This window comes from Lathamus discolor, chromosome 3 (assembly GCF_037157495.1).
Source record: "Lathamus discolor isolate bLatDis1 chromosome 3, bLatDis1.hap1, whole genome shotgun sequence".
Taxonomy (NCBI): Eukaryota; Metazoa; Chordata; class Aves; order Psittaciformes; family Psittacidae; genus Lathamus; species Lathamus discolor.
In genome coordinates, this window is record NC_088886.1 from 53,031,063 (window position 1) to 53,103,151 (window position 72,089).

A 72,089-nucleotide genomic window follows, 5' to 3' on the forward strand; every position below is an offset into this window, starting at 1 on the left:
TTCCTGAGTGACAGGTAAGGTAACTAGAATGGATAAATGAGGGAATGCTGCACTTTTGTGGTAATGTGACTGTGGTTTAACTGAATTTTTCACAATAAAGTAAGCAATGGAAAAGACCTGAGGGGTTGTGAAATACCATCTTCAGAGATACTCAGAATTTCACTGGAAAATGAGCCGGGTGGCCTCCAGAGACCCTTCCACACTAAATTATTCTATGATCCCATGTACTTTGGGGTTTAAAATCTAAAAACCCAGTTGATTAAAAGATTAGTATTTTCCTGTAGTTTTGGGCAATTATGCCTTAAAAGAGGCAAATCTGGATGCAATCAGCCACACTTAACTGGTAGCAGCCCTTGGACAGGCTGCCAGTACTCAAGACAGAAGCCCATTCACCGGCCAGCAAAAGGGCTCCAGCTAGCAACAGCATTTTTGCCAAGGCATTCAAGAGCTGCTCTTCAAAGTCTGCCTGCCACCTGCTCTCCTTTTGCATGTTGTTTCAAGTTTAAACATAGAATCATAGAATCAACTAGGTTGGTAAAGACCTTTACATCTCTTGAAGTAAAATTTTTCACCACAAGAATAAAAAAATGTCACATTCCCCTTCAGGGCAGCTTTCAAAATGCATAGGTTGCATCACTGGGGCTCTGAAATCTTTTCCAAAGCATTTTCTCTATAATGTCAGTGTGAGTTCACTCAAACCACTAGTTTAACAGTTCCTTTTATGAGGGTTCGCACGTTAAGTGGTTGCTGTTACATCAGTTAGCTAATGAGTATGGCAGTCTAGAAGAATGGCATGCAAGATGGGGTTATTCAATTGTTTGGACAAGTGAGACTGCCCTATATGCGTACCTCCATCCACGCTGGGCACTGTATGTATCGCTTGGACTTATCTCCAACAGTGATCTCAGAAAGCACCAGCCAGAGAAAATGAACAAGGCTAAATGCATGAAGCAGTTCCCTCTAGCAGCATCTCCTACTGACGTTTCATGCACTAAGATGCTGGCAGGTTTACCAATGGCAAGTACTGAAGAACACACCATTGTGATACAAGTGTGACAGCAAAGAGGTGGACTAATAGGCTCCCAAGCACCATCTGATTACTTTGGCTATCAGAGTTATCTCCATGAATCATAAGCTCTAAGAATGCAAATATCAGCTTCCTGAAACTTGAATTTCAAACTACTTTAAATAAATAAATAATACATATACAAAATAAACAAACAAACCCCACTGAAACCAAGCTTTTCCTATAATTGATTAAAGCAACGTAGACCGACTTTGCTGAAGAAGACTGCATAGCTCTGAGCACTTTGATTATTGATGCCAGGAATATTGCTTACCTGTGTTGGAGTTACACCGTTCTCGATCAAGTAAACCTACCACAAAGGTTCTTACTGGGGAAAGTTAATTGATCACAGCAAGAATCTGCTTGTGTTTAAATAAGGCAACTGAAAGTTCAAAACCAGTTATCAGGTACGCCAAACACAGCCAATGCATTAACCAGTCACTTGCCTTACTCTCAAGGGTTGTGAAATATTCAGTTTATATTCAACAGGAAGAAAGAAACTAGAAATGTAATCTTTTCATCTGCCTGTGTTTTCTGTCTGGGATTTAATCCTGCATATAGATACACAATATTATTCCCAACCAAGCTATCTGTTTTGCATCATAAAATGAACCATTCCCTATTTGAAGGGGCTGTCAGTTATCTGTGTTTTGTTAAGCATAAAGCAATACTTGCTATTTCAAATCCCAAACTGCTGACTGTCACTTCTTAGGAATCTGAATAAAGTGACTTGAATTATTTAGAATAGCAAGTAGATTTGATTATCCCACTGTTCCATTTCTACAATTAAATAAAGATAAGAAATGAGCTTTCATTTAAGTAGATGCTAATGTTTGACCCTGATTTAAACTCAGGTAGACTCAAACCCTGCTTCTTTAAGGAATGAATTCTGATAGCCCCAAATAAAGGAAGTGAAAAATAGAGTAATCTGAAAAGCATTTTAGGTACAAGTGATGAGATACTCCAAGCAGACAGGACACGTTTAAGCAGAATATAACTTAGTTGAAGCAAAGTTTTACTGGTATGGGTCTCCCAGAGAATACATCTTGGACAAAACTGGCTGGGAATGCTAATAACTGCTGCTTACATTGCCTAGAATTAATACAAGTGTTTCCAGAAAACAATTCGGTTGACTGAGAGATATACCAGTTTTTTTAATCACGTATTTACTCTTTTCAGTCACAATTTGAGACATAAGATATCTTTGTATGCTTCTTCAGCATAATACTTTATTTCCTTTTAAATTCCTCATTTCCCCATAAGCAGTATAGCAGATTCACAGCACAATGGCTACTGTATGTGCTCCAAGTAGAAGTGATCATTTACAAGGGTTTGTTTTTTTAACTCCAACATTTGAATCTTAATCTTTAAAAGCAGAATATATTACAATATATTATTTCAGAGAAAAAAATTTCTTAGAGACATCAGCCCCATCATAAACATAAGATATGATTATTAATTCAATATAAAGAGATTAGGCAAGCTGGAATAAGACCTGTCCACACCTGCCCAGGGATTTGTAGTAGCAAAACCTTAAGAGAAAACATCATGGCACTAGAAAACAAAAAGGAGTTCTGAAATTCTCCATTATAAACTGAGATACTGTTTAAAATCAATAATACTGTGAACAAGAAGCTGTCCACAACCTGTACTTTGAAAGTGTTAATATTTGAGACACACATCTCTAAAGCACTCTTTTTTTCTGAAAGCAAAAAAGCAGTTTTGCTTTATGTGTTACCATCCAAAATGAGGACAATATGAACCTAACTGTTTCAAAAGCTAGAACAGAGATTTCAATACACAAACACGGCACTTGTAGTCAAATTTGATGGGCAACTTTTCACTAATCATTTTGATGTATTCAAAGGATTACACTGATATGTCAAGTTTGTTTAAGCCACTTCTACTAAACAACTTTTTTGACTGCCTTTAGACATTTGTGCTGCAAGACAAGATCAGTCTTTTAACTAACCATTTGATGTTATCCATGTGCTATTTGCACATAGTGTTCCAGCAAAGATCCTTGGAAACACCAAACTACCCAAGAGTTGTCATACGTTACCTGCAAGACACCTATTAGACCTGGATCTTAAAGCACATTTTAAAAGAATCTCTAAAAGCACAAGCAACTATATTCTGTAATGTAAATAACTATGTTCAGGAGTAAAGATTACTCGGGTAGAAAATTAGGTTCCTCAGAGGATAGCAATAGTGGCCCTAGGAAAAAAAAAAATAAATCACAGAACCACCAAGGAAGCAAGCCAGCTCTCTTCTCAGAGCTACCTTTTCTAACACACCCGTAAATAACAAACATAAACAACAGCTTGCCACAGGAAAGCACTGCAATGTTTGTATGAATTTCCTATGGGGAGTACATGATAGAACAAACTATACATTAACAGATTAGTCACATTGCTAAGTGCTCTGCTGGGGAAGACTCTGGCCCACTGGTGGAACTAGATGGAATAGCCCAGGTTCAATGTTTATCTAACAAAACAGAGTGCCATGGTTTTTATAACATAACTTTCCTGGATGCAGGCAAAAATAAATCCCCCTTATAAAAAAAAAAAAAAAAATAAAAAGAAAGAAAGAAAAAGGATAAGTAAATATAGTACAGTAACAGCCAGGAGAAGCAAATCATTAGTACCAGGGAGCTGAGAAGGAAACTGAGTGGCAACGAATACCAGATTTCCCTAACTTAACCCAATTAGAGGTAAAAATAAATTTGGCCAGTCTAGAAGACTGGCGTGTGTCCTGTGTTATTACTTTTTCTACACAGGTGTGACATTTCGGAGACTATGCGCCCATGTCGACTTCTCCATTCCACAATTCCATTCAATTTGAAAAATAATCTTCAGTATATATTGGAGCATTCATTCTCTAGCAACAGCTTGACACTTAGGCAGAAACTGTGTCTGGAAAACACTGACAGAGAGATCGGTGCCCACAGGTAGCGAATGGCTTAACCCCCGAGAAAGAATGGATTTGCTACCAGAAAAGCCATTAGCTTTTCAGTGACTTCCTTCATAGAAACTTTTTTGAGTAAGAGTCTGGGACAACTGCTGCACATGAACAAATATGATTTCTGCAGTTTCTTTTGCTGCCAGTCCAAACTCAGCACTGTAAAATCAGTTTTAATGGTAATTCTTTTTAAGCCAAAGAATTTGATTCACAGCTGAAAACAAAAGCCTGGCTAGAGGAAATGCAAAGAAACCAGATCCAGATATCAGCTTCTGGGCAACCTGCAGCTCTCTTGAGAGAGCAGAGAGTGAAGCCACTCTCAGCACAACTTGAGACATCGCAACCAAGCATGCAGGGCCCATCCCAACAGTGAGGAAACTAGGAGTGCAGCACCCATGTGCCAAGGAAGGGACAGTGGACAGGGAAGTCTGGTCTGAACACACATAGCGCCTCTTGAAGAACCTGACCTGGTAACAGTGATTGTTCTTGAATACTGGATCTGCCCATTGTTGCCCAGAAAATTACATGGGTGCTCTTGTAAAAAACATCCTGATGGTCATGCTTTGGAAGAAGCACCTCTTGAGGCACTTGCATGAAGAAGAAGCTGCCTGAAACTCTCTTGAGCTTTCACCATCTTTATATGAGTATCTAGTTTCAACTAGGTTGTACACTTGCTTTCATTTCTTCCATGCTCCTCAATGCAAATGATATCCTACTTTGTGTCACCCAGGGCCCTAGGGTCTGTAAAAGCTGTTAGCATTTGGCTTGTTGATTAGCCAAAGTACAAGGTACCGTTTAAAAGAGGTTCAAAGTTGTACGTTTACCATCCTATGCTCCTAGCATATTTCAAAACTCTCATTTGAAATGGCATGCAAATCAAGTTTCAGTGTCTTGAGTGCTCAATCTAATATTCCATTTTACCAATTTCAAAAGTCAATGCTCTGTGTTTTACCACATATTAAGTAAATCTGTCTGCTATATATCCCTTATAAAGGTTTAAGCTCATGCTCTTGAAAAATGCTAGTGCTAAGAAAAGAGGGGACACCTACCGGATAAAGAAATGATTAGAGCTATAAAAGTTCGGGCAATCCTTATTCTCTCTTGGCCTTTTCAATTATGCCAGGTTTGGGAAGAAGGGATTTAACCATTCCTCCAGTGGTCCATTCGGCTTATAAGGCAGACACAGCAAGTTATTAATACCAGGAAGATATTTAATACCTACAACACATTCTCTGATACACTTGGAAAATAACTGGTTTTTGATTAATGTTTAAGCTTCCATGCAACTATGCAATTCTTACAAAAAATGGCCCAACTTTATCCTTAGCACTGTATAAATGTGAAAAGGCTTGTCAAGTCCATAGTCAAGTCCTTCCTTGGACATGTATTGTGAATATTACAGCAATAATTGTGAAAAATACATATCTAATAACCATGTTTTCCCCTTACCCTAATTTACAGAGTGTACTTTCCGAGGCAACAGGCTAGCCCAGAGATTCTGTAGACCTCTGAAAATTTTTCACTGAAAATACAAACAATTTAAACTGAACTTATGTCAGTTGACACAGACATGCTTTTCTAAGACACCTGGCATGTACTGCACAGTATTTATCTCCATACCTGCTGTGATGTACATTTTCTATGTTAGAACCCAATATACTGATTAACTTAGATTTTCAAGCAGTAGAAAACGTTTTCTAATTAAAAAAAAATATATATATAAAAATGTGTGCACACAGGTTTGTGAGTCCCTCTCACTCCCTGCTTCTCCACTGCTTTCCTAAGCACAGACAGAAAGTAAGAATCTTTCACAAAACCCAAGTCTGATGTATCTTAAGAACAATTTTGGACTGAATGGAATCAATTCCTCTTGCCTATATCACTAGTGAAAGAAAAAAGCCAACAAAAAGGGTATTTTTGGCATTAAGTATCTTCATCAGACTTAGGTTTTCTAGACATTTTCTAGACATTTCTTTGGGTGTAAACTGGAGCATAGGAAGTTCCACGTTAACATCAGGAAGAACTTCTTTACTGTAAGAATGACAGAGCACTGGAACAGGTTGCCCAGGGGGGTTGTGGAGTCTCCTACACTGGAGATATTCAAGGCCCACCTGTTCACAAGTTCCTGTGTGATGTACTGTAGGTTACCCTGCTCTTGCGGGGGGGTTGGACTAGATGATCTTTTGAGGTCCCTTCCAACCCTTGGGATTCTGTGATTCTGTGATTCTGTGACATTACAAATATGAAGAAGCAGAAATTTAGTAACTCTAGCATTACTGCATTCAACCAGAACCAATGTCAAAAAAGAAAATTAATTAGTTCTGTTAATTGTGCCTTCGTTGCCGTAAAGCCAACCTGAGAAGCAAGCAATCCATGACCTGCAAACACATGCACAAACGTATCTCCGCTTCCAAGCTGTCCTTTGTGGAGAGTCTGAGATGACAGACTCATCTACAGGTCTACAGTAAGGACCCTCACTGCTGTATGCTCATTCCTCTGCTGGGTAAGTGTACATCATAGCCAAATGTAAGGAGCAATGTAAGAGGCAGCTATGTCTTGCTATTTTTGGATTATTAGTTGTTTGGGTTTTTTATTTTTAATTTCTCAGGACTGATATAAACTACACCCCTTGAAGCCTGATGGCATATCTTTTCTTAGAGTGGTCATGTATCTTCTTCACAGTCACTGAAGGCAGTGTGACAATCAGCCATGTCAGACACACTTCACAGCAGTGAGATTCCCATTTGGCTCTGTAGGCTGCTGTCTGTCTGCAAGCACTACACATATGGAAAATAAGTTCACAAGCTGAAGTCAGTTTACCAAGATCTAAGAGTTAAGCTGAACACTTAACATGAATTTCTCTTACAGATCATTTACACACACAGTCTTTGACACAAAATTTCTCTAAACAAAATTGTTATATATAGCATGACTGAATACTTGCTTTTAGGTTGTAAGTCATACATAGAAACTCATTTCTCTTGTGCTAGACACTACTGCCTATTTGAAAATACTGATTTACTATTAAACAGAAACCGAGTAACAGACAATATAAGTCTTTTGTTTTCCTCTTTCTTTTACCAATTTGTTCAGTTTGCATCATACAAATAAAGGGGTTTATCTTTATTATCTTTTTTTCCAGATCAGTGTAAATATAAGCTAAATTCTGACACCTGGGATCATATCTGGATTCACCATCACCATCCCAGAGTAAAACCTGTAAGTCTGGCCTGAAAAATATATCAAGATACCTGGAGCTGCCATCTGAGGAGAAACTTTGTGCATCTCAAAATAAGTGTGTATAGTATTTATTTACTCGACAACTGTGATTATGTTGCATGAATTGGAGCACATCCAGCTAATGTTCTTGCGTTTTTTGTCTGTGAAAGGATTACAGAAACAAAAAAATTCCCTTCTTACCAGCCTCCCCTCTAAGTAAACCACGCTGTGTATACTGAAGGATTCTTGTTTAGAGAAAAGGTAACGTAGGAATACTTAAACTTTAAAATTTGCTCTTCAACTCAGTTGAAAATCCAATATGAGAGACATTTTTTAGTAAAGCACAATGTCTGTTCTTTTGTGTGTAAAAAGACACCAGCAATAAAGACAAAAAAGTATTCCCCTAACTCCTTTTAGAGTAAGCAATGGATTTTTCCCAGTGTAATAGACACCTAGACCTAAAGATTACCAAAGAGTTAAAGGCACAACAGCAATTAATGAATCAAATCAGAAGTGTTAGCACATCAAGGTGGAAAGAGTGTGAACTTCTGCTGTGCATCCTGAGTTTCTGCTGCTGCAGAGTTTCAGTTTTTCCACTTCCTCTTTTTTCTCATTTTCGGGTTTCCACTACTGTGAATTATAAGAAAATAACATGAAAAAATTAGCATATGATGACACTACACTGTTTCTAATCAGAGCACTTGTGTATAGCACATCCATCTATGTTTTCCAACAGCCATTTTAGTTTTAGGAACATCTATTTGGACTATCCGTAACTGAATTTATTTTAAATTCAGATTACAATGTGGATTCAATTTGACCATCAATAGGCATTTTACAAAAGAGAAAACAACAAATTATAAAGAATTTATGGAAGAGCTCCCAGGTCCAAATCTCCTCAGCTTATCTGCCAAGGACCCAAGGAGTATAAAGCAGTATCAAAATGAAAAGGGAGGGAATTCTATCCACAGGTGCAATTGCATCTATTACTCTCTGCAAAAAGCAGGAACTACTGATTAATACCATCTTTTGGCTTTTGGGAAGAAAAACAAAAATGAGACCCTGGAAGGCCACGGAGGATGAAGAGCTAATTAATAAAAAATGAAAAGCAAGAAATTCACAGTTTATGGAGTCAGAGAACCTCAGTGCAGCCATATTCTGCTAATCTGGGAACTGCAAGAAATCGATCACTGTGAAACATGGATCAAATCCACAATATAAACTGCTTGACTGCCAAGTACATAAAAGCTCTCAACAGGCACAAAATTCAAACCTCAGCAATTATTTCTTTCTTTCCTTCTAGCTGTTGTCGTCTCACATGAAGGAGGCTTTGTATCTCAGCCATTTTCTAAGGAGAAGGCTAACATCTTCATTCATTTTGGTGGACTCTTTTAAGCCCTATTCAGATCAGTGTTACCTTTTGCAGTACGTACGGTCACACTATCAGTGGCAATCCCTATATGACATTGAGCAGCTAATACACCACTCCTGTTCCAACATGTTCACATCCTATGAACAAATGCTAACATGATAACACCATCATGACTGCTCAGCACTCCCAGAGGAACTTCATGGGCACCAACGTCCTGAGAATTTGGCAGGCAGGGAGGCAATCTGCTGTTTATACTACATGGCACATGTATGAAACGCTTTTACACTGGTGATGAAGCTAGCACAGGAGGTCCCAGCTGGTAAGCAAACAAGTATCAGCTGTCATATTCACCCAAAATTTGCACGTGTCTGCACCTCCTTGGAGTAATGTACCTTCCCCAGGCCCCCACTAATGCCAGTGGCTTGTCTGAGACACTAGTTAATGTCTTTAAAAACTTTCCCCCCTCATTCTCGATCAGCTGACCACTCTTCTGAAGGGAAATAACACTTACGAAACTAGGCAAAGGAACCATAGAAAACAGTTTCATGATTTCAAAACATACATACAGATACAATAGCCAATGTCTCAGGGATGACCCTGACCTCACCACATAGGCACTGCTATCACCCCCATACTGTTTCTACTTCCCATCCACTCAGCACAGACCACATGGTGTCAGTCTGCTTTCAGTATGTTGTGCATTTCAGCAGTGATGTAAATAGTAAGTCATATCTGATTGTGAGAAATAAAGGTTCTATCCATAAATGCTGGAGAATTTTTGTTACTGTTCAGTGTTTCTCTTATTTCTTTTGATTTAAGAAAGAAAACAAATTTTACTAAGTCCTTTGAAAATTCTCTGAAAAGTTGTATAGTAGCAGTCACAATTCTACTTAGTTTTCTACCAAAAATAATAATAGAGTTACTGGAGACCCAGATGTCTCTCTGAAGAGTACCAAAACGACAATATTTGCTGGGCAAGTACACAGAACATTTCTGTTCTAAGCCAGAATAGTCCTCAAAATACCACAAATTACTTCACATATTACTCAGAAGCCCTGTGCCCCTCTCTATTCATGTAAGATATCTTCTCTCAGTCAAATTTCTATTTCATTGTCCAATATTAAGCCTAATTATTACAACATGGTAACTGAGACAGAACCCAATGTTGAAGCAGGGTGTATAAAGTGTATCTGGAACACAGAGGAATGGTAGAGTAGAAAACTGAACTTGGCTCATCCATGTCCTAAAAGCAACTTTAGTCACTTGGCTGAGGTGACAGGAAAGCATTGTAACTCCAAGAAAGCAAATGAGATCTTCCCCCCCCCCATAATAATGTGGATCTTAAACTTCCACATCTTTCCAATAAATGCACTGCTGGGAAATAATCCAGATTCATTTTCTCCATTTTCATGGAGGGAGGGAGAAATGGTTAAAATTCATTTTTACAGCCATGTAGAAAATAACTTTTATACCTTGAAGATTATTAGTACGAGAATTGCTATCATCCATTTATAATCATCAGCATTCCTAAAACTAATTTGTGATAAAGAAGTAAAAATTGCCAACTTAACTTTGCTATGGCCACTTAGCTTCACATAAAAAACAAACCTGAAATACGGGGTAATCTCAATCCTGTATTTGCAGTTCATTTACTCTTATTTCATTATACTGTTCATACTACTACTTCAATATATTTCATTGATGACTCAAAGAGCTCCTTTAAACTGATATATTATCAGATGGACTTGAAAGACACTTTTACTCTTCTCCCCCAGAGTCTTTTTACCTGTCCAAACTTGCACTACACTCCCCTGGCTGACTGGCGTTTGTCTCACCCTTCCAAAATGTTCACTCTTCTCAGGAGTTTGCAAAGTAAAAATAACAAGCTACAGTCTGCTAATAGTCTTGGCTGCCAGCTCCTAACAACCTCTCCTGGCTCTCCTCGCACCAGCTTTCCCTACTGCTCGTGAGATCCAGTGAGTCATTGCTGGGAAACGCAGCCTCTTCCTCTAACACCGGCTGCTCTCAAATCAACAACAATCTGGAAACTGGAAGTAATATCATCTCTCTTTCACAGGATGAATCAGTGTTTTCTGGCCAGCCCAACTGCTTTTTCAAGCTCTGTTAAGGTTTTGATTGTGTCATTCCCTCTTCCCTCACTCTTGAAAATCACAAGCACAAATAAACCTCATTTTCAACTAACAGCGAGCAAAGTTTCATTTTTTTAGTACTAACATGCAAGTTTTACTGCTGGGGCAAAATAAAGCAAAAAATCTCAACAACCTCATCAGTTTCTTCTAAATCCATGTATTATAATGACACTACATACCTTAGAAATGCAAGTTATTTTCTTAGTATTTTGGTAGAAATAATTGCCTCTCCACTGACAACTTGTCAGGTTCCAGGATGATGCAATATGAGAAGATGAAGATATAATCTTACAGATTTATAACAGAAGTACTCCTCACAGACCCTTACCTAGTGCAGTGGTACTGAGTGCTGCTGCAACATACAGTGATAGGAAAAGTTATGTTATCTGAATTAGAAGACTTCCCCCCCCACTCACAATAACTTTAAAAATTACCCATAGCATTAAAAAACAAAGCCACAAACCTGCTTCTCAGTGCAGTCTTTCCTATTCACACGAGTCCTCAGCTTCCTGGATCAGCCTCTTTATGATTTTGTTTTTATTTTTTGTTATGCATCTCCATTCCTGGCCTTCATCAGGGCATTTCTACAAAGCTTTTATCCTTATGATATCAAGTACGTAAGCAGACTAATAAAAAGGAAGGATAAAAAAAGCAATGGGGGACTGTGTGTATATGTGTATATACATGCATATCTAATAGTTCCTTAAGTATGGTTCTTATTGTATGTGTGTAAGCAGAGATTCCACCATCTTCCCCTCAGTCTTCGTAATGAACTGTAAGTCTATAGAACTGAATATATGCAACTGGTTGTTTTACCTATCTGAAATATTCTGTTCAACTCAAAAGGATCTTGTTTGTTTTCAAGGAATAAAAAGCTGGTATGAAAATGCCCAGATAAAAGCAAACAGAAAAAGAAACCTTCAGAATTAGAGGCATGATATATTCTTTTTACATTTTATACATGCACAGAAACCCTCAAGATACTTTTCATGTAGTGCTGCATAATGGGAATAGCCAGAAGTCTGAGAACAAGCATCCAATGAGTAATGAAAATCATAAGTAAGGCACTCTACCCCATGTCACAGCACTGTATGCGGGTGCAGTGCTTCAGGAGGAGGCCTGGGAGCAAATTAAATTTGCTGCTGGCAGAGGTGACTGCTGTCCACTATCCACCCGGGAGCCATCACCTCTGTACTGGGTGGAGGGTGGATGTACACTGTTAGCATGCTGCACAAGAAGCCACTGCTGACCGCATCCAAGTGATTACAGTGTGTGTTACTGAGCCTCCCATGCTGTGCAATACAGAAAAGTTTCTGCCCAAGATAATCACTGCTAGAGACAATGACATTGAGACGGAGATGTTTTCTGGGGCATGGCACAGCTTGGTCTGTGCAACAGGAGGGAGAAAGGAGGTGCTTTGCACCTCTGAAGGCGGACTTCACACAGTTCAGCAAAGACTTACCAGCGAAAGATGTAATACATATTCCATGGCTAGCTAAATCAAAAATGCCACTGAAGGTTAATCTCTGTTTCCAGAAGGCCAAGAGATATGCATAAAAGGATTAGGCAGCAATCACAGCAGATTTCTAAAATAATGTAATGAAATAGACTCAGGTATTGAGGCATGATGGAGACAAAACCTAGGACCAGTGCTCAGTTAAAAAACCCAAAACATGGTGCATGAGGAGACAACACAAATTATACAGTGCTCAAAATCAGGGAAAATGCTGCAAACCTTAAAATCATAGCTAAGCCTCAGAAGACACTGATTCAGAGCTGCCCATCTTTAATGCGGGAAGTGATATAACAACAATGTGGTTTTACTTCAATTATGGAGGCATAGTTTATATGGCTGAACAAGAAACTGAAAGACTACTTTTCCCAAGCCAGCTGATTTAAGAGACTGAGCACAGAGGTCCAAGGGACAGCGCAGAAGAATACAAGCAATTGACTAATAAACAGGAATTTGAACATCTTTTCTTGCCTACCCACAAAGTAGCAGGAAAGCAGAGCTGACAGAGTGCAGCAGGAAAGCATAGTTGAACTCATAACATTTTTCTCATAAAAATACCCTTTCATTAAAGATCAAAACCAAAACCCTTTCTAAAACAAGGTCCATTCTGACGTATCTCACAGCTGAAGTAATTACTGGATAAAAAAAAAAATAGAATTAAAACTAAAACATTCCAACAAAACTTTTTCATGCTTATTAGATAAATCCAAAGACAACACCTTTCATTTGGGAAACGCTTGACCCCTTGCTGCCAGATATATTGAGGACATAGACGTATGTCTTGTCTTTTGCTTTTTCCTAAGTGTTTGCTCCTGATCTCTGCTAGAGAGAGAGATTTGATCTGAGCAAGCATTGACTCAAAAATCACTTGGAAGTTGTCTCTGAGGCCTTGTATTCTAACCTCTCATTTGCAGCAAGACAACGAAGAGCCAGCCAAAGTGTTATCTATACAAGCCCACAGAACTTATAGGGATAAAGAAATATACCACAACTTCCCTTAACAACCCCTCCCAGTGCTGTTCTTCCTTGCAAGGAAGCTTACCCTAATGTTCTACTTGAATCTCCTAGGTTGCCCCTTGAGTCCATCATCCCTTGTTTTACCAGCTGTAACTAACAAGATTAACTTGCCTTCATCATCTCCCTGTCTTCATGCTTAGCCCTGTGCTAAGCTCCCATTGCTGGAGCAGCATGAGCAATGAGTATATGCTATATACTACTATATCAAGAGTATGGTATACTCATGTTCTTCGAGCTTTTAGCCTCTAGGAATATCACTTGTGTATGGCAACAAGCTAGCACACCTGCAGAGCTCCAGGTTCAGATACAGCTCCAGTTCAACTGGCTTGGTACAAGGGCAAAAGACTCACATATGTGTGTATAAAATACTCCATGGGGAAATCCTACAAGGCAGTCTACCCTTTGGCTTCTCTGTCAGGAAGAGTCAGACATAGCCCAGAACTAGCTTTAGGAGGCTGTGTGGTTATGGCTCTAAGCTGTTGCCCAGCATATACATACAGCACAGCAGTGACAGAAGGAAACACAGTCCTCTTACCTTTCCAACAGAATGGCACCTACTAAGGGTTATACTGAACAGTAAAATAAATCTTTGATAATGATATAGTTGTATCAGAATGCAAAAACTCTTTCTTTCAAGTATTATGATTAGTGTTAGGTTTATATGCAAGAAAATTAAGAATTGGTTAATTCCCATGCTTATAGTCGAACACAAAGACTTGCTGGACCAGATCCCAGGTGCCTCCTTTGTTATCTCCATATCTCAGAATTATGATTCCTAATTCAAACAGCTCAGTTTCTCCATGGTATTGTATTTCCTGCTATGCCAAGTAGAACATATTTCCTATTAATTTTAACAGTTTTTTTTAATTTATTCTTTATAGTATATTTTATTCAAGCTTTTCACACTGGCATCTAGGTAAATGGCCAACTTGAAAACTAAACTTTTCTAAAAGAATTAAAAGAACAGTCAGGCAAATGGGTTCTTCACAGCTGGGAAGCTGTTACAGTATGGTATATTTATAATATACAAAGCATACTTGTGAACAGAACAGATGGTAACTCAAGAATTTACCTGAATTTTGATTTTGTGCTGAATTTCAGTAGATCCTTGCAAGTTTAACATCTGACAGTTTTATTCTTTCAATCTCTTCATTTTCTTTTCTAACATCACACATTGAGGTTTTCTGCAGTGATACATTTATAAACTCTTAAAGCCAAATATTTTTGAAAGGGTAAGAATAACTTTAAACGGTTAATGAATCCAGTAGGTCAGCAGACTTTTTATAGTCAATGTTAGGAGCAGCTGCAGTCTCTCCCACAGATGTGATATAACACTTTCTAAACTCACAGCTTCCTAAGTTTACAAGCGTGACAAATTTACCAGCTTATCACCTATGTGTCTCATAAGTGATTTAAAAGTCAACTCTCAATTTAAAACCCATTCAGATTTTAAAGTTTGAGTCAAGCTAGGAAACTGGAAAATGAGAGCAGCTCTTAGAGCAGGCATCAACTGTACCCAAGGTACAGCTTGCTCATCCTTTCTGAGGTGATTAATATGTTTCTAAAGGAATGCGAAGCCTTCTGAGGTTTGCATCATGATTTTTATATATGCATAGTAAGTACAAGTTCCTTTCACTGAATGATGTATTCAACACTTGCAACATGGAAGCCTATCAGCTGAATTCAAAGGACAGATTTCTAATGTCCAGACAGCAGAAGTTCTTCACCTCCAGGCAATTTACAAGCAAAAGGATGCTGGAAATCTGTTTCACAACAATTAAACTGTGAACTGATGACTACTCACTGGAGTGCTCTATGCTTTATGTCTTTTTATGTGGCACAGCTTCACTTGCAGATTACTAGATTACCTTTAACAACATTTGTGGATATTTCAGGTTGATGTAAACAATACAGTATGTGTGATGTCTAACAGAGTGTGCTCTATTAAAAAATTAAGAAATGTTAAGCACAAAATTAAACAAAAAAGGTAAAGTGCTTTCATAAAAATTATTTAATCTACCATCTCTTCTTAACTTGCTAGTTAAACTTTATGGCTCAATATCCTAAATGAGTGTACCTCAGGCTTTTATACAAGCATAAATACAGATCAGTATATTGAAGATCACATAACATTTGTTTGTTCCATTTGCATATAATCACAATTTGTTGTATTAATAAACTGAAGTATTCATTATAAATTTTGTCCAGAGAGACCTATGGGCCTTTACTGTGGATCCACAGAGTCTGATTAAATATAAGAAAGTATTTCGTATTTACCTCTTGATTCTCAGATGGTTACACATCCAGCAGGTTTCCCCTAACAAGACTAAACCCCTATACTCCTATAATTTAGCCCTTGTTTGGTTGGCTCAACAGCAGTAATGTTCAACTTATTGCATAACTCAATCAGCTAACCTGCACAAAAAAAGCTAACATGCAGGTAATTTGTACAATATAAGCTTTGATTAGGCTTGGGTATTTTTGGTCATGAAATCTAATTAATATCAGGATTTAAGGAAAAAGCTATCAGTATTGTTGCCACATAGCCAGTTGAATTTACACTTTCATAGCAGCAAATAATGTTTTCCTTGTGCTGGGGAGCCAGGGATGGGCTGTATGTCACATGCAGCAAGTTCTCTTTGAGACTTCTACCTCCTCCCAAAAGCTTTACAAGGAAGCTATGTATCTTTGTCTTCAAGTCTCCCAATGTACATTTTCCTTCCAGTTAAATATGTATCCTATCAGGCTTGATTATACTGTAGTGCACTGAAAATAAATCAAGATAGCTGCACAAATTTTTGTTCTTGAAGTTTTCTTGAAGTTCACACATATTAGACAACCTAAGTATGAATGCTGACAGAAGTGCTAGTCCTTTTCTTCATGCTTTTTATTACAGATCATTCTAGAAATACCTCATTTCAACACTGCTGCTAGGGTAGCTAGCATGCGTTATTCATCAAAATTGGTTTAAATATATGGCAGTTTAAATGTGGTCTTTAATTATGAAACCTTTCATATGTGCAAGCATGGAAGAGAATGCAAAGCAACCAGAAAGACAGAACTCACTCAGTTTTAGTCCTATCCCAAAAATTAAGCTTTATTTTGCAATGAAGCTGGGATCAGAATGGAGTTGAGACCTGGAGGTAAATTCTAGTTAAAGTTTAGAATTAGTTAAATTCTAAATTAGTTTCAGATTTTTATTTATCTCAAATATTAGCATTTTTAATCCCATTTTTTTCAGAATTAATTAATCCCACTTTATGAAACAGGAAATTGCTATCTGGAAAAGAACTGAAACCATCTCAAACTTTCTCTTCTCTCCTGACTCACTAAGGTGAGGCTTTGATTTTGTTTTCTTCTTAGCACTGATGAAAGTGAAGAAAAAAACACCCAAGAAATAAAAAAAACCCACATAAAAAAAAACACAAAAAATCCCACCAAGCCACCAAAAAACAAACAAACAAAGAAAAACAACTAAAGCCAAACTCAACCTCTCATATTTCCACTGAAATCACTTGGGGCCACATTCAACAAAGGACTGAAGGACTTAAAAGGCAAGTGCTTCAGGGCTTTTCTTATCAAAGTCTGACTATGTTGTGAAGGTAGTAGGTCACATTATGGGCTGTACAGAGAAGTAGGACAGCAAGTGCCTCACACAGGATGTGCAGCAGCCAGGATGCTGAGCTGTGAGCTACCAAAAGCCTACGCCTAATCACTAGGAAACACAGAGATGAGCACTTTCAATCCTTCAGCTATCTGCCTAGGACCACAACAAATGCAACTAGTTTCTCTTCCCATGCTTTGGAGCAGTGTAAGAGCTGTGGTCTTGCCCATAAGGACCTGGGTCTAATTGCCTGTGCTCCTCTCCCTGGCCGGCACCCTGCGCCCCAGCCCTGCTTTGGGCACTTGCTCTGGCACCAGACTTGTCAGCTTGTAGAACAATCAACACAGTGCAAAGAAGCCTTCTGGAGCTTTCAGTCCTCTCGGGCTCAGAAATAACCTGTAGCACATGCTAAAACCTCTGCTCAGCACAGCTATGCTCCGGGGTACACAGACACAAAAGTAGTGAATAGCCTTGAGAACACTAAACCTCAACCAGGAGAGCTCAGTGAAGCCTAGGGATTTCAGAGCAAGGAGTAAACTGGGCCTAAATTTGAACTCAAAGTTCTGAAAACCACTTTTCATTTATTCCTTTCATCTCCAAATTCAGTCTCAGAAGTGGCTACCCATATCTTTACTGGCACTGGTCCCAAGGGCCAGAATCTAACCACTTTTACTCTAGAATATTTTTCACAGCGGGAGTTCACTAATATTTAGACTATTTGCAGTGGAAAGTATTGCTCAAAGTGAGCAATGGTGGCGGAATCTATTCCAGAGGAAGAAAGAATAAAACCAAAAAAATTAAAAAAAAAAAAAAATGCAATTGCAAACACTGGAAAATTTAACATGGCCATTTTTTAGCATCAGGAAATTCTGGAGGCTTCCAAATAAACTCATAATTCAGAAGCTTTTGAGAGACAGCAACACATCAATAATAGATTTTTAGTAGGTTATATCCTTGAAAGAAGGTAGATGGTATAGCAGACAAAATAAAGTTGTCGGTGGCCTAATACATTCCAAGTGGTTTGTCACCCTCAGCACTGCATTCTTTAAAGATATCTAATACACACACACACACACAAAAAAAAAAAAATCTCTCAAGTGAATTTATTGACCAAAACCAGTTCCACAGAACCAATTAGTATCTTACACAAGCTGCCCTGCAAGGCTTATGAGGCCATCCATCACTTGTCCATTTAACTATTTAGCATTTCTTCCAGCAATTTGTCACACTGTCAGAATGGTAGCATTTCAGAATAGGAGGTTTTGGCTGAAAGAAATCTAACTCAGATAGTGCAGATATTTCTTCTTTAATAAAACTTACACAAGGTTTATGTTTATATTATTTTTAACCTTAAGCATCTTGTCTGGAAGATGAGGTTAATTCTTTGTATTTCAAAGGTTACACATTTAAATCAGTTGTTTTATATGAGAATTTAAAAATATCATGCAAAACGGAATTCAAACTTCATCAACAATTAACAGTTCTGACATCAGAGTACCTTATCTTGCAGCTGCAATGCTTACATTTTAATCACTTTTCCCATCTAGTAATTTGCTTTTACATTCATTTCTGGTGACTTTCTTAATTTCACAACACTAAATGAATCACAAAAAAAAAAAAAAAAAAAAGTACCTTTCCATTAAATGAAAAGCAAAGTATCAACATAACATTAACATGTCTACTCCTAAGGAATTTTAGATTTTCCAGGCTCTATACATGAAAAAGAAAATAAAAAGGATTGCTGCAGAGCTTCAATTACCCACCTCCAGATATTTATAAATATAAATTAACCTGAATGTACAAAAAATGAAATGCAAAAAGAAATATTTCAAGCTCGGCTATCTCTAACAAGGTATTTGATATCTATGATGCGGGTACAGGGAGCCATTTCAGAATGCTGGCACTCATTTTTAAACATATCCAGAACATTTTGCCTGAACAACATATAGGAATTAGACTGAGACAATTTCTACATTAAATGAAAACAGCTACAATGAGTATGTCAGGCAACCAGTTAGCACCTTCTCAGAGAACTTGCAGTCCTATCACACGTGGTGGTATGTCCACACACCTGCTATGCTGCCATTTCATAGATTGCACCAAAATGAGTTATTCAATAACTTTTAGATCTGTTCATTGTTTCAGAAGCAGGACTCAGTTTTTCATGATAAAAGCAAGCAGATCAGAGGTCCACTTTCCTGATACCCTGTAGACTTTCCTGATTTATATTTCTTATAAAGTGGCTGCAGCAAAGAAGCCTGGGAATCAAATGCCATCTCTGCATCTGAATGCTGTTAAGCAGCTCCCATGGCATTTCTCCCTGCCTCTCAATGTGTCTGTCACTAAGCTCACTCCCAGAGACAAAACAGCAAATGTGAACTCCTGTGGGAAAGAGCATCAAGTAAAAACCCTTCTTGAAGCCCAGAGAATGCTACAGGTCAGTCAATCATTGGGCATTCAATCAGTGTGCCCATCTTGTATACAGAAGGTTTTGCAGTGTTTGAGTGTTAGGTAGGGATAAGCAAACGTTTAACATATACAGAGCAAAGTGAGTATCTATATGTAAAAGGCTTTGCAAATTTCACTACATAACAGATTTTTCACTGCTCAAAAAACCCGAAACAATCCCCTGCTCTGATTTGCTGAGTAATCTTTGTGTTTTTGAAGTGTATGTTTTATTTTTCCCTGCCTATTTGTGTCTCTAATTAATAGTTTCAGCCAATTACATTGATATCTGCTAAATATCACTGGTTTATTGGTCTGTCTATAGAGAATGCACCTAACCTTAGACATAGCAATAATTAAATACTGTAGAGGAAAATGGATAGAAGTAAGAATCTGAAGGACAAACCATCAATTACCAAAGAGCAGGTGTTGGGCAGTCACAGCCAAAAGGACCAGTTAGAAGAGAAGGGGCACACACATGTGAAGATGCTGAGCCCAGCAAGCAAATATGTCCACCTGAAGATCTTGGGTTTGTGTAACAGCTATGTACTTGCCTTGGGAAGATGGTTTGCTTGTTTGCCTTTTTTTGAATATATGTTTAAGAATAAAAAGCATAAAATAAACATGGAAAATTATTTCAGCCACCAACATTGACATGTAAAACCCAACTAACCAAACAACAAAAAACACCAAATAGCACTGAAAACAAAATATTCTAGTGTTAAACACAAGCCTGTGGGGAGAACTATCCACAAACAGCAATCCATCAGTTCGTCTAACCTCTGTCTTTGGGGACAACTTGAAAGACCTATCAGTAAATGAGTGCTAAAGAAAGACAGCAACAAATATCATGAGCTGCCTTAGGCCTGGAGGCAGAAGTAATTCATTCTGCCAGAACCTAGAGGAAGTTAAAAATTAACCAGAAGACAGGGACTTATAATATTTGCATTCCCCACTCCCCTCCCCTCTGCAAAAATGCCACAAAAATCCTCTGCAGCTTCCAATTTGCTTTTCAGTCCCTTTTATAAAGAAGTCCCAGGTCAGCTCCCAGAAGCTGTAGAAAAGCTTTTGTAGGTTTAATAGTCCAGAGTTAATTGCCATTCATTTGGCAGGTTTGGTACAGAAGGCAGGTCAGAATTAATTTCTCGCTTAACCAAGGCTGAAATTCACTCAAATTATAAAAAGGTATAGCTGCTACTGAAGTATCATTCAGAGTGAGATCACAGCAAGAACATGTCCTGAATACAAAAAGTATCTGGGAATAGGTACTGTCTCAAACAGAAAGATGGAAGTTGAAAGCAAAAAATAAGAAATAACCCAAATTCATCATGAAGGGTCAAACACACCTCTGCCTGCCTGTGTGTAATTGCTGTCAGTGACAAGAGAATGGAGCTCTGAACCACAGCTTCTCCATCAGCCAGCACACCAGGCAGCTCAGTGCACAGCCGATTGGAATCACATAATCAGGTCAAAAAGGTTTCACAATGGCCTTAAATGCGCTTGCTATCAGAAAGGGGGCTCAGAGGCATAAAGATCAATTACTACTTCAGTAATGTTCGGTGAGATACATTAATACTTCCAACAAGATGAGGAGAGGAAAGTAAGTCTGAGGAAGCAGAATCATGATTTCAAAATGAGTACAGCAGCACTTGAGAAATCTTTCTGGTGAAAGAAAACACAGGAAATAAGAGGGCATCTGTAAATAATTGCATGAAGTATTAAACTTCCTTGAAAAGAGAACATGGAACTATGAGAGTTTACACAAACAAAGAAAAGCAAAAATACTGGACGCAAAACCAGTGTGTCCTAGGATGCCCTACATCAATGAAAATATTCTACTATTCTTCTATGCATTCTTTTCACCATGCCACCTGCCTGTTCCCATCTGTGTTTTTCTTGTCCCACTGCTAGACTTTCAAGGTCATTAGGAGGAAGAGGACAATTTTTTCATTGTATCCATTGTATCAGATTTGAAAAGACATATTGATTAGGCACCTCCATCCAAAACATGCAATTTTAGAAAACATTAGTTTCCACCTGAATATAAAGACACGTGATATAGACATGGTGCTTTGACTTCCAAATTTTCTAGACATTTTGCACTATCCAGTCCTTGTTGGGATTAGGTATTCTGGCATCGCTTTGCCTGTCTTTCTGTCCTGGTTTCAGCTGGGATAGAGTTGATTTTCTTCCTAGTAGCTGGTGCAGCGCTGTGTTTTGGGTTTAGTCTGAGAACAATGCTGGTTACACACTGATGTTGCAGTTGTTGCAAAGTGACGCTTACCCTGATCAAGGGCTTTTCAGTCTCTCTTGCTCTGCCGGTGAGGAGGGACACAAGAAGCCAAGAAGGAGCAGAGACAGGACACCTGACCCTAAGTAGCCAAAGGGGTATTCCATACCACAGCACATCCTGACCAGCATATAAACTGGGGGAGGGGGGTACCAGGGAGGGACCAATAGTTGCTCAGGTCTGGCTGGGTATTGGTTGGTGGGTGGTGAGCAATTGTATTTTGCATTAATTGTGTTTATTGTTTGATGGTTTTGTTTGGAGTTTTTCTGGGTTTTGGGGGGGGGGGGTATATTTATTTGAGGGTTTGTTTGTTTCTTTCTTTTTTTTTTTTCCTTTCCCCTTTCAGTTTTATATTCAGTTTACATAAGGGAAATTACCCTTGTAATTTCCCTTAGTAGTAGTAGTAGTAGCATATTGTACTTCAGTTATTAAACTATCCTTATCTCAACCTGTGGGGTTTACATTCCTACAGTTTTCCTCCCCAATCCACCCAGGGGGTGGAGGGAAGGAGGGGGCTGAGTGAGCGGCTGTGTGGTATTTAGTTACTGGCTGGGCTTAAACCATGACACTTTCCAAGAGGCCCCACTTAACATTACTAAGTGGGGAATTACTTAAGAGCAAATCAAGCCCCCAATACATATACTCTATCTGCCACCTCACTGATAAGAAAAAGATTGTCCTAGACTGACTGAAAGGTCACCGGGTGTTAGTAAAGATCTCTAAGCTTTGAAATCCAGCATTACCATTTGTCCATACCATGTTGTTCTCTTATTCTCAGGAGATCAGTGGCATTGTTACTACCAGATTGATCTTTCTGACTCCATCTACTACTGAATTTTCTGAGCTTTAATGCTTGCTTTTACAATACATGATCAGGGAGTGTGCAAAATAATGCTAGCCTGCATTATATATTCTAACATGAATCACAGCATCATACACACGTACCCTGTAAATGCAATCAGTTTTGAGACCATCAAAGAAGTTCCAAACATGCATATAGAAGTCAAGCGTGATTCTGGCCTCAATGATTGCTTCCGGGTTTGAGATACAATTCCAGTGATATAAGTGGCATTATGGGATGAAGAACTTACTGAAGATGAGTACTGGTCTCAAAGAAAAACCTGGTGGAAGAACAAAAGCTTATAAAATGCTTTTTCTTGTAAAGGAGTTTTTTACTTTCACACTTATTCTGGCATCTATGTGATGAGGCAGCTATATATTTTATTGTATCAGAAAAATTATTCTTTATTATGCTTTTCCCTAGAAAACTGAAGAAGTAGTCAGAACATCCAGAATAATGTGAGATTAGTTAGAATTTCAGAATTGTGCTAAAACTGTTCAAAGTACTTGGACTCTTGTTCACCAGCTTTTTAACTGAAAAAATCAAACATGTTATTCAAAGAAAAAAAAACCTTTTTTTTTTTTTTAAAGATTAATCATCCTTGTTTCTCCTTTAAAGTCTGGGGACGTAGCCAATCTTTTCTCTGTGTTCTCAAAGGCAGATATTTCATATTAAGAAAGAAAAAACAAAATTTTTCTCATGTTCTGTATACGTTGCCATGGAAAACGAGCCATCACAAGAAAAAAAAATTACTGTTCCACCTTTCTTTGAGCCACTTTTTCAGTAATAATGGTAATGCAAAAAACTTCTCTGGATCTAATAGAGAGTCTGATATCTTGACGGTTTACCCATGGAAAATGCTACCTACAAAGGTGTTCTTGTAACGCTACTCTGGGTAGAAGGAGAAATTAAAAAGAAATTGTACAACAAGGGAGAAATTGTACAGCTGCATTTTCTGATTTCCTTTGCAACCTAACATCACTAGTTAAACTCACTGCAAGTTTGAAAGGTGAGTAAACATAGGAACTTGCTTATAAAGTAGCCTATCAAAGCTCTAAGCAGCACAAGTTCCATAACTCCAGATTTAATAATTTCCTTCAACAGTCTGTGTAGCTAGAAGCATTTTTGCCCACGAGTGCTTTAGTATTAGCCTCAGAACTTCCCTTCAAGCCTCACTCAAAGCTCATGCTTAGTTGATGCTGGTATCAGCATAATTAGTCTTTCATGGATTCCTGAAATAAAACATTTTACAAGTCTTATCTTTATATTTGGTTAGTATAAAATCTTCTCTTATATAAATCACCAAAATTTATAAGAGAATTTGCCTAGTTAAGGGTTACTAGACTTAGAAAGGAAAAAACCAATACAAAAAAAATCCCAAAACAAACCCACAACCAAATAAAAGAGGGTCATTAGTTACAAAGAACCCTGCTCATTGCAATTATTGCCTGACACACTGCACTCTTTTGCAGAGAGACTGTAGGAAAATGTTTGGGGGTTGAAGGTGAAACAAACCGAGACAGTCGATTACTTAAAAATCATGTGCATTATTTGTCAATGCATTTGTTAAACCTGTGGAGATTTCAAAATAGGACTTCTTGCCATACCTTTGAACAGTGCCTAGTTCAAAGGACTACTGATCAATGGGTAGGATGACACTAATGCACAGATATTTGTATCGTTGCTGTTTCCCGAAGAAACTCTGATAGAGAAGATGGTAGAATGATTCACTTAGCAGCTGAGTAGAGGGCTCTCTTTTAAAGTTAAGAATGGTTGTGATGAAGATGGTTGTGATGAAGAGATGTGGAAAAAAAAAAAAAAACCCTCAGGAAAAAATACTAAAGTGTTGACTGCAACCTAAGCCACTTTTCTACCCATGGCAAGACCTTCTGCCTTAAATTTAGTTTTCACTATTTACATTCACATGAACTGTACACATATGCTGCAAAAGATGACACCAAATTATTCTATTTAACAGCCTCTGTACTCAAGCTCTAGACATTCTGCAGGCTCCTTAACAGGAAAGAAACAATAATCCGGCAGCTTTATCTCTTTGAACTATAAAAGTAGGAATTTGGGAAAAAGCCCATATTAGAGCTTAAAAATAAAGTACTAAAACTACAAGCTAAAAATACATTTAGTGACAGTATGGCTCTCTAGCCCATGCCTTTTCCTAAAGAACTTCAAATTAACAGTAGCTTTGTGCATTTCCCTAGCAAGTCCTGCTTGAAAAAGAATCTCAAAATAATGAGTCTTGGGTGTTATGTCACAAGTCTGCTTATTCTTTTTTGTCCTGCAGCTGCACATGGAAAACAGACCTTGCCATGAGGAATAGGTAGCTGTGAGGAGGGAGAAGAAACCAAGCACCAGCCCCATGTGCACTTATACAGTTCTTTTACACAGAGAAGCAAAAGAACAAGCTGGTGCCAAAGGAGCTCCATTTGTCACCCCAGCCTACTCATTCTGCCAGTTCATAGTGACATTCTAGGCTACTCCATTAGCCAGCCTTGCATATTGTAACTGGGAAGAGCTATCTGTCACAGGCCAGTTATACTGTTCATCCTATCAAGCACTCCTGCCATTCTTCACATGCTGAGCTGGGCTGTGTCCCAGCTATGCTTTGTTTGAAGAGCAGGTGAGCACACTTGTGGTAAGGAGGGATTGTGGCAACTGGACTACCCTCCCTCCAGCTTCTGGTAGATGACTGAGACAAGCAGCAAAATGGAATTTCCTTCCAATCTACTCCTGTGGCACTTCTACTTCCCTGAAGGCAAAAACTGCATAGCCTGTTCACCACTTGACATAAGACCCATTAAAAAAAATCCAGCATTTTTTGAAAAATGCTTTCTCTACAGCTGAAATTACCTCGTTTTTAGAAAAAGGTTGCCCACATCATGTAAGCAGCATGGACTAAAATATGGAGCTAGATGTCTATGCAAACACATTTTTCTACTCTAAACCACATGTGCCTTCTTTGCCTGTTTTTAATAATATTAACAAGTATTAACTAACAATGTTCAAGTGCAGCAGCAGTTACTGGATTACCAGCTTGCTTTGGTATCTAGGGTCACAGATATGAATTTAGCCAGAGGACACAAGGTCCACCTCAGCTGTCCAAGACAGCCATGATCTCTCTTTCCCTCATAAAACATATCTGGTTTTGACAAGATTTTTCTGTAGCTATGGCATATCAAAGAACTCCTTGAGGGGAAAAAGAACCTCCAGCACCCACATGGAGATTTATAGCTAGTTTTCTCCCACTCCTGACAAGCATGAAACCATGCCCTACTGAGAAACTTCAGAGGTCTATCCCTGCTAGTGTGGGGACCTGCTGTGCAAGTGAATCAGTAGCCATTTCATTTCTGCAGAAAACAGATGAAGTACCATACCAATATTATTTTATTTTCAAAAGCTTCTTGCTACATGCTGAAACACATTTCTTTATGTAATATTTAAAACACACTCTAATACTTATAAAATCCTTCATCAGCTAAGGAATGGTCCTGTTTATTTGTTTCTCCTCCCTCTGCACTCTTTCAGCTTTTCTCTTCCTTAGTTTTTCTATTTCCCCTTCACTTCATTCTTTGCTAAAGTATACTTCCTCACCAAAGCCAGAGATGAAATTCAAAGATAGCTTGTTGCAGTCCTTTCTATTAACAAGGTTTGACTATTAGTGTGAAAAATTCTTACAAATATTCACATGAACTAAACCTTCACTTCCTATGTGTATATATATATGTGAGCACATATAGACCACACAAAATGCAGTTAGTGATTTGACAGATATTTTTTTTCTGCACTATTATAGGTATATTTCAAAACTGAAGCAAACCTGAGAAGAATGTATGAGATCATAAGAGATATTAAAAACCAACTATAAACATAGGCAGCAATGTGACAAGCAAATAAAAGGGAGTACAAAAGACTCCCTTTAAGAAGCACAAGTACAATTTATGACAAACTTACACCACTTACCTAAGCAAAGTGAAAATTCTTTAAAATATATATATATTTTAAATGAAATAATATTTCTCTGAAAGGAAGACTATTTACTAAGTGGTGAATGCAGATCCTCAGTTGATGAGATTAACCAAATGAGTACATGATGGAACACTATATTTCTCCCCCTAAAACAAATGTAGGATTCTTTTCAAAAATGTCACCAAACAGCTATCTTACAGTTAATCACTGTGATAATTACTGTTAATTAGTAATTACTGCTGTGATCTCCAGTGAGCCCATGGATTTGCTTGCCTTAACTAAGATAAGACTCCAGCCCTTGAAAACCCTGAAAAAGCAGATACCCTTAGTGTTTAATTCTATAAACATTGGTGCATAGCAGGAACTTTATTAACTTTAGTAACACTGATAAGGTAAGAGGAGCTTTCAGTTTGACATTACGAAAATAGAGGGGTTTTACAGTACATAGACCTCCAAATGCTGTTATCTTATAACCCTCCCTAGCTACTTTAATACTTGATCTTTCAAGTTTCCCAGGCATGAAACCAAGAATATGACACTGTGTATCTGTCTCATTCCACTCTCAACAACTTGGCAGGCTCCACATCATTTGAAGTAACAAAGTTTTTCCAAGAAGCCTATGTCAGCTAGCATAGCTTCCTCCTCCCTCTTAAAAGCAACACTGCGATCAAAAAATAATCAACTAAGTTGTGCCCTTAAACAGAAAGTCTTTTTCCCTTTGGCCATGTAAAGGATGCAATCCATCTTTGTTGGCCAAAAATCCAAAACCAAATATGCTTTCCTATGTAAATCCCAGAGTTTAGGGGCAAAGTGGCTGATAAAATTCATATGGTTGGCTGCCAGCTTCCTCCTCACGATCCCAGAAGTCTAAACATGTCTGGCACTACTCTGTTTTCCCAGGGTTTAAGTATGGACAAAAAGTACTCCTTTAAAACAAACAAACAAACAATACACACTAGTGGCTTCCTGTGCTGTTCCAACGGCTTTGCCTAACATTATCTAATCCAAACTTCATTGCTGCGCCTCCTCCTTGCCAGCACATTTTTCCTGTTATTAATTTCCTTTGTGTTTGAGAATCTATGCCAAGCACACATACCAACTCACACATGGAAGTTTTAAAACAGCTTTCCGTTGATAATTCCTCCTTATTATAGAAGTCATCACAAACAGCTAGGAGTCAAAGAAATAATAGAATCATATTGAGAATGACACAAATAAGACATCAAGGTTTCTATTAAGCAGCAGTTTAACATCTTGGAGCAAGCAGGTGTTCTGCACTACGTAATCCCAACTTGTCCCTACCCATAGAGTCAAAGGAAGGCCTGTGGCCAGCAGGGAGATCCAGGAAACAGAAGTCTGATGTTCACTTAACTGGCCGATTCCTATGCTGACTTTATTTGCCCCTTATTTCTGACACAATTCCACAGTAATGTTAAAATTCAGTTCACTGAATAAACAGAATTACTTGTTTTTCACTATTCCACCAGGACTTAATTTCTCTTTGGCAGCTACCCTCCCCATATTACTTCACACGATAGCCTTCAACCAGTAAGTTCAGGCCCAATACTAAGATGCCTGGAATGTCTGAGCTTGGACCTCAGGGTGAAGAGCTGCCTGACAAAATTAATGTTCAATCAGGAAATACTGAACAAAACCAGTTCTTGAAATGCATTTCTTTTTAGCAAAGCTCTAAATCCCTATGGAAAACATACTTGGTTTCGCAAAAGGTCATACACTTAGACCTGAATTTCTGTTTTTCCAGGGTCTGCGACCTACTCCTATTATTGTAGAGGTGTTCATCATCACCCATTCGCCTCTTCCAGAGCTAACTCTATCTTCCCTCCCCATCAGTGTTCCTGGGCACTTGGACCACAGAATCCAAGGCTCAGCTTGCTAAAAACTTGCAAATGAAAAAGGTAAATACTTTCAAAGACGACAGAACTAACTCTCCAAAATTGCTACTTTTCTTCTTCCCACAACACAGAAATCTGAGCCAAAATTTTCAACCTTTTAACAGCTTTAGGTGCAACTCAACCTGACTAGCTCCTCAGGAGCAACATCTTTGATGCAGTCTGCAAATCACTCAAGGTTTGTGGATATCTGTAAGGGTAACTTGAAAAGAAAACATTAAAGATTCAAGCTGATTGTCAGTGGGGCTTTAACTCACTATCCAGCAACTTTTATCTTCAGGGGAAAAGGTTCACAGATCAAAAAAGGTTGAAAATTCCAAGCCTATAGAACAAAATACAAGAAGGTTGAAATGACTTGGTAACTTTGGACCCAGATTTCAATATGTCTTTCTAGCTGTAAATGCAGTGAGGTTCTCTCTCATTTTTCTTTGCTGAGCTATACAAACAGCTACCCTACAGCAAAGTAATGACAGCAGTTCATATACAGCTAACACTGCCTATAATGACTTGGACTGGTGAGTGCTATCATTCAGATGCCTGGTACTGGCTGGGTTATCTAATCTGTTAGCATGCCCTGGTTTTTGCACCGTCTTGCTGTTTTTGTCTAGAAATAAAAACAACATGACGGAAGCTGAAATCCACTAGTTTCTCTTTCAGAATCAACTTGATGCCATCAGCCCTGGCAGACCATTGTCTCTAATTGCTATGCTAATTAATATAACAGGAGGGGAAGCTCACCTCATCCATTCATACGCCCCACAAGTCTGGCACCCCCAGTAAGTCTCTGGCTCTGTCTATTCTAGGAATCAAAATACTTACACAGCCCAGGTGTGCACTATTTCTCTACAGATAACTAGAACTCAAGCGTGTATTTCTGTGTATTAAAGCACACACCAGCGGGATTGGGGGGAAGAAAGTGGAGAGAATTGGGGGGGAGAGGGGGGAATTTATTGCACCATTACAATGGAAACTACCCTCCTCTTATTAATAACCCTTATTAAAGCACCCTCTGCCCATTTTACTGCTGTGTTTACCTCCTTCCCCTGTGTTATTTTGAGCATTACCTATTTAAAGCAGTTGTATGATACATAGAAGACAGCAGGTAGAGTGATTGACTGAAAGAGTATGGTGTTAAATTGTTATATAGCTGTGGAAAGGATAAAAATATTTCTCTGCCTCAATTCATTCCATAAGAAAAACCCTCTCAGATCCTGCATCCTGTATCATTTTTGCACTTAAAGATTTCAAAGTGAAAAGAAGGTATAAAGGGTAATGTTTAAAAATAAAAATACACATTTTCACAGCTTTGGTTTTTTCTTTTTCTTTTTCTTTTTTTTTTAAGAGCATAATATTGAAGGAGAAAAAACCTTCTTGCTCTCAGTTGGGTTTACTAAATCAGTCATGAAGGCAGCTGATCTAAAATGCATCAGCTGTCACCTGCTCAGTCTTGATTTGACAGTTCAATACCTCCTCATCTTCTGAGAATGGCAGTGCTGAGACCTGAGTAAACGATGTCTGTATGCAAACTGTCACAGAGTTCTTGGCATATCATTAGGCCTGACCTCCATGGCTGCAGTGACAACAGGGAACATTGCAGCCAGTTGTCATCAGAGTTAAAATTAATGTACAGGTCCCCAAATTCAGCCATGAGTGAGGTGAGCCCCACAAGCGGTGGACAGTTAGTGAACCACATAATTACAGCAAGACATTCTTACCCTTTTGGAGAATGCAAGTGTCACAAATTCAAAACACATCTCTCTACACACATCTATAGGTATATTTTTCCCCTCAGCCTTTATCTGGACCAAATATGACATCTAAATGTCAGTATATCCTAGTTATCAGCTTTGGGCAGTAAAAAGAAACATTATTCAGGGCCATGAAAGGACAATCTAAGGCATGTTCCCAAGCACTGACAGTCAGGGTCACACTCAGTGTTTAGTGATCATTTCAGTAGCCCAGGCACACAAACCAGGACAGCATCTTTTCTCACTTTGAGATGCTGCCTTCTGCCACCTGCAGCCAGTGGCAGGAGCCCACATGACTGTAGCACAATGCTTTCAGCGACAAAGGAATCTCATGAGGACTGAATGGTAGCCAGAAGCACGCCCCTGGATCACCAGGCCTACATTGGCTAGATAGTCATCTTCAGAGCTGTTTCACTCTTAAGAAAATATGTTCTAAGTAGACATAAAATAGGCTTAAGATCAAAATTCATAATAAGACACTTTTGAATTTTTGTGCTATTACTTACAACATTAACCATATTCACAAGCTCCAACAAAGCTTATCTGGTTTGCATTACCCAGTGAATCTCACATCCCCTCTGTATGACTATCCAGACTGCAACCTCTAGGCTTGCTTTAGAATGCCAAGTCTGGAAGTGCTAAAGACCCTGATTCTCCGCTGCTTCAAGTGTCAGATATAAATAACTTGACTGAACACATTACTTTTAGAGTTTCTTTGGCTAAAGCCACATGACATCAAAACATGATCAACCTGAAAAGCTACTAGACACATTTGCATCCTGGAAGAACCTGGACTGAGTAACAGTATCTGTACTGACATTTCCCAAATGCTCAAGAGGCTCCAACAAGGTGTGGGATATTCAACAGAAGGACCATTACATTTCTTTTTAGGCCCTTAGTACTGATCCTTTTATCCAGTTATCTTTTCACCAGCATGGCAGTATAAAGATTTACATAGCTTTTGCCATTCTTTTCCCATTGTCTCCAGCCATCCACAGCATTGGTGTTGCCTGGTTTTGGAGTGGTTTCATCTCTTAGCTTAAAAAAAAAAAAAACTGGTGATGCTTGCATTACTGTCTACCTTGAGGTTTTCATGAAAGAAATATGCACCTCAAAGTTATTCAAGAGAGCAAATAACTTCAAATAAAACACTGCATACTTCTAGGCTAAATTTCAAGGAACTTTCATTGTCTTTATCAGGAGGAAAAGCTGCATTTACATAACAATTTTCCTCTACATCATGTCCAGTAAAAATCAAATTCTGCTGTGAAAATACTGCAGTTCTTCCAGTCTACATGGAGGGTTTTGCAGTCATGTCAGAGTACATTACAAGCTTCAAATTAAGCAAGTTTTGCTTACCTTATGTTTCCTCTCCACAGCGGAAATATTTTGCTAAAAAGTGACAAATTCATAATTAGCATTCACATTCTTACAGCCCTTTGAAGAAAAAATTTTGAGCATCGTTCAAACTAATTAGTTGTATGAGTTAATAACAATCAGAGGTAACAAAACCTTCTTATGCACCCATAAGGTAAAGAATAACAATGAACATCAGGTTTTATGAAATTACTTCTTTGACATAGGCAGTTTTAAGGCACTTACATCCATCTCAGTGTAAGAATCATATTGCAGAGATCTGACAGAACTGCAAAGTGCTGTATTCTCATTGCCCCAGAAAATGAAACATTGCAGATGATCTCAGAAAAGCTCTCTCTAATATTTTTTTTTAGATTTTATGTCCACTAATTAAGTGACTTGTAGATAAACAGTCCTTAAAGGTCTCTATTGGAAGCTAAACCTCAGCTAAGAAATCATTTAACCAAAAATCTGATGTATTTCCGAACAATGATTCAGGTGCAAATCCTATTGGCTTAAATCAGGTCTATGAAAAAGTAGTTATTGCAAACCCAAGCCTTATCTGCAAGAAATTGTTACCTAATGGATAAATAAAGCAGCTTGTAACTCAGTCTATACAAGTTACTTCCATTTTTGTTTTTGTAGGGTGAACTGCAATACGAAACACATTTCTTCTAAGCTTAGGGATTCTGTAGTGGCTAGAATTTGATCAAAAACACCTCCTACTCATCAGGATGTTCCCACGTAATTCATTTGTAGTCTCACTTCATACTGCCATTCATGAATTGTGAGGTCATGCCTAACTGAAAAAATACCTCATGTCATCTCACCATCATATTTCTCTGCACTGGTCTTCTCCACTGGTCAATCAATAGTAAAAGCAGACATGAAGTCGAGCAGTTCAGCAGATATCTGAGCTTTTCTAAATCTCCAATTCCCTTACAAGTTTGTCCATTTCCTATTGAAGGAAACACAAATAGCCCTGCAACCCGCTTGCATGTAAAAATATCACACTTTCAGTAGAGGGCACTTTAAGTCTCTTCAGAGGTTACCGGTCATTTAGTGAAACAGCTTCTTCCCCACAACAACTCCACCCCAATTTCACATTTCATTTTTACTGAATTTCCAACCACATTTCCCAGGCTTGATAGTTCCTTATTGACACAATACCACACAGGAGGCTATAGAAGTTGGGTAGCAAACAACCAAAGAAACAGACTCCAGACAGTAGAATCACAGAATCACAGAATCCCAAGGGTTGGAAGGGACCTCAAAAGATCATCTAGTCCAACCCCCCTGCAAGAGCAGGGTAACCTACAGTACATCACACAGGAACTTGTCCAGGCGGGCCTTGAATATTTCCAATGTAGGAGACTCCACAACCCCCCTGGGCAACCTGTTCCAGTGCTCTGTCACTCTTACAGTAAAGAAGTTCTTCCTGATGTTAATGTGGAACTTCCTATGCTCCAGTTTACACCCATTGCCCCTTGTCCTATCACTGGATATCACTGAAAAAAGCCTAGCTCCATCATCCTGACACCCACCCTTTACATATTTGTAAACATTGATGAGGTCACCCCTCAGTCTCCTCTTCTCCAAGCTAAAGAGATCCAGCTCCCTCAGCCTCTCCTCATAAGGGAGATGTTCCACTCCCTTAATCATCTTTGTGGCTCTGCGCTGGACTCCTTCCAGCAATTCCCTGTCCTTCTTGAACAGAGGGGCCCAGAACTGGACGCAATATTCCAGATGCGGCCTCACCAAGGCTGAGTAGAGGGGGAGGAGAACCTCTCTTGACCTACTAACCACTCCCTTTCTAATGCACCCTAAGATGCCATTTGCCTTCTTGGCCACAAGAGCACATTGCTGGCTCATGGTCATCCTCCTTATCCACCAGGACCCCCAGGTCCCTTTCCCCTTCGCTACTTTCCAGCAGGTCAACCCCCAACCTGTACTGGTACATGGGGTTGTTCTTCCCCAGATGCAAGACTCTACACTTGCCCTTGTTAAATTTCATCAAGTTTATCCCCGCCCAACTCTCCAGCCTGTCCAGGTCTCGCTGAATGGCAGCACAGCCTTCTGGTGTGTCAGCCACTCCTCCCAGTTTTGTGTCATCAGCGAACTTGCTGAGGGTACACTCAGTTCCCTCATCCAGGTAGTTGATGAAAATATTAAACAGCACCGGTCCCAGCACCGACCCCTGAGGAACTCCACTAGTCACAGACCTCCAGCTAGATTCTGTGCCATTGACCACAACTCTCTGCCTTCTTTCTTTCAAGCAGTTCTTGATCCACCTCACTACTTGATCGTCAAGCCCACACTTCCTTAGCTTATCTATGAGGATAATTATTTTAAGGGAAAAAAAATAGACATGCATATTTCTTAAAGGAGTTAAGGTAGGTTATTCTTTTAACTTTGGTTTGATTTGCAATGAATTAGGTTGAGAAAATGCAAACTAGTTAGAAGTGTGTGTCAGTAACTGTGTTTTGGAAATGTTTTTATTGCATTCCTTAGAGAAATGACTGCGAAGGTAAAGGATCTCCAAGCACTACAATATTCATTTCTGGTTGAGTTAAAGCCCTTTGGCTGTGAGCTGTTTCTAACTTATGTAACTATATGCTGATATGCCTTCTCTCTTCTCTTGTTTTTTCCCCAGACAATAAGCATACTTCCTTAGTATTGTAGTAAGACAATTAACTGATCTTACGAAGTAGTAAACCTACTTATAATAAAGACAATAAAAAAAGCCAAACATGCAAGACTTAACAGCTTACAGTTTTGTCTTGTCTGTTAAAGTATCCTTCTCAAGTTTTTGGAAGGAAAAAAAGAACATCTTAAAAAAAAAAAAAAAACAACCAAAAAAACCTGCAAGTCTTATTTAACATCAGCATAAGGAGATTCAAATATATTTTACATTAATGCCACTTATTAAAAGATTAATGATTTCTTAATAGCTGGTTTACTAACAAGCAATTCAGTGGACTGTTTAACAGATTGCTTACAGGCACAGTAGTCTAAATAGTTTTAACACTTTTTACTGGCACTGATGAGCAATATTTACCACACAATACTCTGGAATGTCTGAAATGTCTGTTAATCTCTTATAATCCTTTTATCAAACAGTAATGTAGAGTTTTTACAGAATCTAAACTCATCTCAGACTAAAATTTTCTTAGCTTTCTCTACATTTTATCTGCACTTCTGCTTCCTACTCCTGTTTACTTTGCTAGGTGTCTCTGTGTTTATTCAGTCTCCTTCAAATAAATAAATACTTTTTGGACATTAAAATCTTACTATTTTCCTATCTCCTTCCTAAAGATAAGTTTAGGTCTCAGGAGGAAGACTATTCTACATATGTTGTAACTTCATTTTCAGACACAAACATTAGAAAATATCACAGGATCTATAGAATTAAAATATAATTACAGGGTAGAGAAATTAAGTTAGATACAGTAAATTAAAGGTATGCAATAAGGAATTATTGTTCTTATGCTTCATCTAATTACAAAATTACCACTTGAGACAGCTGTACAAATGTGACAGTTGTATCATCTCCATGCTGCACAGACACACAGAAATCCAAAAAGCATTTAGATGAATTTCAGACATATGCAGTTTCTGCTGCAAAGCCTGTATAAAGTTTTCAGCACTTTTCAGTAAGATCTTCAAGAGCAGGGATGCCATGCTATATAAAATAGATGTGCATTTATGTACAGTTATGCACATTTTGCATTTACAGTGCAATGGATGCAGTTTCAGCTGTTACACCCAGCACCTTTTGAAGTCAGGATATCACAACTTCCATTTCTTCACACCAGCTCCACCTGAAGGGCTGGGTCATGGAGCTGCTCTGGGTAAACCCAGGCTCACATACCACCCCAGACCCTCAGAGCCCAGCTGCAGCTCTGCTTTTCAGGAGTGGAACCACTGTACGAAATTTCTGCTTTTCTTTTTCATATTTCAAAGGCAGTTTATCAAGCTACCACATTATACCAAGATTTTTTTACCTCTTTTTTCATATCAATACCATATTTCATTCCTGTTTTTTCTGGTACTCATTAGTAGCCAGCCATCTACTAAACACTTTTCATTTTGTGAACTCTTTGGTGAATTTATTCTACTCAGTTCAAAGATTCAAGACAAATCTTTAGGAATAACCAGTAAATGAACTGTAGCATGTGTGTTTAAGTACTTATAAAAACAGTTTAAAAATTTGGATTAGAAAATATATTTGGAAGATAGCTTTCAGTTCTGTGGGACTACTCGAGACTTGAAAATATTTTAGATTAGGCAGAAATAGGTCTTAAGAAAAAAAAAGAGAATAAGTGACACAATAGCAACATAACATTGTTCAATAGCCTGGCAGTTTGGTTTTTTTTTTTTTTTCTTCTTTTTAAAGCAATGTTCCTTTCATAGAGAACTCTACAGAGACATGTTGACCCCATTGTAAATAACACTCCATGCCCTCAGCTGAATGTAAACCTTTATACTGTTATTACTGCCAATAACAAAATTTCACCACAGAACTGCTAACAAATAGATCTATTTTGTTATAATTATGTGCTGTCATTTTCTGCTTGGTCTCAGTTTTTTCATAAGAGAAGCAGCAGGGAGTCTATCTGCAGTTTGCTTTTTAGAGATTATCTTGACGGATCTAGGTTTTATCCTTCACAAAACAATTGTTTTGAATACCAATTGCCTTGGTATTCAAATAATTCTTGAACAAGTGCATATGCTATCTACAGACATGTATCCAATTGTAAAATTCTGATCTGAATTAAACTGTGCAAACAGCTTATTAAATAATTAATAGTTACTAACAAATCAAAAGATGCTCAAAGAGCTTTGTGATAGAAAATATCAGAAGCACTTCTCCAAAAGAAAAAACGTGGTGCTTGCAGCTATGGCTTAGGTTACTGTGAGACACAGGACACAGCTCTAACTGAGACCCTACCAAGGAGTGGAAAAGAGTGATTTCTTTCACATTTCCTATGATCTGTCTTTGCATTTATATATAGCAGGAGGAGAACATAGAATCATGGAATGATTTGGGTTGGAAGGAGCCTTCAAGATCATCTAGTTCCAACCGCCTGCCAGAAAACCAGGTTGCTCAAAGCCCCATCAAACCTGGCCTTGAACACTGCCAGGGATGGGGCAGCCACAGCTTCCTTGGGCAACCTGTGCCACCCTCATAGTGAAAAGTTTCTTCCTAATATCTAGATCTACCCTCTTTCAGTTTAAAGCCACTCTGTCTTGTTCTATCCTTACTTGCCCTTATGGAAATTCCTTCACCAGCTTTCTTATAGGCCCCCTTTAGGTACTGGAAATCTGCTATCAGGTCTCCCTGGAGCCTTCTCCAGGCTGAACAAGCTCAACTCTCTCAACCTGTCTTCACAGGAGAGGTGCTCCAGCCCTCTAATCGTCATCCTGGCCCTCCTCTGGACTTGTTCCAACAGGTCCACAGCCTGTTCATGTCAGAGGCCACAGAGCTGAAGGTAGTACTCCATGTGGGGTCTCATGTGAGCAAAGTAGAGGAGTAGAATTACCTCCCTCCACCTGCTGGTCATGCTCTTTTTGATGCAGCCCAGGATACAGCCAGCTTTTTCTGGTCTGCAAGCACACATTGTCAGGTCATGTTGAGGTTCTTATTGACCAACACCTCCATGTTGTTCTCCTCAGAGTTACTCTCAATTCATTTTCTGCCCAATCTGAATTTTGTGCTTGGGGTTGCCTCAACCCAGATGCAGGACCTTGCGTTTGGCCTCGTGGTTTGCTCTGGCCCACCCCTCAAGATTGTCAAGAACTTTCTGGATGGCATCCCTCCCCTCCAGTGCTCAGACCACGCAGCTTGCTGCTATCAGCAAACTTGTTGAGGGTGTACTCGATTCCACTGTCCATATTTCCAACAAAGCTGTTAAACTGCGCTGGTTCCAATACTGACCCCTGTAGAATGCCACTCGTCACTGGTCTCCATATGACACTGTTGATACTCATTAATAAAAACAAAAAAGAGACCCAAACGGAGCCACTGCCTGTGTGCTCCTAGCCCACAAGGAACAGCATGACTTAGTTTTAAGGAGCTACTAGAATATCAGAAGCCTTTAATGCTATGATTAAGTGAAAATTTGTAATGCTAGGACGACTTGCATCTCTTTGTCCAAATCCATCTTCTCCCAAATTTCATATAATAAATGAATACTATAGCTTCAGCATTTGTGTTCATCTATCACCACGTCAGAGATTATTACAGCGTTACAAAACAAACAACAGAAAAGGCTTAATTTCAAGGAAGATTTATGGCAAATAAAACGCATTTAAACCTGACTAGATAAGAATAACCAAACAAATCTTATGCTTGCTCTAACAAAACTTTTTTACAAAATACACGTTTAAAGTAGGAGGGTTGAAGTACCACAGCATGACTGTCAGTACAAGAAGGAATAAATACCTGTTAGTAACATCAGAATCAGATATATTAGTTAGATAAAAAGACATGCAGATTATCCAACTGTTATTATAGGTCAGTTCTTTATAGAGTGACCTTCAATACTGTCCAAGCTAATTCTACATGCCTGAAATGTCTTAAATGTTCTGCAATTTAAATGGTCCTAAATGTTCTGCGATTTAAATGCAATATACTAAAATAACCTGCAGTTTAAGAATAGTGGGATAGGCTGGGTGGTGGTGGTGTGAGAATTTACAGTAAATGTGTTTGCTGAATCAAGCAGGATCACTGTCCCTTAAAGACAAAAGAACTGTCAACCACAAAATTTGGGTGTGTTTTTTTTTTTTTTTTTGTCTGGAGTTTCAGATTTAATACTTAATTAAAACAAACTATTTTATACAATACCAGCATGATGATGCAAGGGTGCCAAGTATATAGAAATACCTGAAATGGCAATCTGTGGTCTTAGAGTCCTGAAGGCACTCACCTGACGGTCACAGTTCAGCATCCTATGAGTTTTAGCTTAGTCATTCCCGCAGCTTTCTGCATCCTCTCCATGTTCCAGCAAGAATACAGACAAGGTCATGTGAGTGCTGGTTTAAGGTTTTTTGTTTGGTTTTTTTTTTTTTTTTTTTTGGCGGGGGAGGGGGGTTAGGGTATTTTTGTTAGGTTTTTTTTAACAGTTTTCTGGAATTTCTTCTAAGAGAAATATACTCTCCCACAAGCAAGTGGCTTGACAAGACAAGGGTGAAGCCCTGGGCACCCGAGACAAACACAGAACCACTGAACACAGTGGAGGATGAGCACCTGGCATGGACCAAATGTGTGATTAGATCAAGCCCTCAGTCATTACCTTAGGTACCAAGCAAATATGTGCTATTAGTAGCATAATGCAGTGACAATACAGTTTGAGTTGTTCCAGAATTATTACATGTTATCAGCCATGGAAATGGGATTTCCCTAACTATGAATTATAGTGATAGTGGTCACATTTATGCTTCCTATACAAGATGATGAGAAAGTGGCCTGAGATTTAATGTTTCTTATGAAGATATCAATCTTTTTAAAAACTAGTTCAGCTGTCTACTTTGCCTTTCTTTCTTATCAAAGTGAAGTCAAAGGGATAGCAGAGCAAGACAAGCTATTTTCTACATAGTGAAAAGCCACTTCTGAAGTGAAAGCATACGCTTTTTGTCAACGGCAGGACTGCATTTGTCTGAAAGTTGTAAGAAGACCAGAAATTATTCCTCCCAGGCCCTATCTCCCCTGAGTGCAAGAAAGATAAAGATACTGTTTGAAGAACTAAGCCCCTAATTGAGAATCATTCGTCCTTATTTAAATTAGGACAAGTATACATATCATAACTTGGGTAAAAAAAAAGCTTTAGGAAACTGGTAAAAAGTCACCCACTGCAAAGTTTGTTGAAGTGCTGTAACCTATGCACTGCACATTCTTCTGTCTTAGAATTCATCTGCAGCTTCACTTCAGTTGAATAATTTGCAATTATTTACCATAACTGAACAATGCCTCGGTCGGGATTCCTGAATTTCTTACAGACAAAGCAACGTCAAAAATTCCTCTTTCACAGGAACAAAGCCAAAATGGCATCATCTCTGCAATCAGTTAACCTGCATAGCTTACCACTCCACTGTAGGGGGTCTTAAATGTAACTGCAAATGCCCTTGAGCAGGATGTCTCTATTGGTTAAGAAGAAAATACTTTAGCCCAACAGACTTTTCCTTGTAAGCTCTCCATGACATACATTTTACAAGTTCTCTATATCATAAAATGAAATGCATAAAAGATGACTGGCATAAGCGTGTGAAAGAGGTGAAGAACTACATTATTTATTTTTTTCTGTACCATTCAGACACTGACCTGCATCACACACACAGTGGAATGAAGAAACACAGAAACACCTGCAGACTGTAAGATGTCCTGCATGGCTTCATAGCTTTAAAGAACAGAAAAAAATTAAACATACACAAATTGCAGTAAACACTCTTCTCTATTGTCCTCTATTGTGCAGACATGCAAGAGCCAGCCTAGTTCTCACTCTTTTTCAAAAATTCATTACTGTTCACAAAATATTACAGGGCTTTTTTGCACTTTACATACATGTTTCCTCAGCACTGTGAGCTTGAAGAGGTCTAAGAGATGCTTTATCTAGAGCACTATCATTTTGAAAGAAAAAAAAAATAATCCTGAATTATCTGCATTTACTTAATAGACTGTCAGAGAGCTCTGAAGGGTGATGATCCATGAGCTAAATCTTTAAGATCTTAACATATTGTATGATAATGAATCCAGAGATACAATAATGGACTATTGAGCAAATAATTACACATTTACAAAGGCCAGTAATAGGGATTATGGTCTATGTTATGGACTATTATGCCTATTCTGAAAATCATATAACTGACTTTAACAAAGAATACAACCAGTTCCATGTTACATTCAGCTTCCACAAGGAAGTAAGACAACACAGTGGAGGCATCATCACACTCACAGGAGTTCTCCCCTTTTTCCAGCACCCACAACAGCCATAAATCAGAGGTCATAAATGTGAGCAGATATGAACAAAGGGCAACAGCACCCAAGATCATAACTCCCAAACATTCCCATGAGTAACTTAATGATGATGAATTGTGTAATATGCTAAACTCAGATATAACCCTACCTTGAGAAAACATCCTGAGAATCATTAGAGTCACAAGTTACCATGAAGGACACATTAATTATGACTTCTGCTCTTAGAAACACCATGGGTAAATTTGCAGTCTCCATTTCAGAAGGTCAGACTGTTTAATAAAACTAGCCTTCCCTTTCTCTCCATAATATAGGAATAAGGCAATGTAATGGTTCCAACACATCAAATAATACTCTACCCTCATCAGAAACCTGATCTTTTGTCATTTAAGATTCATTTAAGCCCCACTATTTCATTCCAAAATGGGGGGTAAAATAGAAAGTGTAAGAAAATCTAGACATTTCATATCAGTATCATCTGTCATTCACTGAAACTGCCTTCCTTTGTCTGGCTGGTTTACCTCCTACAAATTCAAGGAAACAATAGAAAATTCATAAAAAAGATCACACATTCAGCAGCACAGGCTTTTTTTCAACTTTTGAAAAGCAGCCACAGGAAAAAATATCGTGGAAGAAAAAAAAGTTATTTATAAAAAACACCCAAACTAAACAAGGTTAACTGATAGAACATACTCAAAAAAGTAAATTATATAAGACAGTTGTTGCATGTGTTTTATTCACAGAATATATTCATTAGTGAGAAGGAAACGACAGCCCAAAATTAAAACCCGAACTGCTTTCCGGTTTTGTTTGTAAGGGGAAGATCCAGAGCAGTTTTCAACCATCTTAAAATTAATCACACTGCTATATAAATCCCTTATATTTTAAGAACTCTGAAAGTGTGATTTCAGAAAAGTTAAATAATGTATGAAATTGAAAAAATGTCATTCTTTTAATATCTTTCCCCTTGTAAAAAAATACTGCAATTACAACTATGAAAACCAATTGTAACCTTCTTTTAAAGCATTATAGAACATGTCATTGCTTAGTTAACCAATTCCGATTCGGCAAACATGACCTACCATATCCTGAGGGAGAGACCTATTGTAGCAGTAAGCAATACATCTCTACACACTTGTAATTCAAAGGCATTGAGGCAAAAACTGTCAAAACATTACTAAAGTCTACAAGCATGTATGGTTCATTAGTCTAGGAACTGATGTGTTATGGACCTATTTGTGATCAGCCTGATAATTTAAATCAAGTTGCAATTCACATAAACCAACTAGAAGTCTATTATTAAATTTCAGATCATGCCTTCAATAAAGGCGCTTGTAATTGTAGACATTTATCACAAGGCCATAACTAGCCCGCTATCATGCCAAATTAATTAATAACCAATTCATAAAATATCGTCACTTTAATTGAACATCTCTAGCTGCTTCTCTTGTATTGACTTTGAGGGCCAAACTGCAGCGTAACATCAGGAATCCAGTCTTTGCTCATTAACGCAGAATTAGACTGTAAACAATTCAATATTTACAAATGGTTACATGTACAGAAAAGTGTGATCCGAAGCTGCAAATCTAGCTGACCCCTTCCCCACCCTGCCTTAAGCCTGTCCAAGCATATCTGATGCTCACAGTGGTGCACACCTGACAGTGCTTTTCCTGGGCCCCCACTAGAGCACACCACCTGAGCAAGTCTCTGTCTCCTACAGCTTTACAGCCCTCAGAGCAGTATTTAAAATACACAGCCACTCCCCACACATTACTCGTCTACAGCCCATGCTGTTGCTGAAACAGAAGAGAGACTTTTGTGCAATTACATTAAAGGCAAGATGGGGGACCACAGAGTTAGACTTGTGATTGCTACTTCAATATTTCATTCATTGCAACAGGATACTGCAAAAACAGACCAAGTTCAACTCCAGTGGCAGCCTATGCATATGTGATTTCAAGTGTTAAAGATTTCCCCTAAGAGACAGTGTTCTTTCTTCAATATTACATACCTATACCCATTTTTACAAGATGAGCTTTCTATCTGGAGAAAAGAAAAAGAAACTGGAGATGATGACATGCTGAAGGACTGTAAACAGCCAATGCTAGCAAACATAAGCGGGTAGCTCATAAGCTACCCTTATTCTAGGATAAAGCTGCAGTTGCCCTATACTTAATTGTTTGATTATCATGTGATAATAAGTTTATCATACATATAGAGAATTATTCAATTAATATTGTGTCATTTACTTTAGGCATAGAGGACCATAATTTTAAAGTCTGATTTACCAACCTCACACACACTAGTGAAAGAGTGAGATTGCTGCCATTCTGTTAAGTATCAAACCTGTAAAAGTCTACCCAATTCATGATTTCCTTGTAAACTCAAGCTCATTTTATTACTTACAAGCTTCTGGTTTTAGTCAGCTGTTTTTTGATTTATGAGAATTACTCCATGAAGATGAGAAGGAAAGTTAACCCAGAAATATGTTTACCTTTCAAAATAAATTTTTCATTTATACTGAAGTGCAGTACAAAAATCACACTAGTCTTGGCTAATTTACATTTGTGTGATTTTCCCAAGCCATCATTAATTTAAACATTTATGTCTAAAATTGTCAGAACAAACAATTTGTAAGAACTACCATCCCATATTACTCTGTAACTTAAAATGATCTATCACAAAACCAATTTCTGCAGATCAGAGTGCTCTTAATGACAGAATGCACAGTAAGCATGTGCTACTTCCACCAAATGATTACAGTTTGTTCTTCTGCCCTTCACATATGCAGAGCTTCTGGGTTTCTTTTTGTCAACAAATTCAGAACTTGATAAACCTGATGAACCAACAGGTTTAAATACCTCAACTAGGTTTCACCATTGTTGAAAGCTATTGTGGAGACCTGACCTCCTTTAATGGGCTGGGTGGTTGTTAACCTTTGTGAGCAGGGGGAAGGGGGCAGGGACACCATGCAGGCAGATACATGAAATAAAGAACTGGCAGTGCACTCCAACCTTTCAGAACAAATAACTTTCTTCAGGACACATAATTGTCAGACTACAATTCCAAAAGGCTATCAGTGCACCAACGCAAGATGTTCCAAATTCCAAAATGCTTATTTTCACTACATGTAATATCAAACAATAAAAAAAAAAATCAAAAAAGAGGAGTCCCTGTCCTTTAAAAGAAAAGTCCTCTCCTCCTTTTAAAAGAAAAAAAAGAACATAATTAAAACCAAAAACTGTCGTCTACTCAATAACAGAATCAATAACAGAATACTGAACTTAAGACATGGACATAACACGAAAAGCTCAGGGGCCAACATTTCTTTTCCAAGTGCAAAGTCCATTGACTGTAGCTCAGACATTGCTGGTGTTTGAAAGGTTTTCAGATTGCCCCCAGAATAGCCTGGGAACAAATCAGATGTTGTTTGGAACATCTAATTTTTCTGAGGGATGAAACTGTCTCCTTCTAACTGCACCACTTCACAGTACTATTGCACAAAATGCAAAAAGGGTGTTTCCCTTCAGGCCATCATCAGAAATCACTGATGCAGAAGGACTTCTAGAAGATACTGGAGAAGGCGATAAAGTAAAATACCTGGTTTCTTTGAAGGGTTCCAATCTATTAACACCACTTGTCTCTTTCTATTTGTCTCTTTCTACCAAATTAAATTATTATTCTTGAACAGTATTAACGTCTTCACTACTTCTTTTGGTGACACTCCTCTGAACATCAATTACTGTGTAAAACAGACATGCATGCACAGAGCAAGAGTCTAACTAGGACCTATTTTAAAAGGCATCATCATTTCAGAAGACAGTAAAAAAAAGCTTGGATTCTTTAAAGTTATTCTGTAGTCTGTGTATCCATATTGCTCTTTGATGTCAATACCTAGAAGTAATGTGTAAGTAAAAACTAAAAATAGTAATGGAGTTCATGGTATGCTTAACCCCTTTACACAACACAGTTACAAGGCTACAATGATACAGGCTTAAAGGAAATGCATGATCGCACTGAAGCACAGCAGTAGAGGGAAGTTATGATTTAATGACACTGCTCTAGAAAACATACATACATATATGAGAATTTCCATATCCTTTAATGGATGGAAGTTTTTAACTTGGGAACTCATGAGAAAATCTCTTGTAACATGTAGCTAAAGCTTTTATATCAGATTTTGATTTGAACTTACAGTTAAAATGAAATCAGCTTTCATAACACAACAGCTTAATTTTCTTCTCTCTTTCTCAAAACTAGATGACATAACAAAGGATAAAAGGAAGTTTGTCTTGGTTTCCCCAGAAGATCTGTGTGAATTCTTGCATACACTTCTGGTTTTGAAAGAAAGAGTCAATATCACAGTTGCAGCAATGCTGCACACTTGTTGAATTTTACTTGCTTACTGATTTTAAAGCAAAAAAAAATCACATAGATCAAACTTTATCTAAGTTTTCACATAAATGCTGGCAGGGAAAGACTAAAGAAGATAATATGATATTATTAAACATGTCACATTGCAAGGTATCTTAATAATTAAACATCACTTTCTTGATAGAGAGAATTCCTGGCTGAAATTTAAATGTAGACAGAATGTAAACAGAAATAGACATGAGTAAACTTTTGCTGCAATTAATAGACCAAAAAATCACCAGTAAGGATTTTCTTTTAATATATTTTTTTTTCACAGCTTGGGTAAAATCTTCAAATTTTCTCATTGGCCTATTTAAATTATAGGTTTAACTATTTTTTACCCAGGTCCATTCTTCTCTTACTGAATTTTCCCTAATAGACCAATGCTTTTAAAAGATGATGGAGATGATAGTTATCCCAAGACACCATCCGAAACTAGATGGGGTCTTTTTGCTCAGAATCTTTTTCAAGTCTCTTATGACTTCCTGCTAATTTAATTATTTTCATTATCTCTTTTGTTTAAACCTCAATATAGTGAATATGTACACACCAATAAAAAACTGCTACCTACCTGCAGTAATAGTAATTGGAAAAAGGTTTACAAGAGTTTTATTTTTCTCTTCTGCACGAAAGCTCGTGCTAGAAGTAAGTAACACATCCTGTCTTGGGTTTAGCAGTAGCAGTCATTTTTTCTCTTTCTTAGTAGCTGGTGCAGTGCTGTGTTGTTGAGTTTCGGCCCGAGAACAGCACTGATAACGCCGATGTTTTTAGTTACTGCTCAAATGTTTAGTCTGGCCAAGGACTTTCTGAGCCTCATGCTCTGCCAGGGAGGAGGGAAAGCCGGGAGGAAGCAGAGACAGGATACCTGACCCAAACTGACCAAAGAAGTATTCCATACCACGGCACATCATGCCCAGGATGTAACAGAGTTACCCGGAAGGACTAGTTTACTGCTGGGTGGGGAGCAAGGTATCGGTTGGCAGGTCATGAGGTGTTGTATGCTCTTCCCTTGTTATTTCATTTATCATTATTATTATTGGTGGTAGCAGTAGTGATTTGTGTTATACTTTAGTTACTAAACTGTTCTTATCTCAACCCATGTTGAGTGGGGGGAGGAAGCGCGGGAGTAAGTGAACGAGCTGTGTGGCTGGGTTTAAACTACGACACATCCAAATTATGACAAATTGATTGTGTCATCACGATTTTCATTCAAATGCAAGGAAAAGAAACCCTTAATGACAGCCATAAAACAAATCTATTTTGAATTCTGCTCTTCTCTGGGAATTGGTCTTCAGTTGGCGATACCTTGTAAATCTTCAGGCAAGTTTAAAAATAGACAAGAAATAGTTTGTGCCCCAATATATCAGTAGTAATACAAGCATTGAGGGAGACCTTAAGTCTCACATGCCTGATTTAACTCAGTTGGCACCTTCATTTCTAACCATCATTCTGCCTGGCTTGTGTGATATCTGCAATAATCACTGGGCAAAGATGTTTGTGTGAAACTGAATGATAGTGTTTCACATCCTGGGTGAATGCTGCAATCACTGAACTGCTTCATAGGAAGAGATCCTTGAAAAACCCCACTCTTTCTGTGCTTAAGTAGCAACCAGTCCCACAGCAAGCAGCAGCAAAAGGATCACATTTAGTCAGTCAGCTCTCAGGTGCCCTGGTTCCACCAGCACAGAATCCACTCATAGCTTAGGAAAGTAGAAATCCATACTTCAAAAGAACATTAGTTTTGGAAACTGAAAAATATCCTAGACCAGGTATAAGCCAAGCTGAGGCAAAAGGAATACAGTTTTAGATTTAGACACCTAAAGTGGCTGACAGGTGCCAGAGTCCTGTGAGGAATAAAGGTTTATGTCTTTACCACAGGATTAGCTTGTGCTATTTCCACTTGACTGATAATACTAAATACATCATAGATGTAGTAAGCAGCCATGCAGGCAAACAGTGCTTGAACTGGACAGAAAGAACTGTATATTTTAATCCACTTTTCAAGGACATATTTGGCATCAGAGATTTTTATTTCCAACATTGAGACATACAACAAAATGGTGCTTCTTCCAGGCTACAGACCAGCATAACCAGGGCTCCCCAGAGTCCTGATGTGTAGCCAGCCATGGGGGAGATGACATTGAGAACACACGATGAAGAGTTGCAAACGTTCACACTAAATTGTTATGTGCAATTTGTAAATCAAACTTGTTTCAAAGGGGAAAAGGTCAGGGCATCACTTCTCACCTGCCTCTCACCAACACTCCCAATACCAACAGAGAATTCACAGCCCTGGAATGAGTAGCCAGGAGGAACCCTCATCGTGCTACTGAGCTGCAAGGGAAATGGCCATTGCCATGGATGCAGTAATGCCTGCTGCCACATCAGGCCAGATGATGGCCAGGGAGCCCAGCAGCTTTGCTTGCATAATAACCCAGCACAGCAAAGAACACCCAAAGCCTTGTTAGAATTAAAGAGGAAAGCACACCTCAGGTGTAAAGCCAAGAAATAACTATTAGGGCACTCGGAATCTTCACATACTTAAAGAGCTAGGTATAGTTTAGTTGTTACAAAAAAAGATGTTATTCTAGAATAATATACTATCTCATAATACAATGTATTATACAATGGATATGGTTATAAGCACACTTCAAGTATCCATCCATTTCTCTGGCATCACAATTACTCTTATACTGCCCTTCGAGCTCATAACACCAACAGCTCCCATCTACTGGGGGAATGCAGCTAAAGCTACCTGTACCACAACTCCTTCACTGCCAGGAACATGGTGTTGACAATCTCTTGGATGAACTTAAGGCCTTTTTTTACGTGTTTTCTAATACTCTTTTAAACCTTGCTCTTCCTTTAGTAGTTCAGATTTACTGGATATAGCAGATTTTGCATACAAGCTACTTATTATTTATGTTCTTTGCTACCCCACCATTGTTTTTACCCAACTTCTGAGTCTGCTTTTATTCAGTCACTTAAAGCTGTGGGGACTCTAGTGCCCACTTGCATGTCACCTTTCATCATCCCATGCCTGTACTCTTCTAGGGAGCATTCTATGTCCCCACCTTCAAAGCGTATCCTGTCCCACCAAGCACTTTCCTTCATTACTGCAACATTACATTAGAATCACGAATACATTCTGCGCTGCAGGATTATTACTTTTCATTACTATCTTTGTGAAAACACTGTTGTTACACAATACATACATTAGCAAAATTAGACTGTTGGAAAAGTTACTATTACACCAGATCCAAGCATAAAAAATTCTCAAGACAGGTCACGACAAGCTGATTCAAATGCAACAAGCCTCAGCCTAGAAGCCTTGTAAACTCAGTACAAGGCCTGGGCCCTCTTGCTGCACTGCATGCAATAATGTACTTGCTACACTAGAGAACCATATGCTTCCTCCCCTCCTACAGTGCCCCTCCAAGCAGCCCTGAAGAAGTTGGTCTCATAGTCCCAATCCACTTTATTGCCACAGATTAGTACTTCAGGAGGATCTGTACAGGCATGCTCACTCACAGACACAATCTTTCTGTACAGCTTTGCAATATTAATCTTGGTTTGAATGGAGTATTCATTTTCTCCAATGATATATCCATCACACAACAGACATACTAAGCATTCATCTAACAGTTCAAATAGATGAGCTTGTGTTCAGATAAGATTTTTTCTATTCTAGACACTTAACTGCATATTGTTCCCAAATTATTCTTCAGACTACACCTTAGAGAAAACAGAATATAGATGAGGCTTTCATTTTTTTCCTAAGAGCTTCATATATACATTGACATGTATTGACATGACATTGAGACTGGACAAACATTTATACATTTAAAGACACATAGGTACTTTTATAAGCTAAAAAGCCACCTAGGTTTTCATTTCCAAAAGAAAACACACACACACAGAAAACCGAAACAAGCAAACAACAGAAACAAAATGCCAAAACCCAAATCACCACAAAACACCTCCATCCCACTTCATTACTTAGTACTGAATGTTTTAGAATATAATTTGCATTATATGGGGAGAAAAAGCCAAAAAGTGGGTTCACTTTTAAAAGACTGCTTGGGCAGTAACAACCACAAATGATAGGACTTTGGGAAAATGCCTGCACTGAAAAACATTACTTTTAATATTTTAGCTTCTTAAAATGATTTTAGAATTTTTGACTTGATAGCAGTATTTCTAAAAAAGCCCCAAATACGTAAGTGCTGTTAGATACACCTAAGAGTATTTCAGATGCATTTAATTCATTTAACCTGATTCATCAAGGAAAAAGAAAAGAAGCAAAAATAAAGGAATATATCTGTAAGTAACCTAAAATGGCTTATGAGGTGTTAAGAGTTTTCTGCGTAAAGTTTAGACTGCTTATTGCTTCTTACTGAGAACTGGTGCTTACTTGTTAGGGTTGTACTGTACTATTTACAAGGGTAATGAGCTATTCAGTGTCTGAGTTATTTGTGTCTAGTTAAGGCATTTCAAATTTAATTGACAAATTAATATCTCTAACTTTTCCTATTAGCAATATTACATAAGGAAATTGTTGTTCCAGAATTGTAACTTTTTTAATTTATTATACCAAACTTATCTTGTAATATATTAGTTAGTCTAAGTTTTCTTCCAATAAATCAAAGTGAAACAAAGAAAACAAATTTTTTTCCTTCTATTTATGATCTTGCTTTTCCGCATATTTGTTAATCTAGAAAACAAAATTTAATAAAATGAATGCCACTGCTTATATTCAGATTCTTAATATTGCAGCACTCAGTTTATCACTGGTAAAGATTAACTATGTATTTTTTAAAAGTCTGAATCATCAAAAAATAATACAATGTGAAACACTTGTGTTTGTCTTGGTGATTTCAATATTGACTTTCTGTACTAAGGGCCATGTTTCAAATAAGATTTTTCTCGAGCTAAAGCTTTTCAAAAAAAAAAAAAAAAAGTAGCCTTTAAACTACCAAATATCCCTACAGAACCCTGACTGTCGAGCTGTTATATCTAGTAACTGAGTTACTAGAAGTAAAACCAAGGAGAAATGAGCTTTTCCTCCATTTTTAACACTTAAGTATCTCAATGACAGTGAGCCAAGATCCAATCTTCCCTCCAACTCAAAACCCGACTCCTTCCAAGGACCACAGATTAGACATTTTGATATTTCTTTTGGACACACATTTGCATATGGCTGTTTCTACTGGACAGCTGCTCAGCTCAGAGGGTGGCAAAATTAAGGGTTTTAACATCCCTTTACAGATTAAGTATTCCTAATTTCAGTGTGGTTCAAGGTGACTTAACTTTCAAGGAACAACAGAAGTAGAAGACTGGCATCTTAGTAGTGCACTACCAACAATCCCATTGTTATTTCTCTGTTGCAAGGCTGGGGGCATTAGGAACACATTTAAGATTCACTTGTATATTACAGTACTGACATAAAGAAAATTCTAGCCTGTGCTTCTGGTGAAGAAATTTACTCAGGTTTCCCCTGAGCTGACAACAAAGTACATCTCACAACACTTCTGGTCCTTACAAGGGCTTCAGTGCCAAGAGCTTCATTGTTTACACCTTTAGCTATTTACTGCCAATTAAATAAACCAACAAATATTCCAGATAATCTGGAAGTCAATTTGATAGCAACAACTCTGATAAAAGTAAAGATGCCAGTATGATTTTGGAAACAGTCTAAACTTAAACAACAAACCCAAACCAATTGTATTCATCACTTACGGTTAAGGTCATTTATAAAAATTATTTATAACGTAATTTCATAGAGAGGACAAAACCTACAGGTCACCGAAACAACTGCAAACTGTTTTTAAATTAAAATTTGAATTACACACCATGCAGCTAAATTAAGATGGTTGGTTTTAGAAGAGTTGATACCCTCCAAAGAAATAAATTGCATATAAAACATTTGTCAGATAAAAGGAAAGCAATGTTATGGCACATCTTTTTTTGATAATGCACTTTGGGTAAAAAGAGAGCAGAGTGGTATTTAAGAACCAAGAAGCACGTTTGTTTCATCTACTGTATAGTCCCTGCTCAAAAGCACTCACAAAAGGTTCAAAGTACCAGCTGTATACACCTGATTCTTGTTAATAAGAAAGTTTTAGCTTGCTGTGAATCAGTCCACAACAACTGAAAGAATCCTGTGCCTTAAGTGAATTTCCCCATTAATAAAATATAATTCCTTAACCTGGAAATATTCATCTTCCAGTCCTACAGATCAGCAAATGCAATATGACGGAGCTACTGAAGTAATTGCTGTGAATGCCCAGTCAAGCATACAGAGAAAGAACGCAAACCCATCCTCAACTCTGTAGATAAAACACACAGAAAAGACTCTGCTGCTGTGATCCATGTACTCTTTTTAAGAAGGAGCTGTGCTAAGTGCTATAAGCTAAACTTCAATTTACATCTCATTTCCAAGAGTCACCGAAACACCTTTTTGCGGCACCAGGCAAACAAGCTGGAATAGCACACATGAACATGATCAAGCAGCATGATCTCAAACTTCTCCTGTGCCACAGATGTTGCTTTGTTACATGATAGTTGAATATCTCTGCTCTAGAATGCTTGAAACAGCACAAGTGCCACTTCATTCCTATGTGATGTTTTCATTTGGCAGGACAGGTGCTCTTGCTGCAGTACATCCTAAAAAAGAACACCTAAAATATGTATTCACAACATCTGTCTGGCCTTGACTTAAATGCATACTTGAGTAGCTTCTTTAAATAAGAGCAAAAAGTTTTTCACTTACTTTGACCTTCTAAAGAAGCTTCATGGGCTGTAAGTTAAGCAATACTTTTATAGAAAAGTAACCTTGACTACACAAAATATAGGCATTGGAACTTGAGTTGGAAGGGGGGAAACAACAAACAGCAAAATCCATAACAAGAAACCTCTCAAGTGTCTCTAAAAATATAGAGCTTGAAGCAATACAGTTTTCAACTGACATATTTTAGAAGCTTTTTTAAAAGGAAAAGTCACCAAAATTTATAATATATTCTCTTTTTTTTTTTTTTTTCCCAGTTACAGATATTTACACATACAGTTGCATTTTATTCTAGGCTATGTCAGAAATACCAATAGCTTCATTTGAGAAAAGTAATTTCATTTGGGGTTTTGTATGTTTTTGCCATTTTTTGCTTTTTTCTCTCATGTAGCTATTACAGCTTCACTTGTGCAATGCTTTCCCACATTGTATGCAAAAAGTACTATTGGAAGCAGGGAAATAACTTGTTTATCTGTCATTTTTTCCTTTCATGTATGACAGTATCCAGCACAAAATCTTTTACAAATAACACACAAAATATATTCCATCATCAATGAGATGAAGGAGAAGAGCTGCATGCAGAAATATAATACTATAATCACAAGGAAAATGAAGAAAGGTTGTTTGAAACTGAAGGAGCAGTTAGTACTGTATATGGTAGTATGCTAAAATTGCATATTTTTTTTTATTTAAAACTTCAAGGTAAAAAGTTGCTTTCACCCCTTAACAGCATGTCAGTATCATAATCACATTAATTTCTGCATTCTATTTGTCTTCCAGGAACACAGACAGACCTATACAGTGAGACAGACGCACAAAAATACCTGTTTAGACAGAAAAGCACACCCAGTGCAGTCCTACTTTGTATCTTCAGTCTGGCAGAATCACTGCAGTTGATGGTATAATAACATCATTACATGGCTGATAATGCCAAAACAACTAACCAAAAGCACCCCTAGAATCCTTAGAAACTGGTATTTCTTTTCTCCAGGGTAAATTGATCTCTCTCATGCTGAGTGAAAGTAAGAGTATTTCTTAACTTTCATGGCTTTTTTAGAGTTGTTTTACTAAGGCAAGTGCTGGAAATAGGTACTGAAGAGGTATTAATTTCTAACACAGGATACATTTTTAATGTTGCTGTTTATTCATAAACCTAAAATATCAGCTTGAGAAAGAGACACTCTGCATCTGAGTAGCAATGTGAGTCAATTGTTGAGGTAACAGCAATTCGAAGTGTTGAATTAAAAAAAAAGAAAAAACAACCCATCAAACACACACACACACACACACACACACACACACACACAAAGCCACATAAACCCGCACATGAATTTTGAGTGGTAACATCATTAGCCCCATAATTTACTTAAAGCTATGCAAAAATACCACATCATCATACCACAAACACAATGGAAGTAAAGCTATAAAGCAGAAAAAGAAAAAGGCATGCCAAACTGATCATACTAAATTTCAGTTAAAAAAAAAATAAAATTTGATCAGCTGTAGTAGCCTGTCAATCCATTAATAAAATATTCAGGAAGAATTTTTAGTAGTGGGATATTGTAATACAGATTGGAAATGCTAAACTGCTGATGCTACCAAACTTTGGATAAAGAAATGCAAATGTAAGGACTCTGTTCTCTCAGAATGCTTGCTGGAAGACACAGCTTTGTGTCTATTGTTTGATTATTCATCCTATTTTGTAGTGGGAGTGAGCATTAATTTATCAAGGAACTTTCTGCATTTTTTTTCAGCAATAATTAGTTACAAAAAGATTAAGACATTTTTCTCAGACTGCAACAATAAAATTTAGTCTAAGAGTTAGAAAAGAGATGTAAAAATATCTTTAGCTAGAAAGCTTTGCCTCAAAATATTAGATTTCATCATTCCATCAGCCTATACTAGATGTACCTCAGAATTACACATAAAAGGGATTACATAATATTTAATAAATCTGTAAACTACTGACCTTGTTCTAAATTGTTATTTTTCCAAGCAATCATAACAAATTTGTTAATTAAACTTTCAAATATTTTTGTATTAAGAAGTTATTACAGAAATAATGATGTGTAATGATAACTGATTTGTGCCCATGGTGACAAAAATAAGAACTTAAAAACAAACTGACAAATTAGAAATGTGAACAGAGAGTAACAAGTAGAATTCAAAGGAGGAAAAACCTGAGTTAAAACATTAAGTGGAAAACCAGGTATACAATGTGAAGGAAATTATATAGGTAAATTTTCTGAAATATGCTTAGAAACAATAATAGCAAACAGACACAATAAATTCAAAATAATACAAATATGAAATATGAACTAAGGCCTATATAAAATCTCGTGAGGTGGAAGTCTACAGATGTGACAATACCTTGTCAAAATACACACAGCTGAAAATATCAAAAGAGAGGAAACAGTTGCATTCCTAAAGATTATTCTTCAGAAGGCTTCCATATTGGGGGAAGGGGGGGAGGGGATGGGGGGTGGGGGTGTGGGGAGAGAAGGGGGAGGATGATAGGCATTAGGAACAACGCACTATTAGCTAAATCTGTTAATCTACTCAATCTTTCAGAGAATCAGTAGGAATCTCATATCTTGGATAATTTTAAATTAGATTAGGCAGAGCACCAGATTCTGCACATCGTTGTGAAAATCTGTTCTGGAAGTAGGAGAACCAGAAAACCCTGAGCAGTCTTTATCCCTCACTATATTTTAAGTAAATTATTCAAACAATGCTATCAGTGCTACAAGAACCCAGCTATCTAAACAAGTACTTCCCTTTACGTAACAATTTTTTTTTTAAATTTACCTTATACAGAAAAACTAGCAAGTATTGGTACACAGTACATAGGTTAAATTTTAATACTGTTATAGATGTTTGAATATTTAAGAAGAACATTTTCATTATTGACTACAACAATAAAATGACTTCTTACAGATCAATCCTTGAACGTCTTGTACTTGATCCCTCAATCTCCAATCTGCATGAAAATAGATATTACATAAAGAGCTTTCTCACTAAAATTCCTTTATAACGCGCTCATGTACATTATCATCAATTCCCTGAGCCAGTGGGTTACCCTGGGAAAAACAGACAATGGCTTTTGTAACATGAACAAGGTAAAAGTTGTTGTTGTTTTCACTTTCATGGCTCATTTTATCCATTTTTGTTATCAGAAATAAACAGCAGTGTTTTTGGTATCAGGATATTTTTGTGAGCCTTGTTCACATCTGCAGTTAGGTTTGTTACCAGTAGGACAGGTACGCTTCAAGTCTTGGCTATTTTGAAACTAGTCAGAAAATTCCCTTTGGGACTGATGTGGCCCAGCCTCTCGCAGGACATGAAATTGCAGCCATTAATGCAATACAAGCACACACTCCTTTAATGCAAAATTTACACAGTTGAATCACTAATCGGTATGTACAACAAACAGAGAGACAACTGTTTTCTCCTTCTTAAAATCAGAATGACTTGAAATGCAAAGTCATTTCAGCTGACTGCAGCTAATATTTAACTCTTCTCACTGTTTTTCACAATAAGATTTTTTTTTTTTTTTTTTATGAAAACCACCCAGAGTTTTCCATTGGCTCCAGTACACATACTATCAGGCCCATAAGAAGCACTTACACACACTCTATTTCTCTCTTCTTTTTAATAGCCATTTAGGCGTAAAACCAGAAATACTTAATTGAGCAATCATTACCAGTAGAACAAACATTTTAAATCCAAAAGCAGCACTTTCCAGATTATAACCTAACATGCCATTTCTCTTCTCCAAACTAAAACAGCCTTGCACTGAAAATTAAAAGGTCCCATCCTAGTTTTGAAAGTCTTGACAGCAATGGTCTTAATGGATGTTGTTAGTTGCTCCTTCACTGTGTTTCTTCACTCCCTTTTGCCTCCAGGACACATGCTTTCTGGAAATGATCAGACAGCAGAATGTAAACTTTCTTACCCCTTTCATGAAAGCTGTTGTACAAGGAAGGGACAGGTCCTCATGTTGCTCGACTGACATTCAGTCTCTCTACAGGTCTTCTGACTACATCAATATTTCAATTATCATCTGTGCAGGAGCCATTTAAGAATTTGGTAGTGAGCAGCTTACCACCCACTTGTTCTCCTAATCGCAATTGAGCTGGTATTAGGAATGCATTTGCTACCAGAAGATGGAGAAGGTTCTGGGGAATATGGACTTTACAACAGAAAGGACTTTTAAAGGTCTCATGATGGCATAATAAATGAGACTTGTTAGAAATTATCTATAATGCACTACCATATATAGCGTGCCAATACCCTCTAGTGGATGCACTTGCCTGTCATTATGTCACCCTGTATTAGCCAGCATACAAAGCCCTAGAGATCTATAAGCGGCCTTATAAAAGATTCACCTGCCATGTGTAGCAAATGACAGCAGTTTTAAAGCAAATGTCTCCTTAACTTGCCTTCTGTACTTTAATGCATGTGAGGTTTAGTTAACATGGTCTCTACAGCAGCTTCTCTCTCTTCGAACACATGTAACTTGATTAAAATCTTGGTGGAGCTTTATGAAATGCTGCATGCATTCTTATGGGGTAATAAATAGATATAACTGAAGGCAGCTTGACACTTTTGTATTTATTCCTTTCTGTTCACCAGCCTAACAATATCTTCTGTTACCATAAAGTGACTTATACAACTATGTCAAGCTCAGAACATGTTGAAGAGGCAGCTTGCACGAGCCAGACTGGGGGTGAGACAGAAGCTTCCATTATCAGCAAAGAGGAAGAGTTAAAATTGATTGCCTTACATAGAGAGCTTTCTGAATTGGTAATGTTTCTTTCAGCTGCAAGACGTAGTCCTTGTGAATAAATGGATACCCCTACAGCTTATCTGTAATCATTTGCTATCAAACAGCAGAGAGGAAAACATCACCCATCTTCCTGGCTTGCAAGCCTGCACCTGCTTGTCAGCTGATGTTGTAAAGTAAAGATTCTACATAGCATTTCCTGGAACTGTTGCATATATTTCTAAATTTAGCAAATGTGTCTGCATAAAGGCAAGACTATATTTAGCTTAAGGAATGTATGGTCTTTGGCACAAAATTCAAGTGCAAGGTTTTAGAAGACCAACTAGACTACATGCATGTGTATGTTAAAGGACAAAAAGAAAGATCTTCAGTGTACAAAATTGTTTCAGCAAACTTAAAAATGAATTCTACATTTAAAAAAAATTTGTAAGTTACTTATATGAAAATGTTACTTGAACAAATGGTGCCCCTGTACCAGATGTTTTTCATGGATATGATTAAAAAAGCAGCTGTGATCACAAATAACACACCATCTACATGACATCCGTGCATCCACTAGTATTTTTTTGCTAAATATACTGATGAAAATGTTTCTATTAGAATCATAGGTCTTCATGAAGCATCTCAATTTCTTAGGAAAATAGACCTTATGTTTACAACTTTAAAAACCATTGTTGCACAGTGTTAGAAACCATTATTTATATGTATCAGCTGTTCTGCAGCAAATAAAAACCAGTAGCCTTTTTCTGGTTACTTTGTAGCCCAAATAGGCAAAGCTCAGATAAAGCCTGTGTTATTGTGGTGTGTGTGTGTGGTAAATTAAAGCATTGAACAGTAAATACAATACTGTATACTCCAGATCTTGTCAAACTTAAGCAAATAAGCTGTAATTTGAAATTGCTCTTGTAGTTCTACTGTAAGGGACTGCAATCTCCACAGACAAACAAGGATATTTTTTGGTGACTAAACCTAATACACTACTAGATGCTTTTCCAGTTCAGGGTTAAAGTACAGACACAGAGAACCTTAGGTCCTGGAGGAAGAGCCAAGGAAAAAATAATAAGGTGAGGGCTTGACTTCTGCTGTGCTTTAGAACAGGTGGAAAACCTCAGCACTTAGACAGAACTTTTTATTAAGTATCTTTGTATTCTTTAATCACAATTTTATCATGGAGAGTCTGCAAGAAGTTCTAAATAATCACTACTAATAAGGCAAAATCAAAAATTCTTATGATTTAAGAAGTCATATTATTCTGCACTGGGTTTTTCCTTGATTATAGTTGCTTTCCCAAATCAGACATGTGGCCGAAACTGAAGTAGGAGACAGTATAAATAAATTAGCAGTAAATAAATTTTCAGGACACAAACAGCTGCCTGAACCACAAGACAATACAAAATTGGGAGTGTTAACAGGACTGACCGCAATCAATGCTGAGATTTAATCTGGTGTTTCAATGATCAGAACTAATTAGTTTTAAAATTACACATAATTAAATGACCAAATTCCCAAAAGAATGTTGCCATTTTATCCCCTTGGAAACAAGCAGTGTTCAGATCTACCCTCCATAGTAATAACCTCCTGTGAAAAAAACTAGCAGAATGACATTTAAGTAGGCTTTGCAACATGAAATAAAAAGTAAGGACATAGATGAAGAGGGGTGAGACAGCATAGGACATTTAACTAATCTATTACTGTTAAACAGCACTCTTCTATTTTAGCTCTTGGTTCTCTAACAATTCAAGAGTCTGTTTGCTGTGTTTGGGTATTTAAATTTTAAAGAAAAGGCACCCTTAACAAATGTTTATTATACATGCAATAGAATGAAGAAAATCACATTTATTTTCTCTGTTAAAGAAGTATATTAATAACAATATACCAGCTTACATCCAGAGGAAAGATACCACGTGACTTAAAAGCAATCAGTCTCTGTATATCTATTTCAAGCAGACCATAGATCATATTTTTTCACGCAAGTTCTTCTCTTGCCAGAAATCTCTCTTTGCCAAGCATCCTCTGAGGCCATAGCAAAATTAACCCGTTACAAAAATTTTAAGTTGGGTATTCATAAATATGGAGGAGAAGCTAATACTGGCACACCTTCATTACCAGAGGAAGAAGAGGAGAAGCAGTCACTAAGCTGCTCCCCTTCTGCATTGTCACTTCAAGCGAGACCCAGGAACAAGAGCTGCTAGTTGGCCTGATAGCTGCTTTACGGCCCAATTTCAGCTCCTAATCAGCTTTCACTAGAACAGAAAGCACGGACGCACTTCTAACAGCTTCACTAGGCAGCATTCAGATCAATTTGGCCAGAAATTCAAGGAGGCTTGAATCCTCACAGTTTCTATGCACTGCTGTGAGGTTTGTCCCTGGCTCCTGCCAGAAGCCCCACAGCACCCAGAGTGACCTTGGGGAAAACTACCACCCTCATGGCTGTGGCTGCTGCTGCTCCTAGAGACACCACAGTGCTGTCATTGTGAGTGACCAGAGACACTACCAAGTCACTCAAAATTAATTCACAGAAATTAAAATAGTTTTCCATACATGATGCTTCAAGCCATCACCATGTGTTGGATCCTTAATTTTGCCTTTTTAAACACCCTTACAGGAGACCTGAGAGAGGACGCAAGCAAAGAAAGCAAGGATGCATCTTGTTGCCCCAGTAAAGTCAGAGTTGTGACAGCACGCAGCCACTCTCAATCCTGCATTCCAGCTCTACTCACACCAATTTGCAGCCATGAATATGAATGGGGGAAAGAGAAAAGAGGGGGACATGACAGAGGGAAAGAGGAAAGAAAAAAATAAAATCTTTTCCTTCCTACATCCTGACAGACCGAAAATCAATGCCAGTTGCCTAAGTAAAATCTCACCCTGACAGGGCCTCCCTGCTGGCTGCACAACAATACTAATGGTCTTGTAGTGGTCTTTAGACAACACAAGGATGTCAATATAATTTTGTTCCACTTTTCTTGCTTGCCAGCTCCCATCTGCAACCAATTCATAACCTCAGTTACTCATACCTTTGCACAAATAGACCGACTCTCCACCTACACATTTAGCTGTCCCTTTCCTCACTCCAGTGCTTCTCTCATCACTGTGACAGCCTTTGTGTCTCTCCAAATCTGCTTTGCCTTTAATATTTCACTAAAATGCCAATGAAAACTGTCTTTTCCTCCAGGGAGCACAAACATCTTTTCTTCAAGCGCAGTAGACAAAGCTTATTCCCATCAGACTAAACAAATAAGCAATAGAGTCAGAAAATCAGGGACATACATTGAAGACTTCTCAAATCTTAAACTCAAAATGCTTCAGAGATATTAGTTAACTCCTTCGGGAAAATATTCTACTTTATAGAAAAAAAACCAACTTTATATATACATTTAGCAAAAGTGATGGAAAAACACAACACATAACTTTTGGTGAGCAACAACATGAAACATTCTAAAGCTTGTATCTAAAATATTCACATTTTTTAAGCAGGCAAGTGGCTGTAAACAAAGCCAAACAGAAACATATCCATGTATAAACTGACAATACACAACTGGATGCTGAACAATCAACTTTCAGTCAGCACAGTGGTCCCATCCTTCAGGGGCACAGGGGTAACAAAACTTTTGACAGCAAAAGTAATGCATTCTGACCTCATAATGTCTTTAAGTAAAGCAAACCCCCACACTACCGGTCAAAGTTCCAGAAGAGAGTCCAGCAGGACTGTCGCTTCAAGTGGTGTCAAAGCTTCTCTAAGCCTCCCTTTTCTTCATTTAGCTTGAAAAGCAAATTGAAAACTTGATAACAGAATATTTCTTCTGGTACAATACCAATAATACACACCATAATACAGCATTTGTTGTTTGGTTTGGTTTTCTTTAAGCACAGTAGAGCAAGCAAAGCACAGAACACCTTATCAAATAATGATTCCTTAGCCAAGATTCAAAGTTAAAAAACCTTATTTTGGTATGCAACCATATTCAAGATCAACAGTGGTCCATGGCAGAAAATCTGGGAACAGCTGCTCTGAAGATTTGGAATAAAACATTCAGTTCCTCGTCCCCATTCCTTCAACCTTCCGTTTTCACTCCCTGTCTCTGCGCAACCACCCTGATCACCAGCTATTCCAGCTGCTCAGAGGAGAAGGGCTCAGTCTTTCAAGCCTTGATATTCAGATACTAATCCACAGTGAACCAACACATCCATGCATTCCAAAATTCGTTCAGAAAAACTCTAACTGCACTGTATCGAAACCTAATTCAAGTCCAGTTGCATTCAAGGGTTGTAGGAACTAGGTCCTGTATTCTGCAACTTGCTTACTACTGTTTTGGACCATATGAGGAACACTAGAGTAATAACACAAAAAAAAAAAAAAAAAATCCAGGTTACAGGTATTAGTTTCAAAGACATTACTCAGAATTCACAATGCAGTAGGAATCAGTCTGGTAAAAAGCAAACACACTGAGAACACTCTTTTCCCCCTTCGTTAAGGTGTCACTGAAAGTAATTTTTCTGCATTCTTTTAAATTTGAATAATCTTGAATATTTCTTACAAAAGTTATTAAATTGTTTGTGGAGGGTGAGGATTTGGCCACGGTACACAGAAAGCTGCAACAGTTGCTCTTATGTTCAGGCACAGTATAGAAAAATGCTTCACATGATTTCTGTAAACATGGCCGCTTAGAGAGTTTTATTGCCTTTTTTGCTTCCTACAAGGCATTTTGCAAAAAAATGTATTAAAAGTTTCAGAACACCATTGCTACACAAAAATACGGATTTTTTTAAAGCATTGTAAGAGATCAAGGAAAGTGAAAATTAGCATGTAAACATCTTATGTGAAGTAGAAGCACAGGGAAAGATTAACACCTTGCAGGGAAGAAGTGGGAGGCAAATGCACTGTAAGAGATGAGAAGACTTTCAAGAAGATAGCAAAAGGAGCTAGTAATACTGGGAATCATGAACAGGAGCCAGAGAAAGAAAAAGGGGCAGATGATAGTCTTCAAGAATTTTTAATGTGTGGATGTAAGTGACAGATACACACAAAAATGAAACACAAGGTTAAATACAGGCTTGTGTTATTAGGATGCACCATCTTATTTTACTTCTTTACATGGGAAGCATATTTTTTAATTCAAAGTCCCTGCTAATAATAGTCACTAGAGGTGTCCTAGCAAAACTTATAAAGCGATTTATATAAAGTCCTGCTTTTAGCATGACAGCATACAATGAAATATATTTTTATTTTATTTCCAGTACAAAGGTTATCTATCTTTAAATAAGATGCTTCAGAACAATTAAACATCCCATTATATTACAGTAGGAGGATAGGATTCAAAATAATTCTTTATTCCATTTAAGCTTGATACTATAAAATACAACAAACTGAATTATCACCAAGATCATATTTCACATTTAGCTAATTGAGAACCAACATTAGTATGCTGTTTTATAGCCAAATAAGGGGACAAATCCCTGGCAGGTACAAGTTAGTCAAGTCTTTTTACTCCAGCCTACACTGTTTGCAATTCAGATCTAAGATAACGACATGACCCAGGACTTAAATTCACAGCAAGCCCTGTCAACAATTCATAGGATGAACTTCCTATCAAAAAAATCTTGTGTCATCATTTGAGATTAACCTACTGACCCCCCCAAAAAAAAACCCACCAAACAAGTGAAAAAAAAAACAACTCAAAATACCCTCAGAAACAGAGGAAGAAAATACTAAACAAATAAAATACAAGGGGAAAACATCATCAATAAGACAGACCTAATGGGGGGGGGGGGGGGGGGGAGGAGCATAGATAAAATGAGCAATGACCCTATTTTGAAAAAATAAGAAAATACCACAGAAAACCAAAATTTTTTACACTGAATTTTTACTAGTTTCCATGCAGAAGTTAAATATTTGCAAAGACTGAGAACTGATTCACACTGAAAATAGGGACATTTCTTTGCAAAAATACTATTAAATTCTCACTGGGAGAAATTTTCTCAAAATTTGTTATTTTGCCTGGGGCAAAAATGTCACATTGAATTCATGTGCGAAGTGTTAGAACTGCAACCTCTGCCAGATTTGGACAAAATCTCTTCAAAAATCCATGTGTAAAAACACTTGTCAAACTAGCTTTCACAGATCTACAGATAACACAAAACATACATGCAATCTTCAGATATGCTTTAATTAACACAGCCAGCTTAATTACTGGAAAAGCCAACTTTTCCAGGATGCTAATGAAAGACAAAGAGAAGAGCATGATGACCTTCTTGTATTTGACCTTAAACCAACATGTGAAGCACGTGTTTTCAGTTAGATTGTGGTGTCATCTCTCTCCACACACACACACACACACTCACATTTAGATATGAAATAGGAAAGCTGAAAGTATTTCTACTGTGCATTTGCATTAAAGGCAGATCTTCAGGAAAATGGTGTGTTTTGCTGCAAGCCCAGCTTCTGAGTTTAAAAAAAACTACAAGGCTCAGGTGAAAGAAATAATATAGAGCAAACCGCTCAGAATCACAGAATCACAGAATCACAGAATCCCAAGGGTTGGAAGGGACCTAAAAAGATCATCTAGTCCAACCCCCCTGCAAGAGCAGGGTAACCTACAGTACATCACACAGGAACTTGTCCAGGCGGGCCTTGAATATCTCCAGTGTAGGAGACTCCACAACCCCCCTGGGCAGCCTGTTCCAGTGCTCTGTCACTCTTACAGTAAAGAAGTTCTTCCTGATGTTAACGTGGAACTTCCTATGTTCCAGTTTACACCCATTGCCCCTTGTCCTATCACTGGATATCACTGAAAAAAGCCTAGCTCCATCATCCTGACACCTACCCTTTACATATTTGTAAACATTGATGAGGTCACCCCTCAGTCTCCTCTTTTGCAAGCTAAAGAGACCCAGCTCCCTCAGCCTCTCCTCATAAGGGAGATGTTCCACTCCCTTAATCATCTTTGTGGCTCTGCGCTGGACTCCTTCAAGCAATTCCCTGTCCTTCTTGAACAGAGGGGCCCAGAACTGGACACAATATTCCAGATGCGGCCTCACCAAGGCTGAGTAGAGGGGGAGGAGAACCTCTCTTGACCTACTAACCACTCCCTTTCTAATGCACCCTAAGATGCCATTTGCCTTCTTGGCCACAAGAGCACATTGCTGGCTCATAGTCATCCTCCTATCCACCAGGACCCCCAGGTCCCTTTCCCCTTCACTACTTTCCAGCAGGTCAACCCCCAACCTGTACTGGTACATGGGGTTGTTCTTCCCCAGATGCAAGACTCTACACTTGCCCTTGTTAAATTTCATCAAGTTTCTCCCCGCCCAACTCTCCAGCCTGTCCAGGTCTCGCTGAATGGCAGCACAGTCCTCTGGTGTGTCAGCCACTCCTCCCAGTTTTGTGTCACCAGCAAACTTGCTGAGGGTGCACTCAGTTCCCTCATCCAGGTCATTGATGAAAATACCTCAGTTCAGAACAAACCAAACCATAGGACTACCAACACAGGAAAGACTAGCATACAGCATCAGATGCAAGGTCTAATTCAGTACACTAGCCCCTGCCCTGTCTCAGAAGCAATGTAAATAGGCTCCCAACTCAGAGCCAAGAAAAATCCTGTTCCACCACAGTAGGAATTTAGAAATCAAGGGCGTAAAATAACAGGTCTAGGGCATTTAATTAACAAGAATGCAGATTTCCAATTTGCCTTTTTAAATTACCTGGATATCATATAAAACCAAAACAACATGACTTGTATTAATTACAATTCAGGGAAAGTTATATTTAATCTGTCTAGAACCCATTTGCACCTTAGGCCGGTATACGCATAGTTTAAGGCAAAAAAGCCCTAACTTCCCAGTAACAAGTAGATAAAGCAGTCATGCACGCAAATACAAGCTCTGTGTTACTAAGCATGTTACTAAGGTGTTCCTGCTTATTGTCTCAATATCCATCACACAGCTTTGAACTGCTGCTGGTATAATGCATGGAGCAGGAATCTGTGAACAGATGGAATTTCCCCAGTTTAATATTTAGTCATATTTTAGTTCACTTATTTTCTCCTACAATGATCCAAGTCAGACTATCAAATGCAATGACATTTATACATTCCTACTACCTTTATAGTTAGATCAGTATTCAAAACTTAATACCCCTGATATATAATAGTAATTAGTATTATTATACTATTTCTTAGTGCACTGTATTCCTAAATTGCATTAATGTTAGAAAACTAAAATTTTGAAAGTTTACCATCACTTCCACTATTAATACTGTGTTTACGATTCTACACCAAAAAAAAAAAAATCTATAAAATAACTGCATAGAAGAGGCTTTATTGTCTAGCATTTTAATTTAGATTTAGTGCGGTTACAGCTACAATGTCCTGGAGTACAAGGATTTCAGTCTTCCCACTAAATAAGTCAGGAGCTTAAATTCAGTGGTTTCAATCAAAATGGAAAAGAACAAGAACTTCTTATTACAACTTGATTTCTGTCAATTTTATTTCAAAATTACTGCATGAAAACAGACTACTATGAGGTTTAAGTCTTAAAAACAGCCCAAAATTAAAAGCAAATTCAGGGATTTCTATTTCAGCTATGTTTCATATACAACCACACAGTCACACAATAAAATGAGGATAAGATGTACAGAAGAAAGCAAAGCAGGAGAGTAGCTAAAAGTAAGAAAAAATTTAATGTGAAAACCTTCAAAGAAATGCTTTCTTTTCAATTAAATTTTAATGGCAGATGACATCAGCTATCTGTCCCACATCCACAATGGCACTTTCAGCAGGATCACATGCTGTATTTGACCCAGAAGTAGCTAAGATCTGGTTCCAGTGGGATCAGGATCACCCACAAGTCTGCTTAGAGCTCATCTATAAGCCTTGCTTTCTGAAGGGAGAAAAGCAGTATGCCTCACATAAGGTCCCAGAACAGTTCTTGCCTCAACAGCTGACAGAGCAGAGTAGGCACAAGGCATATAACAGTTTAAAAAACACTAAAAAACCCAAAAAAGTTACACCAACCCACAACCAAAAAATGACAATTAACCAACCCCGAAACCACCAAAAACATGAGAATGTGGTCTTGCCTATGTAAACTAAACAGAATGTCGACTCACCATAACCTGGTTGAAGGATCACAGGGAAATCAGCACTCCCAGGCATAACCTAGTCTTATCACCCTCTAAAGGAAAACATCCAATACCCACCCTAACATTTTAAGGAAGTTGCACGTTTTCGATTAGAAAGCAGTGTCTTGCTCTTTTCTTGGCTGTTGGCCACCACTGAGACTTAAACCAGGCATTGCAGAGGTAGAAATACCGTCTTGCAAAGAATAATTAGAGGCTATTTCCTCAGTTTTTCTATTAAAAGATACTTCACTTTCTCAGGAGTGGTGCTTGACTATCAAAAAAGAAAACATTACATATGACTATCACATCACAGAAAACATAAAGGTGAACTGGAAAAAAAAACAACACAACAAAAAGTAGAGTGTGATAAAATTGAGTACTTGGAGATACATATTTCTATTTTACTTGAGCAAAGATTATTAAGCTCATCAGCCTAGCTCTGGGTACATGGGTGCCCAGGAACAGCTGTCTTATAAGTCAACACCTGCACAAGCAGCTCATCTGCTTACTTTTTAGTCTTAGCTTTTGTAGAGTAGTTTTTCTGTCTCCTTCGTCTGTACCTGATCTTTAACAATGTAAAGCTAGGAGAAAGAGAATGGCTTAAAGCTACATGCAGCTGCTCTTTTGGAGATCCTGGGCAATAGAAAGACCGGCAGTAAAGGAAATCACCAGGGCAAGACTTGCTGCCTCCCTACAGGAGGACAGCTGATGTGCCTGGGCCAGCTGCAAGGACTAGGAACCACCACACTGAGTCAAAGATAGTCTTGTAAGACTCAAAGCAAAATAAGCAGACAAAACCTGACAAATTTGTTTTTCTAACTGTGCTATAAGAACAACCACCGAAAGAAATCACCTGCCTGCCCTGGCACTCTCCCTTCAACAATAAAAAGAACAAAATTAATTAGAAATCAGCTCAAACCCTGTAGTACTTGGAACTCCCTTGACATCTGGTCCAATGTCATTGTTTCTGCTCATCCAGCTGACAACTGTTAACACACTTTTAAAGAGTTCCAACTCTGCTGACTTTAAATAAGTTGCATCAATACGTACAGGCCTGATCTGGGCCCTGAAACTCTGCAACTCCATATATTCAGGTGAAGGGCTGAGGAAAAACACCAGGACAGGGTGAGAAAGTTCATGGTTACATCATGTCCTGTCCCCAGAGACTCAAGCACCATCCATATGCTGCCAGGGCACGTGTCTACCTCAACAGCAGTGGCAGTGACACACATCAGAGTGGAAAGGCACCTGCCCTATGCCTTGCTCTGCTGCCCACACGTCTGCCAAGCATCATCCCAGAGCTGGGCAGTGGCAAAAGTCTTTGAAAGGCAATAATTTTTCCTGGATTTGCCTCAGAAACTGTTTTGCATCACAGAAACTAATGTGTGATTCTCTAAAGGTTCAGAACTTGCTCAATTTGGATAAGCCCTGAAGCATTCACAGTTTTATTCAAGTCATCCTGCCCAAGATCTCATGGCAGGAACAGGCTTCCTTTAGGAGATTTTGGTATTGCAACTTTCTGTGCTGTTTGGAATGTTGGAATATGCTCCAATCCTTACAACTGAAAAAACAACATTGAACATTTCAGGGCATTAAAAAAATAAAAACAAAAATAAAGACTATACGGCCCACTGTCAACATTTGTTTTATGTGGAGGACAGCCCTAGTATCACATTTCTTCAGCCACTTCAGTCCAAGTTTGAAGGATGTATGTTTCCTATATTTTGTTAACAGCTGAGTTATCTAGCTCCAACAGCAACAAAGCTTGTAGGTGGGGCTTTTTTGTTTGTTGAGGGTTTGGTTTGGTTATTTGTGGTTGGTTTGCTCAGGGTTTGGGTTTTTTTTTCTTTGGGGTTTGTTGTTTGAGGGGAGCATGGGGGAGATTTTGGGGTTTTTTTGGCTTTTTTTTTGTTTGGTGAGTTTTTGGTTTTGGTTGGCTTGTTTGTCTTTCCTGGAGTAACAAATATAAGTCAAAAAGCTCACTGGTTCAAGAAAAACTTGATTAAAGTCACTGAAGTCTTCAGGCTTCACTTTATATTTCACTGTGATGCCCCAAATCCAAAAGGCTATTTTAAGAATTTGAGTCTCCCTCTTCCATTCTCTCTACATCTTCAATCTTTTACTGCTTAAGAATGCCTTCCTCCCTTCCTTTAAAGGCCAGACAGATGAGCCTTCATTACACACCAACACACAATCACAAAAATGTTTTCATGAGCTCAGGCAACAGCTTCCTACCCAGGTCTCCCAAACTACATGTCATTTTACTGGGTCTTCCAGGTTGCTTATAACTAACAAAAAATAAATTCAGAGTGATTCTCATTTTCACAAGTGCATAATTGCCTACATTTTGTCGGCCACAGATGCTGTTTATTATTGTGTGTTAGCTCTGCAAGTCTAAGTATAACATGGAACAGCTATATCCTTATGACATGACATTATACATGGTTACTACATTAAATACACCAAACAGAACTTAGAAAAAAACTCATGAACCAAAAATCTCATGACCCTAAATGGAATTTTTGTTTCCTTTGAAATTTCTTTATCACCACTTGTTTAAATTCCATATATAAATTTATTAACTATGTTTTCCTGTTTCACAGGTTTTAATGTACCTGAAGACTTATAATAAATACAACGTACCAAACCAAAACATTTCCTAGGGCCAGAATTAGAAATATTTAATTCCTGTTCAGAATGCAATTGAGATACAGTCACCTGAATTGCTGTTCTTACCAGAGCTATTTACTCAAAAGGTCCTGTAGATTTCCACTTTATATCACCCACGATAGATCATAACTCCAAAATACAGAGTAGCAATTTGTCCACAAGAGAAAAATCACAGACTATTTCAGGATATGCCAGCTGCATTTCTTGTGTGGACCACAAGAAAAAAATAAATAAAAAAAAAGAAAAAATAAAACAAAACAAAAAAAAAAACCAAAACAAGCAAGCAAAAAAACCAACCCAGAAACATGGCAACTTTGTTTTCCTAAAAATACTTTTTTTTTTTTTTCAAGATAATTTGACAGATGATTCTCAGGAATACATATGGCACAGCTTGAAGGAAACAATATAGATATCATCTCATTCTGCGCACACTGTAAAAAACAGTCTTTTACTACTAAAAGTTCACAAGCAAAACGAAAGGATGGATAAGAGAAGAGAAGAAGGGCTATTACCCCTACAGGTACAAGTTGTTACAAGATCCCTACAGAGATAAACAGAGACTAAGTGTCATACAGTAAGGCACATAAAGTATTTGACAGAAACATGAAATATGAATGAAGTCTTCATTTCCTCCCTCTTTCTCCTCTTCCTTTTCCCCTTTCCCCCCACAAATCTTAACCAGAAGAACATCCATCTCTTCAAAGCAGCAAGGCTGGACACTGTTTTATGAATTCTCAATTCCAGGTGAATAGACAGACTAGGAGAAGTGTAAAAGTGATTTTGAATAGTTGTGTTATACCGGCCAGTATTTGACAACCACAATAAGATTAGAAAACACTCAGGTACTTGCAAAAATGGGACAAAGGTAGTACTGTTAAACAGATCTATAACATAGCATTACATTGTAATGAGAAGCCTTATTAAAATGTAGGTGTGAAAGGAAACCGAAGACCCACAACCAGGTAAGGGAGAGAAGAAATTGTGTTAACAGCCAGAACCTCAAAGGAGGAAGAGAGGAGGAAATACACTTAGGGGGATTTGTTGCCAGTTTTGTCTCAAATTAAAAAAGAAAAAAAAAAGCTAAAGAAGAGTGAGTTTTTCCCCCAAATCAGCTTTTGCAAGGTCACTTCTACTTAAATAACTTTAGTCAATTAAGAAAACCCAGACTGTTTGCCTGATATTCCCAATGTCTCTGCTGTTCACAGGTGCAGGTCTAAGTCAAGCCAGAGCCAATTTCAAGTTCCTTTGTAGCTCAACTCTACGAAGCAGCACAGCTGTAGTAATAGCCTCATTACGTATATTACCTATTGGTTTCACACTTAAATCCATTTTAAACTCCTCTATGCACCTCCCTATTAGCTTAATAATGAACAGTGTATCAAAGAGTATGTTGCTAAGTTGACTGAAAAATTCAAAGCACTCCCAGCAAGACAGAGCTGCTGAAACCATGAAATAACAGTGGCCTATGAATTCTGTTCTCATTGTGATATTGCTAGTTATTATATTCATGACCTTAACATCTGAGCCAGGCAAAAGGGGATGTGCTTTTTGCATCTTTGGAGATGACTGATTTTCTATTGCTTGCAAGAATCATACAGTTAATCTAGGCAATTAGCTGGCTGAACATCATTTGTCTTGGCTGTTTTGTACTTCATCCCTAAAATCTGGTAATGTGCTTATTGCACGTTAATTTAAAGAACTAGCCTATGAGTAAGGGCGAAGAGTATCTAGTGATTACAGGAGAGTCCCTAGGCTATTACTGCTGTAGCTACAAAGCAAAATTTCATTATTGCAAGTGGTTGGCATGCAGAGAATCTCTATTTTATTAGCACCTGTAACAATAGCTGTGAATATTTTTTTTAATAAAAAGCAGTTGTCCAGACTTCCATCAAAATGAAAAAAATTAGTCAGTGTCTAGACAAAGGTTAAAAATTCTGTGCCAAATTTTTAACATGGGTAGACAGAGTATTTTCCAACTAGAGTGCTGATCGGTGCTTATTTTCAATGCTACTTTTACCCCCATCAGATAGATGATGCTAGGGTCAGAGCTTGATTTTCTCGTGTATATATGCCCTCATATTCTAGGTTCATTTGTCTTAGAGCGATACTTGTTTTATAAGAAACATAGCAAGTTATATATTACAGAACACATGAGAGCAGTAAGATAGCACTGAACAAAGGAAGTAATCTAAATCATTTCAACACACTATTTATCTGAATGGTCAAAGAACTGCATTACAAGAGAAAACAACAGACTTATTTAGTTTTAGAACTTACCTTTTCATCCCTTATTGGCTCTGAAAAAAATCAAAGAGAGCACAAGTTCAGAGTAGATGTATAACCAGAATTGGAATTATACAACAGGAAGTGTTTGTTTCGCGAAAGGGCTCAGATGTCAGGGAGAGCATGCCAAGACCAAAATAGGAGCCACTGAAAGATGCCACTTCAGAAAAGCTCATGGTCCAAGAGATGAAATAAAGCTGCAGGAGTTTGGACGAGTAGTCACTGGGCAGGACAGAAGCTGGTAGACCAGCAAGAATGCTATTTCAGTGTGATGGTTCCTCTGAGCTACCCTCAACACAGGTATGAAACTGACACAGTTAAGGTTGTGAAAAAATAAAAACCAGAAACAAAGCAGTTAATAGATTCTTTTTTTTTTCTTATATAGTAACAGTAAAAATGTAAATTGCATCATGTGAAGAATAGCAACATTTAATGCCCAATTCCCACAGTCGTTAGGAGGCTTGTAAATATTTTTATATATATTAATAGCATCCAATTATAATTTTGTGCTAATTGCTTTAATCAGCCCAACCTGAAGTGTTTTAGTATTTTTCCATAATTAAGCAATACCACATGACAAGCAGTGCTTTTCAGAGCTATTATAGTACTTTCTAATGCTATAATAAACAAAGATCATGCATCTTAATTACAACCAATAAAAATTCCATACACATTTAATTATACGCTACAGTGAAATTCCCATAACTTAAAAAAAAAAAAAAAAAAAGAAAAAGCTCTGTCATGATTATGAAGATGTTGCTAATATGAGCTCACACTAATGGGCTGCGCCCACTATTAATGTCATCACAAATAAGTTTATATCAGGAATCTGTATTTCCAATTTAAATGTTAATGGACTGAGTCTTTTTCACTTACAGTGCAAGAAAAGGATAAAGCCATTGAAGTCAATGAGATTACATAAAACTGCTACCTAGAATGTTACTGGATCAATCACCAAATGCATAGCATGGAGTATAACAACTTCTCACATACTTTTACCCTCAATCCAGTCAATGCGAAGGAAAAAAAAATCAAAACCCTAATACTACCAGCACACACTGCATTTGAATCATAGCAAAAGTATAGGTCTTTTACATGGATGAGGCTAATAGAAGATTATAGGCGTCTTGTCTTCTGTAAATCATAGATTACCTTTAGGCAACGAGTTAACAAGGCATACTCCAGTTTAACAAGTGAAACATGACCAGACCAAGGTGGTAATGCCATGCTCCTCACCTCTATTGCAGTTTCTGCAGAGGTATCTATATGGAGGAACAGGAGTGATGTACAAACACTAAGCCGTCAGAGTTCAGTCTGGAGGTCACTAATACTTTCACCATCATAAAGCTAAAAGCTTGAACAGATACCACTCTTGCTTTTAAATTATTAGTTTGAATGTTACTGCATGAACCAACTCCATTTCTGAAGTCTGTTATCCCCTCCCAGTGTGTATACAACATGATACAACTAGAAAGCCCTGAAGTCCTTGGTTTACAAAGGTTTCACATCAACTCTACCATTATTCAGACAGATCAGAGACTATTCTCTCACACTCAATAACACACACAGATAAGCTCACAGCATCAAT